Source organism: Rhodamnia argentea, chromosome 3 (assembly GCF_020921035.1).
Source record: "Rhodamnia argentea isolate NSW1041297 chromosome 3, ASM2092103v1, whole genome shotgun sequence".
Lineage (NCBI taxonomy): Eukaryota > Viridiplantae > Streptophyta > Magnoliopsida > Myrtales > Myrtaceae > Rhodamnia > Rhodamnia argentea.
Window position 1 is genome coordinate 12,517,613 of NC_063152.1, and position 72,089 is coordinate 12,589,701.

Below are 72,089 nucleotides of genomic sequence, written 5' to 3' on the forward strand. Positions count from 1 at the left end.
GTTGCTAGTGGATGATCATGCACACTTTCCAAATAACTGTTATCTTGTGCTAACAGTAGCTTAATAGTACTTGTTAAAAATGCATGTGTGGGAGTGTTTGGCGAATGAACTTACACATCAGGGATTGGGTGTGATATGAGCACTTAATTTGTCATAACCGTCACATAACTAATTAGCATAATCTTTCAAGTATACGTGAATCCAAGTGACTATATTGATGAGCTCAGATTTGTGCTTTCCCTTAGCAATCTCCTCGGGTAAACGTATTTGACTTCTGCTACATTGATCCAACAATCTCCTAGCTCGAGCGTCGGACTTGTTTTTATTCCACCCAATCGCCTCGGCAATAAGTGTGTTAATGATAGTCACGCTGTTCTAGAAACATTCATATTCTAACCACTAATGACTTGGTCGAGATGGGAATGCAACGGGAACTCAAATGATTCGACGAATGCGACCTATCCATCAAATTCGAGTATTCCCTCTCGACATAATCTCTGGAGACTAAGCAATAAGAAACTAAATCTCTCTTGATCCCGATGCGGATGGCTTGCATTTCACTAGATTAGGAAAGGCAAACTTACTATGCCTTTCCTAATCTAGTAGTCCATTTGTTAATTTTTTTAAGTGACACCAGAGATTAATTTTTAGAAAAATATATTTCAAATCATTCTTTTTTTTTTTTTTTGAAATAAATGCATGCGCACAGCAAAAACGAGAAAAGGAAAACGACAAGCGAAACTTCGTTAGCCCTAGCTCTCTTCATGGACTCCATTAAGGCTTTGAAACGCTTGCAATATGAACGGGTCTGGTCAGGCATCATAGTCAGGAAGATGAGATTTAGTGTCGTAATGTCCTTGTCTTGTTCGAAATCAGCTGTACGAATTTGACTTGAGAAGAGAAAATGGCGCCGGTGGCTCTTCTCGATGGCCTTGCCAACTGACCAAATCGTGTCTACACGCACCTCGAATTCGCAGAGTCCCTTCTTTTGCTTGAGATTCCAACGTCGAAAGTCCTCAAATTGGATATAAAAGGTTTGCGATGTCATTCTAAATAACGACCCGCTTAATTAGCCATCACTTTAGATTTTTCTTTTGGAGACTTGACGTGTGAAACGATTCGGGTCGTCGCATATGGTGACGGAGCAATTTGGAGCAATTTTCCTTTTGTAGATGTGTGATTCGGTAATCGACTAGGCTCCTAGCTGATGTGACAAGGGCAAGAAGGGAAGGTGAAGTAGGGTTCTTGAACTTGCATTGATGCTCATTTATTTTTCAATTACGTTAACTATCCAAGTTCGATAAATTTATTATGCCTTGGATCGTAAATCCATCCTTGTATCCTAATTTAACTGGAAAATTATCAAAAGAGTCCTAAACATATTGTAATTATGCCATTTCAATCCTAAACATTATTTTTTTAACCAATTGAGTCCTAAACTTATTGCATTTATGATAATTTAGTTCGTTTGGTGGCCGGGCATTGACGTGGCGTCTTTGGTGCACCCGCAGCCATTGAAAGAAAAAAAAAAAAAAAAAAAGAGAAAAACATTTAAAATGTGGAAAATACTAAAATATTATTAAAATTGTTCATGTCAGCATTGGTCAAATAAATGGATTAAGTTGACATAAATGTAAAAAGTTTATGACCCAATTAGTAAAAAAAAAAAGAGTTTACCTTGTAACAAGTTTGTGACTTTTTTAGCAATTTTTTTCCTGGTTTGTCTGAGCTTTATTTAATCCTAAGTGCATTGCCAAGCACGATTTAAAAGAACTCATGTGCCACGGAATGTTAGGTTTCTGTCACCCAAGTACCCTTAGGGAATCTTTGATTTGGAGAAGCAAAACCAAATTGAATATTTGTCTTCATTTGTTCAAACCAAACCCTATCCTATCACGTGACATTACGGTCGGGGATTATTACCAAATTATTGTGCTGGAACAGGGGTTTTTTTCTCGTTTATCACATGACATTATTAAATCAAATATGCTTCGTCTGGATTGCGACGTTTTACATCTTATAATAATGTCAATTTGACTCTGGGCTCTTCCCTATGGACTCCCCTTGATTGTTTATACATACGAAGTCAATAATTTCTTTGCCCATGCCCGGCCATGGTCGACCTTGGCTGTGCACGATACGGTCGGGAAGATTACCATATTAGTTTTGTATCGGATGATAATTCGGTTATGAACTTTTCAATTTTGTTGATGTCGTCCAAAATTTCTACACGAAAATTCCAACAAGGTTGTCTTGGTCAATTACCACAGAAAATTACTGACGTAGTATCCAATCATCATCGGTCGTCCTCGTATCACACTACGATGGATAACTTCTCTCGAAAGATCATCCTACATGGATCGCCGCTTCAACTCCTTTCGATTGCGACCGGTCATAGAGGACTACATTGGAATTCTGCATAAAACCTGTTAAATATGTCTCGAGTTTTAAATCGTTTATGGAAACGATCCGAATCTACATCGGAGATTTGTTTTTGTTGGAGGAAGATTCACCTTGTGCATTGGACGAGTCACACTGCGGAATGGATGCTGGCGCTACAGGACAAAAGGGAAGGGCTCACACGTAATATGTAATATTGTGGGGCCCATGGAGGAATAAAAAGAAAAGAAAGGAAGGGTTTGCTTTTACTTCTCTGTGCAATATAAGCCGTATGACAGTGGCATGGGCGGCTAAGCAATAAGAAACTAAATCTCTCTTGATCCCGATGCGGATGGCTTGTATTTCACCGGATCAAAATAGGCGAACAAAGTATGGTGCAAGAGAAGATACCGTGATTCGTTTGTTTCACGAAAAATGAATGATTTAGAAAATATTTTAAAAAAATGATCGCTCGTATCATTTGAAATAATTAATTATTGAAAATTATTTTTATTATCACATTTTTGTAAATGATGAAAATATTTTTCGTTCACTTATTCTTGTAAGCGATACGAGTGATTATTTTTAGAATAATATTTTTCAAATCATTCATTTTTAACGAAACAAACGCATGTGCACAGCAAAAAGGAATAAATAGGAAAACGACAGACAAAACTTCGTTAGCCCAACTCTCTTTATCGACTCCATTAAGGCTTGAAAATGTTGCAATATGAACTGGTCTGGACTCCATTAAGGCTTGAAAATGTTGCAATATGAACTGGTCTGGTCAGGCCATGAAACGTCAAAACCAACCGTAGGTGGGGCATCATAGTCTTGAAGGTGATATTTAGTGTCGTAATTCCTCGTCTTGTTCGAATTCGCTGTATGACTTCGACTTGAGAAAAGAAAATGGTGCCGGTGGCTCTTCTCGATTGCCTTGCCGACGGACCAAATCGGGTCTACACACATCTCGATTTCGCAAGTCCTTTTTTTTTTTTTTTTTTGAAAGACTTGACGTGTGAAACGATTCGGGTCATTGCATACGGTGACGGAACAATTTGGAGCAATTTTCCTCTCACAAATGTGTGATTCGGTGACCAACTAGACCTCAGCTGTTGGGATGAGGACAAGAAGGGAAGGTAAAATAGGGTTCTTGAACTCGCTTTGACACTCATTTATTTTCAACTACGTTAACTATCCGAATTCGATAAAATTATCATGCCATGGATCGTAAATCCACCCTTATATCCTGGTTTGTCTGGGCTTATTTAATCCTAGGTGCATTTGCCAAGCACTATTTAGAAGAACTTATGATGTTAGATTTCTGCTACCCAAGTGGCCTTTAGGGCATCTTTGATGTTGAGAAGCAAACAAAATTTGAATTCTGCATGTTTGCCTCCATTTGTTCAAACCAGACCCTTCCCTATCACTTGACGTCATTAAAATCGAATTAGCTTCGTTCTGGATTGCGACTGTTTACATCTTACATTAATGCAAATTTGACTTTTGGTTCTTCACTAGGGACTCCCCATGATCGTCGTGAGGTAGATTTGTGCGCATATGCATGCGTGGTCATTATTTCTTCGCCCATGCTAGCCCATGCTCGACCCAAGTTGTGCTCACCACAGTCGGGATAGTTACCAAATAAAATTAAACCATTACTCAGTCCCAAACTTTTTTTAATTTTGACAATCCGATGCTAAATTTCTGCACGCAAATTCCCATGTGATTTTCCCGATCAATTACCTCAATAAAATTATCGACATGTCATCCATTCACCGCCGGTCGTCTAACGAAGCAACGATGGCGCGAACAACTTTATTAGAAAGATCATTCTACATGGATCGACACTTCAGCTACTTTCAGCTGCAATTGGCTAAAAATAATTACATTTGAATTTCACGCAAAGGTCTTGAGTTATATCGGTAAAATTAGGAAGATAATGACTGAATTGATATTCCATACGATAGATTTAGAATCGAATTGAAATTACCTACGATGAGATTTACTGGCTTACCTTATTACTCCGGTGTCTGTCGGTTTCCAAACGCAATATGAGTATGTCCGGCTGAACGTACTGTGACTGTACATATCGAAATCCACATGCAGGATCAATTGTGTCTCCATGTAATGTCTCCTGATGTACCCATGCAATTTCTCACATTCATGATTTCAATGACAATTCACCAACTTTAATGAATTTAGCAGGAAAAAAAAAGAGAAAAGAAAAATTAAAGGTTGTTTGTGACGGACAACTTCCCTAGATATTTTGATAAATCAAGGTAGGTGTCCGCACTATTCTTATCTGTGAGACTTTATTAACGAGGTGACGTCACCGTAAAGTGAAGAAATTTCTGTTGGGTGGCATGTCAGAAGCTTAGTTGTACGACGCGGGATATCGTGTCCGTGAAAAACAAAGTTTTTGACATTTATCTATGTTTTGCAAAGGGAAAATGAAAGTCCTTGCGTAGTAAAGTGTAGTTATCGGTATCTATTTGTCTGTAAAAATTATTGCTGTGTGTAAATTTTATTTCTTCGCGGTAAACCCTCGACTTTCGGCAAGTAATTTCTAGTAATTAAAATACCCTCGGTAATGTACCTAATTTGTTCATGGTAATCTTATTTCATCTTCATAAACTAATTAGAGTGGTCGTCGGACAAGGGTCGTGCAACCTCTCGCTAGTAGCCGGAGACTGGAGGGGATCATGCTGCTACGTTGTCTTAGACTTTTTTTTTGGGTCCAATTTTGAATTTGAAAATTATCTTTTTGGCAATTTCTTTTTAATGCAAATTTTCTCTTCTAATTTTATATATCTTATTTTTAGCTTCTTTTTTTTTTTGGCATGTGTATTATTTGGTTTTGTCGGTTAGTTTTTGTGAGAGGAGATATAATTAGGAATATTATGTTTAACAAAGAAACACAAATCATTATTTTGTTCGTCGGGTTCTCATCTAAATCACGAGACTCAACATCACTAGTCTCTGAGAATGTTTCAATGACACAGATGGTCGTCCACGGTGATTCATCTTCCAGAGAAAAAACCGACTCAAGGCCATCTTCTTCGAGAGAAATACGTGTCTTCTTTTTAACCGCCCGATCGAGAGGTTAACAAAATTGGATAGTTCAGATTGATTGCAATAAGTTTTTTTTTGTTTTGGGTCGAATGTTGGAACAGTTCTTTAACAGCAAGGAATTTAACCTTATGATTCGGTGGCTTGGACCTCGCCGCCATGCAAAGAAATCCAGTGACGCTACGAAAACGACGGCGGCAATAGAGAAACGTCCACGTCCTTTCCTCGGTCGTCGAAGTCCTTTTCAAAAACATGACAAAATCAGTCATACGTTCATTAAATTGTACAGCAAAAAATAAGAATAAGATAATCCCATCCCCCCTACTTGGCCGCCAACTTGTCAAATTATTTCCAAATGCCAGCGTTTCCACCCGTTTCTTTTCCCATCTGGGTGCTGGAGATTTTCTCGCTTGTTTTGTCAGCTACAACGCTAAGTACGGAGCACAGCATTTGCTGGTCTTTTGCCATTGGTGTAGCTCCGTGACCTCTCTCTCCCTCGTGCCCAATATTGGTTCCAAGCTCGAGAGTTCTTGCCATTAGTTCCCCCGGGAGAGCGAGATTCCTCGTCGTGATGGGCAGGAACCTGTTCGTTTTCTTGATTTTGATGGGGTTGAGCTGCTTCGGGTCGGTGTGGCTCGCCGAGTCAAAGCTGCCCCAAGCAGAAGGTACGAGTTCATCTTTTTCCGCTGTGAACGGTGAAGTAGGTGTTTGTATGATGAGAACTTGTGGGAAAGTTGCAAGCTTTTGCTCTCTTAGAATCTGGGTTTCAGTTAGTTCACGTTGCTGAGAGTAGGGATAGGTTAGCTTGTTGCTATCTGTTTTTGTCTTCTGTGTTTAATTTCCTTTGAAATGGAAGTGTTGGAGCTGACTGGGAGATGGAGAAAATTAGTGTAAGTTTCATATGAGAATCTCTCTTCCCAACCTATGCAATTCTTTTCTAGACTTTAATGGTTATAATTTTGGTATTCTGTACCCAGGAAAAAGAGAAGATAGCAGGTACTTTAAATTTTGTTATAATTCAATCAGTCATGGGACTCTTTACTTTTATATCTCCAATCTGGATTAGATAATTTTAATCTATCCTTTTATGATTTGCTTGATGCCAATTTTAGTTTTTCGGCTCGGGAGCCTGAACCAGCACAAGCAATGGAAATTTGTTGGTTGATCTATACAGAAAAGTTTTGGGTAGCTCTTCTTGCTGGTCTGTGTAGTCATCTTGAGCGTCGTTGAGAATGTTATGGCAACTCCATAATGGATGTCTATCGTAGCAGAGTGAAGAGCCCCTTGTTGTTGTTGTTGTTGTTGTTGTTTCTACTTATAGACTATAGTACCTGGATGCTGGTCATCTCTTCTACCCAATTGGTTACTTTGGACATGCTTCGACATGACTCCAAAGTGTCAGTTTGGGCCTAGCTGAGGCTGAATCTACAGTCCCAAATCAACTTTTCTGTCTAACCCTCCCTAATGAGCAATATTGTGGCTGTCTTGGAAGATTGACCTTGTAGAGCTGGAGGAAAAGCAGTTCTTTTGATGGACTGTGTTGCAGAAATCATCCCACCTGCAGTTTTACTTGCCTGGCAAGCACTGTATTTTTAAAGGCAATATAACACTGAAGAGTGATAGGTTGTCACCGTGGTTGAATCATTTGACAGAAAGGAGTGATACTAAGATAATTGACATTTATAGCAGGAGCTTTGGTCTCAACTTCTTGACTATGGTAACTCATTTTGTGTCTCAACTTTTTTCTTATGTTCTATTTCACAATAACAAATCGAGAGCAAATGGAAAAAGCAAATGTCTACTGGAGCACTTACTTTCTTTGGCAGTCAACTACATTCTCCATTACTAATCATTTCCTCTCATTGCCATCCATAACTTATATTCTCTTCTTTCTCTAACGGCGCTTTCTTGTCTATTCACGTTATATAGTTGATGCTCTCCGCAAAATCACAAGCGCGATGGGGTCAACATTCTGGGATTTTGATGGCGATAATTGTAAAATACGAAGCGTTGGGTTAACACTGCAGCTGCCAGCGGGAAATGAAAGTAGGATTGATTGCCAATGCAACATTGGAAATGATACCCTCTGTCATGTCGTAGGGATGTATGAGTCCCTCATCTAATCACTGAAGCTTCTTCCCTCTTTTACCATCTCAATGCTACTGTGCTAGTCTGCATAGCTTCATACTTACTCCTGTTTTTTGCCCCCATCTTTGTGAATTTCAACGAAATCACACAGTATTTTGTTTATATGTGTTATCATGAAATAATGGTTGGGAAATATGATAGATTTACTTCATTGGTAAACTAGGATCATTATTCTGCTCTTAGTCAAACGCACATAATTAATATTTTTTTCTGGTCAAAATGTCCCTTTCAACCGTTAGATAAGGTTCCTTATTTGAGCTGTTTCTGTAAGCACAAACATTAAGATTTTAAGTGTCTTGATATAGTTGTTCTCGAATGTATGAAGTAACCCTTGTAAGGCTAAATGATAGAGGAAGTGGCCATTTCAAAACTTGATAACTTTCACCATATTCCACAGACATTTGCTTTAACCAACCACATTTTCTTAATATGTATTTCCACAAAAGAAAAAGGGTTTGTGAAGAGCAAAATATGGTGGCATTGGCAAAGAAGAGGAATTTATCATTGTTAATCTTTGTGCTTATTTATGGTGTATCACAAAGATGGAAATTAGTCTCTTCAATTTATGTATGACTTCAGCAATCTTAGGTGCGATTTTTACAGCTGATTCATGGTGTTATGTTATAGTTTTCAAAATATGTGATGAAGCCATCACTTGCACTTAACATCAATCTGCTTGTTGTACATCACAGGGTGCTGAAGTTCCATAATCTATCTGGAATCCTGTCCCCTGAGATTGCCAAGCTCCCTTACCTCAGAGAGATGTAAGGATTCTGTTTCGCTTCCTTCATTTTCTGTTATGCCATTTTCCTACTTCGTGTCCAAATATTACTTGGGGTGAATAGCAATTTTCTTTCAATAGTATGCTGACGAACCATAAAATATTGCAGTGATTTTGCTTACAACTACCTCAGTGGTGAAATTCCTGATGAGTTGGGTTCCATGCAGTTGACATCAATGTAACCAGTTCTCCTTGAGTTCTTCATATCATATGTTTCCCTCTGATTGACTATTAATGGAAAAATGGTCGTGCAGATCTCTTCTTGTAAATCGCTTATCAGGAGCAATACCGAAATCATTGGCAAACATTGTCTCTCTGACATATCTGTAAGTTCCATGCAAATTCTCATTTATTCCTGCGGTGCATTTCTTTCCTGAGCAATTGCCGCATTTGAAGATCAGAGATGTAGATTTCATGGCACCTATATTTGCAGTTTGTTTTTGACTTTCGCCACCAATTGATTGCACTTTTTTTGTAATCTGAAGGAGTATATGATTAAAATATTCGTATATATATTTTCATTCTCATGGTTGTTTGGAAAACTCCACTTGCTAATTTCAGAAGATGGCTAAAATGCCTTTGGTTTGATGATTTAGTTGGAGTTTATCACAGAAGATTATACCTGGTGAATTCAATGACAAATGTAGAGTTTCTTAATCAGGAGTCTTGAAGCCAATCAGTTCTCTGGTCCTGTTCCTCCTGAGCTTGGGAGTTTAATCAACTTAGGAACTTTGTAAGAAACCCTAATACTTCTGAGCTTGGGACTATTTGTCTTCCAGCTTTATACTTTTATTTACTCATATTCCTGGTGCCATACTATGGTTGTAGGATTTTGTCCTCCAATCAGCTAACAGGAAACTTGCCAGCTACATTTGCTGCGTTAGGAAATCTGACCGATTTGTAAGACAATGATGTGCTTCTTTCCTACATAGCAATTGTGGTTTAAATTCCTAATAACACTCTAAATTTGATGATACAGTCGAATAAATGACAACTTCTTCAATGGCACGATACCCAATTTAATCTCAAACTGGAAGCAGTTGAAAAGACTGTAAGACCATAGTTTTAATACATTTTATCTGGGTTAAGTTTGATGATCGACGTGATTTTTCTTATAAGCTACATACTGAGTATTGCCATATTCCTTTCAACTCTTGAAGAGAAATGCATGCAAGTGGACTTAAAGGACCCATTCCATCACAGGTTTCTTCTTTGGATGAAGTAGAGCAGCTGTGAGTAATTTGCTTTCTCACAATTAATTCTTTTTCATTTGTAATTTAGGATACAAATCATATATTTGTTTAATTCACGGTTGTTTGCTAATGATTAAATGCATTGACAGGAGGATTAGTGACATTGATGGTCCTCTTCAGCTTTTTCCTGCACTGGACAACATGACAGGCCTAGTGACATTGTGAGTCTCAGCTCCTTGATGCAGAGATTGGGTTCTCCTAGGATTTGCTGTTCTTGATGTTTGAGTTATTAAACCTGGCAGCATGCTGTTACAGGGTACTGAGAAGCTGCAACATAACTGGGCAGATTCCTCCATACATTTGGAGATTGCAGAATCTAGAAATGTTGTAAGTAAATGATGTTGAGTTTTAACTTGAGAAGTTTTAAGTGTATCCGAAGCAAGGTAAGTTCGCTTACCTTATGTCTTCATGTTCCTAGGGATCTCAGTTATAACCAACTGACTGGGCAAATTCCGGCTACAATCAATTTGAAGCATATAAGATTCATGTAAGTCCATCATTCACATGCTTGTGAATGCATGAGTGCATGCACGTCTTGTTGTATTTGCCATCACTTACCTATGTCAGTGCAAAGCAAAAGATTTTGTTGATAAAATCTGCTTGTGTACTGAACCATGTGACATAATGAAGCCAACTGAATGTCGTTTTAATGATTTCTTTCTTTGTCTATTTTATTAATTATTTTGCATATTTTTGCCTAGATTTGTTACCGGCAATTTATTAACGGGAACTGTACCGGACTCAATCTTGATGGAAGGAACCAGTGTGTATGTTTCTTGTTCTTATTGAGTTGATTGCCCCTCACCATTCTCTTAACTCCCACCATCTAGAAGTTAGTTTTTCTCCATGCTGTGTGCAGTGATCTTTCATACAATGACTTCACATGGCAAGGTCCTCAGCAGCCTGCTTGTCAAGGAAACATGTGAGCTCACCAGTACCAGTGCCATATTTCTTATATCTTTTGTAGGATGTTTGGGAAAATCTGATTTTGTTACTCCCCCATTTTCATCAGGAACCTGAACGTGAATTTGTTTAGAAGCTCCTCAGCAGAAAATAACTCGTAAGATACCTTTTATCATACCCAATATTGGTCTTCATTTCTTTATCTTATTGTTTTGGATTCTGCTAAAAAGCGGAAATCCATCAGTTGAAAGCACAGTTTTTTTTCCAAAGTGATGGTCTGTGATATTCACGAACATTTTATCAGAGAATTGTCAGATCTGTAATTATCCGAAGGCTCAAGTACATTGGTTGCCAAACGGCCATATGACTACATACCCATTTATTTTGTTTGCACCGAGTTTTCTTGTGAAATGAAAGGTATGCGTATGTTCGCCGTTTGGGGCTAATTCATTTATATGTTTGTTGCAGAGGCAGAGGTGTTCCTTGCTTGGAGAACTTCCGATGTCCACATTGTAAGTATTTGCTTGCTCAATTATTCCTCCGCGTCCTGCAAAAGTGCTGGAATTTTCAAAGTTGGGTTAAACTGTTGCATCTTTTTATATACTAGTTCATTTTGAGCATAACTGTTTGGTCTTGGCACAGCATAGTGCTGTAGTTACGTTTTCTGTTATTCTCTCTATCCATCGAGGTCTGAAGTTCTCTGAATCATATGAAATTTTTCCCTCTTCAGACTCAAGTTGTTTACATGTTAATTGTGGTGGAGAAGATGAGACCATCAAGGAATCTAAGCAGAAGATCATCTTTCAAGGAGATGGACATGTAGAAGGTGGTGCTGCAAAATACTATTTAAATCTTGATGAGTTCTGGGGATTCAGTAGCACAGGGGACTTCATGGATGATAATGATAAACAAAATTTGCGCTATTCTGTGTTTCTGCCTTCCTCAAATCTCAGTGTCTTGGATGCAACAGCACGAAAGGCCCCGATTTCACTGACTTACTTTCATTATTGCTTGGAGAACGGGATGTACACAGTGAAACTCAGATTTGCAGAAATACAGTTCACTAACGACAGAACATATAACAGCCTTGGGAGGCGGGTATTTGATATTTTTGTTCAGGTAATCAAGTTCTCACAGGAACACCTGGATATTCACATTGCATATTTGTTTCAATTCTCTGGCACATTAAATCTTAGTTGAATGACCTTGGCACAGGGGAAGTCAATGCAGAAGGACTATAATATTGAGATTGCAGCAGGTGCTGCTCAAAAGCCAAGAGAAGAAGTCTATAATGTCAGCGTGACGAATAATATGCTGGAGATTCGTCTACTTTTTGCTGGAAAAGGGACAACGAGAATTCCTAGAAGTGGAGTTTATGGTCCACTTATTTCTTCCATTTCTGTAGTTTCAGGTGAGGCTGAAAATTTTCCTAGTTCGTATAACCGGATGGTTTCCATAGTCTGATGCTGAGCCGCATAAACTATTAGGCCATTACTAAGCATAGCACATCGGTTCTTCATCCTTTGATATGGTAGTTACGATTCTCAGCATTACTCAACTGTGTGACCGATCATTGTCATCATTAGCTCGTCTTGTTTCTGTTGGGCAGATGTCAAAGGGTGCTCAAGAGGTGGAAAACAAAAAACTGCTTATATTGTAGTTGGAGTTGGCGCCGGAGCATTTTGCATTGTTCTCTTATCACTCTGTATACTTAAGTGGAAAGGCTATTTCCGAGGAAGAACCAACAGAAGACAAGGTGCAATTTCTATGAATTTTCTTAAATATGACTACTGTGCAAGTAGCCAATAGCTTACTTGGGCTTGCTCAAAAGTATACGTCCGATTTGTTGCTCAACAGCTTTGTAATAGGAATAGCTATCACTGCTGAAAACATAGTGATCCATTTCTCGCTTTTGGGTTTATTTTATTTTATTTTTTCTGTTTTCAAGTTCTTTCTATTCTCTGCTTGTATAGGCATGGAAGGACTAGATCTGCAGACAGGGACATTTTCCTTGAAACGAATTAAAGCTGCAACAAACGACTTTGATTCTGCAAACAAGATTGGGGAAGGCGGTTTTGGTGCTGTCTACAAGGTGCGTGCTGTTATGTGTGTTGTCCCATTCCATATATCTTTGTGTTACTTTCTTACAAATTAAATTCTATTAATTGGGTTTGCATGCAGGGTCAATTAAATGATGGCACTGTAATAGCAGTTAAGCAGCTCTCATCGAAATCGCGACAAGGAAATAAAGAATTCCTGAATGAGATAGGAATGATATCATGCTTACAACATCCAAATCTTGTGAAGCTCCACGGGTGCTGTATTGAAGGAGATCAACTATCGGTGGTTTACGAGTATATGGAGAACAACAGTCTTGCTAGAGCCTTGTTTGGTCAGTTCTACTTCTACAAGATATATTTTAATTACCATACAAATAAGTACCTAGATAGATGTCGAAATAACAAGCAACTGCGCCTTCTTGGGTGTTGCAGGTCCAGAAAATCATCAACTTCAACTAGACTGGCCCACGAGACATAAGATCTGCACGGGGATTGCTAAGGGTCTCGCTTTTCTACATGAAGAGTCTAGAATCAAGATTGTCCACAGAGATATTAAAGCCACTAATGTGCTGCTCGATCGAGATTTAAACCCAAAAATATCAGACTTTGGACTGGCCAGGCTTAATGAAGTAGAGAAGACTCACATTAGCACCAAAGTTGCTGGAACCATGTGGGTTATCTTCTCCCTATCAAAATCCGTGTCCAAAATTTCTTTAACTGCACCTTGAATTCAGACCATGCTCTCTGGTGATGCTATAATTTCTCGAGATAGTTGATTTAACGGATCGCGATGTTGTTTGCAGAGGATATATGGCTCCAGAATATGCATTGTGGGGTTACCTCACATACAAAGCCGATGTGTACAGCTTCGGAGTTGTGGCCTTGGAGATAGTTAGCGGGAAAAGCAATAACGGTAGCCTGCTGAGTGATGACTATATTTGCCTATTGGATTGGGTATTTTCCCTCGTCTCTAGCTCTACTTAACTGAACAGCAAGAACACGGTACAAGATTTTTTCAATAGCTCTATGACAAAGTACTGATAAATGGTATTTTATGCTGCAGGCATGTCATTTGCAGCAAACTGGGAACTTGATGCGGCTTGTCGACGAGAATTTAAGGACCGAAGTCAACATAGAAGAAGCGGAAATCATGGTAAAAGTCGCTCTTTTGTGCACGAATGCATCTCCATCTCTGAGGCCAACAATGTCCGAGGCGGTGAACATGCTCGAGGGAAGAATGGCCGTACCGGACGTGATCCCGGAGCCGAGCACCTACCACGAAGATCTGAGGTTCAAAGCCATGAGAGACCTCCGCAAGCAAGGGCAACAGCACAGTTACACCGAAAGCCAAACCGAGAATTCCACGACCACCAACACGTTCCGGTCTTTGTCAAGCACCTCCACTCAAGATTTGTTCGAAAAATCCAGACCGGCATGCCCAACTCATGCCCGTCTCGAACTAGCGAATCGGAGTCCCATCGCCATTACTGAAGAAAAGGTTCCTCGGCCGTGGGAACTTTCATCGGTGGAAGCAGAAAAACTCGACGAGGCCTAGTGGCGAGGAAATCTGAGATGTGCAAAAGCTGTACAATTAGGAAGGAAGCATTAACGCTTGTATAGGCAACTCATTTCTTACTTAGTTACGTTTCTTAGGTGTTTCAAGCAAAGCGTCGATGAGTTATCGATACAGGTTTGCCCAAATTACTGTACAGTGTATCGAACTACCTGTGTTTATGCCGAATAATTCATTTTCGGAAAATATTTTTTGAGAAATGATTGTTTGTATGAGTTATAAAAATGAATGACTGGAAAATATGTTTATCGTTTACGAAAATATTTAGAAGTAAATTATTGACGATAATCAAAATATTCGTCATCAAATAATTGTTTCAAGCAATTCAAACGATCAATTTTAGAAAAATATTTTTTTTTAATAATTCATTTCTCGTGAAATAAACGAAGTTATAGTTACACAACTATTTCTAAATACACATGTCACTCATCTAACGGTGACTTTGTAAAGAGTTCTTTACGCTGGCGGTGAACATAATATAAATTATTTTTCTAAAAGTTAGTTTTTTTGACTACCAAAATTTCAAAATGATCCTTACCAAAAAAAAAAAAAATTTCAAAATGATGCACCTGTGACAAATTTATCATTTATAAGTTTTCGTTAAATTAGGCCCCGAACTGATATACCTAAAACCCTAAACAGGTACATCTATCAACCGCCATGTGTCATTTAACTCAGTGATTTGATAGAAAATTTTAATGGAAACTAATAGAGGGTAAGCTTGTCACAAGTATACCAATTTAAAATTTTGGTGATTAAAAAGTTAGTTTGAGAAAAATTTATTACATGTGTATGAGATGTTTTTCGTGTATTATTAACCTTATTTTTACATACTTGTTTTCGTAGGTTGGAAGCACTGAGCCCAATTATCGTCGGCCCATAGAAAGCCCAATACCTTAAAAAGCCCAAAGTATGCTTCGATACCAAAACCCTACATTTTCTTATTTTCCTCTCTCAAGGCCCCTCTTTCTCTCTCTCTGTCTCCTTCCTTCCTTCCTCCCCGTCTGGCCATCACGCAGCCAACACATGCTCAGCCACCGGGAGAGTCGTCGTCGGTCCGGTCCTCCGCAGAAGACTAGGACGAGGTGACGTGGTTGCACCGGAACAGCTCTCGGAGAAGTTTCGGGGGGATGAAGGTTTGCTGAGGTTTGCGCTTCGTTAAGGTAGCAGAAGATTGAGTCATGGGTCGAGTTCAGGTGAACAAAGCTCATAAGTCTCGGTTCTCCTCCAAGTCCACTCGGAACATCCACAGAACATCAGTTAAAGGTCAGTTATCACCACCCCAATTTGCCGTGCTACTGGGTCCTTCGTCGACGGTAGTTTCGTTCCTTCACGTCGAAAGCAGCTTAGAGATTGATTTGCTGCTGTTTCGGCGGGTAGATTTTGAATTTCGTTGACGGTTCTCAATCGTTCGTGGAGGCCAGAGTTGATTTCTGGCTGAGTGAATGCAAAGTGTCGGGATAGTTAAGGCTTGAGGCTGTTGACAAGTGTTTATTGTGTTTCAGACAAGAGCAGGATTGCAAAGTCCGATGTTGGCAAGGGTGCACGAGCTGCTAGAATTCAGCACAGTAAAATGGTGATTAATACTCGGTCCGTTTGGGATCATACGGAGGTGTAATGTACTGTTGCTTGTAATCTTATGAGTACTGGTGTTATTTTACAGGTGAGGGACCAGAAACGGGCCGCTCTTTTAAAAGAGAAAAGGGCTATGAGTGGATCGACAAGTCCTCCCCGTGTTATTGTGAGTTTTCTTGACAAAAAATTGCTGTGATTAATTGGGGTATCTTATGCAATTGTACGCAATTGAAGTTTTCTTAATGGTAGCTGTGTGTGATGGTAGGTTCTTTTCGGCCTTTCTGTTTCTGCGGATTTGGATTCTCTTGCTAAAGATCTTCTTAGATTACTATCTGCTGAAGATGCAGGAGGTGCACCCTCAACAGTTTCTTCTCCTGAATACAAAATGCGGGTGACGGTGGGTAATTCTTTCACATCTCCCTTTCTGAAGTTTGATGTTTTTAGGTGTTATTCATAATGAAGTTCACAAATCTCAGAGCTTTGGATTCTCGTCGGAAATTTTAGTGTGGGTATACTACCTGGATGCACAGTCCAAACTCTGTAATAATATCCATCACGCAGGGTTTTTGGTATGCAGTAGTTGCATGCGCATTGCCAATTCATGTCTGCTTACTGAATCGTGTGTCCTACATTCCTACAGTAATGGGATCCATAGGCTTTCTCTTGACATGAATCCCACATGCATGATCTCACTTGGGATGACGAGAAAAGAAATCTCTCTCTCTCTCTCTCTGAATTTCATAATGTCTGATCTGTTTGCATAGACCTAGCTGATTCCTGCCGCTTTAGGTACTGAAAGCACCACATGGGGATCTCATGGCCTGTATGGAAATGGCTAAGGTAACTTGGGCATACTTTGTTTCTAACTGCTGTTCAGATCCTGCGGTTTGAGGTTTACCTCATGCATTATCACACGCATGTAGGTGGCAGATCTGATTGCTTTTGTGGCATCAGCAAGTTCATTATGTGAAGACAGCAGCTCGTACTACATCGACTCCTTCGGAAACCAATGTCTCTCAGTGTTTAGGTCTATTGGTTTACCCAGCACTGTTGTTTTCATTCGAGTAAGGTGTTTGACTTAACGTACTGAATATTTTCAAAGTGTCAGGAGTCAGCAAATAACTTTCTAAAATACCGCGTCTGAGAATTTAAATGAACCTGTACAGGATCTACCTTTAGATATGAAGAAACGACATGAATTTAAGAAGATGTGTATATCTGGCCTTACACCTGAATTTCCTGAAGATTGTAGATTTTACTCGGCAGATACCAAGGATGAGTTGCATAAGGTAAAGTTTATAGACCTTAAGTATGTTAGATTCGTCACTTCTCTTGCAGTATTCTCATTACAGCAACAAACTGAATAGCCATGGACTATTTCTGCAATATAACTGTGATTTGTTCTATTTTCAAATTTTCATGGGTTGCAGTTCATGTGGCTTTTCAAGGGGCAAAGGCTAAGTGCCCCTCATTGGCGGAATCAACGGCCTTATCTAATGGCTCAGAAGGTGATTGCTTTGCCCATTATTAAACTCTCAGGAAAATTCTAATTAGAAGCAGTGCCCTTTCTGTCTATATGAACAGTTAAAGTGGTTTCTGTTGGGTGACCACTTTCAAAAGAGCTGCAACTGAGTGAGTTGGAGTTGTGAGGATTCACACAATTAAAATGTTTTGTGGGAATTGGGTGACGTGCAATTACAGGCTTCTACATGGTTGTATCTTCTTGAGCATGGCTAGGATATATATTTTAATTGCAGAAGTGTTACAATATTTCCTTGGATATGAAAGCCATGCGGAAAAATTTAAATTTTGTTGGAGCCCTTCTGAAATTGATATGGATCGATTTCAAAGAAGAAAGAAAGAAAAACATAATTCTTCTTTGTTCAATTTATTAGTGTTGGTTCTGGACTATTCTGAAGCCCACTCTTTAATTTTATAGGTTGATATAGTAAATGATGACCAAAATCCTGGAAAAAGCACTCTTTTGCTCACTGGTTATCTCCGTGCTCGCTCTCTCTCAGTGAACCAGTTGGTAATTGCTTTAGCCATTGTCTCACTACAGTGCTGGATTCGTTGATAGTAGCTCATAGTCATATTCAACAGGTCCATGTTTCTGGTGTTGGGGACTTCCAATTGAGCAAAATTGAAGTTATAAAGGATCCACTTCCTTTAAATGCAAGAAAAGATCATGTTGCCATGGATTCCGAAGAAGTGCATGAAGTTGAGGTATAGTCCTTTTGTCCACATGACTTGTATACTGAATTTTTTGGGGGACCAAGACTTGTATTCTCAATGGTCGTTGATTTGTTTCCTTTTGGACAAGTTTCGATTTAGTGATCATATGTATTACTTATTAAAACCTTATTGAAATCATTTGGCTAGACAAGGAACTTATTGAAATCTGTCACACTCAGTGATATAGGTATAGCTTTTAAGAGTGTCATGGAGAATTGAAAACTGCAAACATTAGGAGCAGTTGGGAGGTGTTTCTGTGAACCCATGATGTTCACAATGAACGCATCCACTAATATCTAACCACACATGCAACCACCAACGCACAAACACACGGGAAAAGAACCACAAATGAAATTTCTAGGCAGACGTTCATTTACCTGATATTATTCTGCTGTACTTGTAGGTTCCCCTTGAGTATTGTGTATCTGTATTAAACAATTGCAACCTTGGGGGATTATTTTATGTTTGACGATGCTATATTGCACTCTTTTATCACCCTTTTGCTGTTTCTTTACTAGGTCATTAAATCTATGGATCCAGACCCCATGAAGCAGGAGGCATTGCTTGTTGAGAATGTTCCAGATCCTCTTGCGGGAGAACAGGTGATTGGAGCGAACTCTCAATTTTCTGTTCTGTCCATTGTTTGTCACAGTTACTTTTTCACCTTTTGTTTTGAAGCCGACTTATTCCTGGTCTGTCATGAATATAATTGCTTTGCTACTATATCTTTTTGATCAGGTTTTGCCCTGATGAGGCATGATACTCTATCGGATTATTTGTTAGCTATAGAATATATTCCCCTGTGAGATATGAGCTGTTGGCTGACCGCCTCTCTCCCGACTTGTACTTTGTCCATTACTGTTGTATTTTTCTCAGTTACATGCTACTGATTTTCATTAACTCGTCTTTTATTATTGTGAAGTGGAGGATACCTTATAAATATATGACAGGCAATGTGTGGGAATTGAAGTGCGTTAGCAGGACAAGATCTCTTGAATTTGCACCTTTTCCTGCGGAAATATTGATTTGATCTTTGTTAAAGGACCATCCCAAAGGCTTCTGAGTTGATTATTTACATCATAGTTTTGCAATGAACCTGGTTGACTTCCATTCTTGATATTCAGCTATTCTTTATTGCTTTCACTGGGGAGCATGTTTCTGCTGGAAGTTTGTGCTATTTTTTCACTTTGTTCTTCCTTAATTCCAGACTTGGCCAACGGAGGAAGAAATGGCTGAGGTGGAGAGAGCTCATGAACAAAAGAAACTAAAGAAAAGGTCACTTCCTCGAGGCACCTCTGAGTATCAGGTCATCTGATGTATCCGCTGTCAGATTTTCTAGAAGCTTGTCATTGATTTACTATCTTTTTCTATTTTTTATGTCTGTGTACTTGAACAAATGATGGTTGAGTACGAAGTGATTTTCGTGGAATCTGAAGTAAAATTTACTCACAGGCTGCTTGGATTCTGGATGATTCGGATGTGGAGGATTCAGAAAGTGATGGTGATGATGACGATGGAATGGTTTTGGATGAGGAGGAAAATGGCGGTGCTGCTCAAGAAGGCCGTAATGATTTATATTATGATGATGATCAAGCTTCATTAAACTTGAGGGATTCTGAGGAGGAAACTGAGGATGATTCCATGATGATGGTAAGTTTTGCATATGGAGAGACAGGACCTGTGAGATTTGATAACTTAAAACTTGATGGCAGCAATGGTGCAAACTTGGTACTTTTCTGTGTCTGATGAAGATATTGTGATCAAACTACCACATTCTTAAAGCTTCTTTTCGAGTAAAATCTAGCTTTGTGCGTGGTAGCTCTTTGGGATTGCTCCCTAATGAATGCTTGCTTAAATTTTGAATTGCTATTTAATATGGCTTTTTACTGCCATATTGGATGATGAATTTGTTTAGGGATAGTGGTTCCGTTAGTGATGCTTGGCTTGTGAAATGCTCTGTTTTTGTCTTGCAGGATGGCGATAACTTGACAAAAGAACAAATAAAAGACGAGCTTAAAAAAATTAAAGAAGCACATGCTGAAGATGAGGGTACCTCTTCTACTCTATTCTACAATCTTGTTTGACTTCAGTACATTTCAGTTGATAATTGTTATTAACATTAGAAAGATTTCATGGTAAATCCAGTACTCACTAATTATCGATGACAAAAGGATCCTCAACATGAGTTGGTTCCAAGATGTTGAGCTATACTAATGTAATTTCTTGTCCAGTAGGATGCCTTTCTTGCTGGAAATATTCAGTTGGTAAGAACAGAATTTAATCAGAAGGGCAAAAGTAGATTCTCCTGCTTATAAGTGGTTTTCAGTGTGCAGTGGCTATGTGTGAAGTGGCCCTTACTTTAACCTGAATTTGGATTTTGTGGTGCTTCGGCCTTTGTAGAGTCGATTTAATTACCGTTTACCAATGATTAGGCCTGTTATTCATGTTTGGTTTTGCATTTCAGAATTCCCAGATGAAGTAGATACTCCGCTAGATGTTCCGGCAAGGAGGCGTTTTGCAAAGTATAGAGGATTGAAGTCATTTAGGACCTCCTCATGGGACCCCAAGGTAATGATATCAGTGTTTTCTTGTGGATTTCACATGGCCTATGATAATTGATATTGCATTACGTTTTTCCTGAAATTAATATCAGGAATCCCTTCCACTGGAATATGCCAGAATATTTGCCTTTGATAATCTTAAGAGGACACAAAAGCACGTTCTTTTAAAAGCATTGGATATGGAGCAATCTGACAGGGATGATTGTATACCAGCTGGCACCTATGCTAGAGTTCATGTTAGGGAAGTACCTATGGGTGTTACTACTAGATTGTGTGACTTTGTGAAGACATTGCCAATAGTTGTATGCGGTCTTTTGCAGCATGAGTCCAAGATGTCTGTTCTCCATTTCAGGTTCTTCCTTTTACAGATACAGCTTTCTGCATTGTCTGCTGCTGGGATCTCATCTTTTGTTTCATTTCAATGACACTGGTTTTTTTTGGTTGATCCAGCATAAAGAAGCATGAGACATATAGTGCTCCTATTAAATCCAAGGAAGAGTTAATATTTCATGTTGGTTTTCGTCAATTTGTGGCAAGGTATTGTGACAGAAGTTGATTGGAGCATCTCGCTATATTGTTGTTTATTGTTTGTTGGAGCTAGCCTGCTAATTTCTATTGCTATGTAGACCAATTTTCTCAACAGATAATATGAACTCAGACAAGCACAAAATGGAGAGGTTTCTTCATTCTGGGCGTTTTTCTGTAGCATCAATCTATGCTCCAATATCTTTCCCTCCACTCCCTTTGATAGCCTTGAAGCAAGCTGAAGACGGTTCTGCACCAGCTGTTGTAGCTGTAGGTTCCTTGAGAAGTGTTGATCCTGACAGAATAATTCTGAAGAGGATCATTTTGACTGGGTAGGGATTGAGTGGAACAATTATATCCCAATGCTCTCTCTGTGTGTGTATATGCATATGCATGGGGTAATTACAAAGTGCTCTATGTAGTATGGGTAATGAAGGGGTTGGTTTCATGTTCTAAATAACTTCAGCATAAATTTGTAACGCACAAGCATACAGTCACTAAGATGAGGAGTTTTTAGGTGCTCGGTATCTGGATTGGCTTACGTGATGGTAGCATGGCTTCAGGAACACCTCATAATGTCATACAGACGCGCGCGCACACACACACACTCCTGACCTTTTAACATTATGCTACTGCGCACAACGTGTTGTGCATCAGGTTAAATTGAGGTGAAAAGCAAATTACAGGTTCAGATATGTGGGTTGGAGTTAAAATCTGTTCTTAGCAAAATACTCTTTTGTTTATTATTAGGTGAACAAAAAGATTCACCTAAAACTTTCCAAAATGAAATGAAAATGTCAGGTTATCAATTTTAGGTGAAAAAGTACATGTAGCACTTTGGTTTAGATTGTATTGAGTGCTATTGGTGGTTTTTCGAAGTTTATTTTTATGCATTTGATATTGAAGATGGAGGTGACTTCTCTGTGGTTGACGAATACTAGTGGTGGTGGTGGTGGATGCTTTCATCATTTTGGAGTGCTCCACTTGCTTGCTTTCTGACATTTAAATTTTGGCTATTTTTGAGCGCATGCGTTCAATCTTAATTTATACTCACTGCTTTCTGTTCGACTAAAACTTGCCTGCAAGTTCATCAATGACATTAAACGTACTTATTCTTGAGATATCTCATGTGTTGCAGTTACCCTCAACGTGTGTCTAAGTTGAAAGCCTCAGTCAGATACATGTTTCACAACCCAGAAGATGTGAGATGGTTTAAGGTAAGGGATTTGCTGCTGGTCTAACCTCTCGTTTCTCATAGTATCGGATTTGTCAAAGATGGATTTAATCCTCGTGGCCTTTGAAATTTTTCAATTTATTGGTTGCAGCCTGTGGAAGTTTGGACAAAATGTGGCCGGCGTGGTCGTGTTAAGGAGCCTGTTGGTACACATGGTATGTTTTTAGAATCCTTCCTCATTTAATAGAGAACATCTGTTTAATGGAATCTACTTTCTGTATTTCGACTCTTGGTGCCTAGTGCTGACCCTCCTCTCCTGTTTTCGACTCAGGCGCGATGAAGTGTGTTTTGAATGGAGTTCTTCAGCAACATGACACCGTATGCATGAGTTTGTATAAACGGGTATATCCCAAGTGGCCCAACCGTCGGTTCCCCATTGTGGATGCTTGACCAGACAGAGTGGCGGTCGGTCTGGTTGGGATTTATTCCAGAATCACAGATGGAGATGCCTTGGTCTGTGAAGGGAATGAAGCTCTGGTTCAGAATGTTAATTGTAGGTAAAATTTTGGTGGTTTGCTGTAGTGCCATATGCTCATTGTGGTGGTCAATTTCCCCTCTCCTGTAAAATACCCCCATTGGCAATTAAGAAGCATCAGTAATCTAGTTTGTCCCCATTCTTTTGAGGGTTGGAGCCAAGTTGAATTCTCTGGCTTGCTTTTGATTGGTTCACCGTCTTTATATGGGTAAAATGTATGTGTTTCGCTCTTTAGCACGACATGAACTCATGATAATTTACGCATCTGTCTACATTACCTAAAAAATGGGAATATTTTCTGGCATTACCACGTTATAGCAGGATGTCTTTATCATCTAGGACCCAAACGGTCACAGATTTATCAAAGCAAGGCAGTGGCTGAAAATTGCAGGTAGAACCCACTGTATTGACTCTTTTCTGACTGATTCATTTGCTGCCTCGATGGATCGTTTGTCAGCAACTGAAAGGCCGGCCTGAATCGAGGAAGTCGATTCCTCATGAAGAACTGCTCTACTTCAAGAAATTTAAATGTGCCAACATTTTCCAGTTCCATGTTCATTTTGACGATCCGCTCGATTTGAACAATGTCTTAGCACACATTTGCCAAGATGAAAACTGAGTCACAATGCTTGGTATGCTCCAAACCACGTGCGAAATGGATAGACCGACCCAAACCGAACATTTTGGGCAAATGGACAATGGAGAAAAACACTCTCCTTATTCTAATTGGCGATGGAAACATACATAAAGAATAGCACTTGACACGCTTATTCCCGTTGATCATTGGTAGCTAAGGGCGCGCATGGTAACACTTCTCTCTTCCAGAAGTTATTCCGGCAAGAAGTGAATTTTTCAGCTTCTGTTTTTTAGCAAAAGTAGTTTTTTCTATTTCTACTTCATAAGTTGATTTCTGACAAAGAAATGCGTTTGATAACCGAAACAAATTTTTACTTCGACCGGCGGCGGCCGGCGGCGGGCGGGCGGGCGGCGGCGGGCGGGCGGGCGGCGGCGGGCGGGCGGCGGCGGCGGCGGGCGGCGGCGGGCGGCGGCGGGCGGCGGCGGCGGCGGGCGGCCGGGCGGCGGCCGGCGGCGGCGGGCGGCGACCGGCGGCGGCGGCCGGCGACCGGCGGCGGCGGCGGCGGCCGGCTACCGGCGGGCGGTGGTGGTCGGCTTGATCAAAGAAGTAATTCTAAGGTGGAGAAGTAAAAAAAAATTGCTTCTCAAAGTTGGGCAAAAATCTTGCCGGAAGTTAAAAATCTTGCCGGAAGTTAAAAATCCTACCGGAAGTCAATTTTTTTACCAAACGGATTTCTACTTCGGCAGAGTTTTTACTAAACGGATTTCCCCGCCAGATTGACTTCTGGCAGAGAAATAAAAAAAAAGAAGTGTTATCATGCAGCCCCTAAAATACCATTCGAGCACTCATTAGAAAACACCAAAAGGAATAGTCGAATTCCATAGTACAAATTCGATAGTAAACTTATACTGTGGTCCTTCCTATCATAGTAGAAATTCGATGGTAAACTTATACATTCCTTGTGTTCTATCGTAGCGATGTCTGCTAGATAAAGTAAGCACCACTTGATTCTCGAATAATTTGTTTCTAACAGGATTGAATAACTTCGACGTGCACGGTTTATTTTTCTGGAACTAAAGACCTAAATCCGCATTGAAACTTAACCCACGTAATCGGGTTCACCTCTGACGAGGACTCAATAGTTTATGGGACATCAACCTCATTTCCACTAGGTCACATATGGTCTGACATCGACGTAAGGCATCTGGCCGTCTATGTCTGGTCAGGAGAAACACATATTTGATTCAAGCATGCAGGGGAGTTTCAGCTGCTCTTGATTGGAAGTATATCTTATACAAGAATTTGTTTTCTGTCATAGTTGCGTGACCTGTGAAGGCAACGCAATCATGCAATAAATTCATTTCATAATGTCATTATTCTACTTCTAATCTTCCTAAACTCCAAGGGAGAAAATCGCCTTCTAAGACTTCATTTTCTGTCATAGTTGTTTGAACTGTGAAGGTAACACAACCATGTAGTAAATTCATTTCATAGTATCATCATTGTACTTCTAATCTTCCTAAACTCCTAGGGAGAAAGTCGCCTTCCATGGACCATTTGTTAGGTCATCTCTTCAATTACAATATCCTTTATCACTAGTGTTTTAGGGGGGCTAGCTCCCTTAAAATAAAAACCAAATTTTGGTCCAATCTCACTTTTGCCGTCTAAAAAAAAAAAAAGGTCCTAATTTCACTCTAATCTAAAACCTGCCCACGAGTTAAAAAATCGCCACTAGTTTGTTCAAGATTTTTTTTTCCTTCAAGATCATCAACATCAAGAGACTGTTATTGTTCCAATAAAGGTGAGGGTATTGATGAAGACCCATGATTTACTAATGAATCTCTAATTGGCCCAATATTGATAATTATGAAGAAACTAGTGGCGATTTTTAGATGTGTGCAATGAATTGAGACTACAGTGAAAGTTGATTTTTTTTTAAAGAAAAAGAAAATTAGAATTAAATTTAAAGTTAAAATTTTTTACGAAAATTATGCCGTCTTTAAAAGGCTGATACTTTCTGAATATAGTGTCACTAGAAGTTGTACAATCCTGCAATGTGTTGGACGGGACAAACATTCCTTGGTGTTCTTAGTGGAAACAAAGGAAGGGTTGACATAGGGAACAAACAGATACTTTCAAAGGCAAAACTCTTTCCTTTTTATTTATTTATTTATTTATCATTTTCTGTCTTTTCCTTTAATATAAATTTGTTAATATATAATATATAACAATCATAGATGTAAAACATAGAGAGCCGACAAAGGAGGCACCATACCAATTTCCAATTTTATGCGTTATCGGTTAACTCCGGGTGGTCCGGTTTCCGGTTCCAGAGGTAAAAGACCGGACCGGCCATTTTTTTTTTTTTTGGAATTTTCAAACATAACCCTAATCTAATCTAATGTTTCTTTCCCAACTTTTCTAGCACAGATAGCTCACAATCTTTTAGCAAAATCTGTTCAACATCGATTGGATCCTTTCCCACATCTAAATGGGTGATTCTTCCTTGTTTTTTCCTACAATGCGAGCTCAATTTTTACTATTTGCGGCACGCACTTTCAACTTCTTTAACTCAAAAGCATGTTCGATTGCTTTGGCCACCATGAATTGACAAATTAATCCAAGAAAGTACAGTCATGCTCAAATCAGATATTCACTTCTCCACATTCGTCCCGCTGAATGAGCAAGTAACGACTCCATTCCTAATCCTATCAACACAAGTTTTGACTCCACAACCAGAAATATGAGCAATCAATAAATGTATAACTACATCGAACCGTCAGTCACTAATGACTCTCCCACGTTGCAGAAATCACACAAGCAAAGCAGCTAAAGTTTAAACAAAGCCAAACAAAAGGAAAGCTAAAAGTCTCTGCATTAAATCACACAAGAAAATGAAATTCTACGGTTTATCATCGGTTCCAATGGATCGCCCGGGAGCCAGACCGGACCAACCGATCTGGTTCCCGTGATGGCCAGTCCGATCCCCGATTCCGGAAATGGAGAGAGAGAGAGAGAGAGAGAGAGAGAGAGAGAGAGAGAGAGAGAGAGAGAGAGAGAGAGAGAATATGATGTCGACCCATTTCCAGTTAGTCATGTCCTGGTTTACTTAAGTCCCCTCAACTTGACTATGAAATCTTGACATATTGTAATTAAGGTTAAGGTTTAGATTTAGACTAAGATATGACATAAGATGTGACATTTTATGTAAAAAAAAAAATAGATTTTAACGTTAGGTGGGCATTACAAAGAAGAAGAAGAAGAGGGAATTGAGTCTGTCATCACGAAGACTAGTCGTGCATTTGTTTACTTGAGGAATAAAGAGAAAAATTTGTAGTGAAAAAAAGTCAAATAAACAAATTACAGTAATTTACCCAATCAATCCTAAACTTATTGACATATGTCAGTTTAGTTTGAACTTTTTACTTTTGCCAATTTATTCTCCTTTTTTTTTTTCTTTTTTGCTTTCCTAAATCAATCAAGAAAATAAAAAGAAAAGGAAGAGCAAAGATGAATCTTACTTGGAGACCGCTGCGATCAACTGGAATGCGCACGTTTCTTTGCTTGTTCTTCTAGCTCGAGCGAACAAGATTCTGTGGTTTGGCAGCAGATAAATTATGAGATTATATCTTTTCCGTTTTCTTGTTCTTGTTCAGGAGGCTTTGATGTATTCAAGCCATTTGTGCAGACTCGACAGGGGGTTCTCTCTCTTTCAACGAACAAGAGTTCGCGACTATGAATGTGCCGGCTAGTTATGGTAGATAGTCACCATCTGTGATCACGTTTTGTTATCAGACATCGAACTGGGCAAGAAGATGGAGCCAGACATGCATAAGAACGACATTGATATCATCTATCGTTGCCCAGTGATTGACGAGAGTCGCCACGATTTTTTCAAATAAAAAAATTCATATTTTTTTTTAAAAAAATAAAAATTATAAACAAATAACAAAACAGATTTTTTTTTCTAAATTATAGAAACTATAAATATTGTTCAGAAATCTTTACCAAAAAATATATATATATATATATATAACTTTACCAAAAAAAAAAAAAAATTGTTCAGAATGATTTAGTAATATAATAAAAAATTTATAAGAAGTAATTTATCTTAGATTGGGTTAAGTATAGAAGTATTTAGTAATATGAGTCGGGTTGAGTATGTGTCGAGAAAATTGCACTATGCATAAATAGGTCAAAACGGATTAATAGATCAATTTGGATCGGATCATATTTGACCAAACTCGAACCCGACTCGACTCACTTATTTGACACTTTTAATTGGGATGCACACCATTCAACTCGATTGCCTCTTCCAATATATCCTCCTCATGAATATCATTAATCGCAACGTAATCTTGTGAATTCCAAGCGCTTCAACTCGTGAATCCCTTCGAATAAAAAAACAGGAACTCGAGTCCCTATGAACTTCATAAATTGAATGAGGACTTGTTATATAACCTACATACAGCATGTGGACTAAAATTTGATCATCCCTAAAAAACGAGGGGACAATAAGTATAAATTTTTCAGAGGCTTGGACATGTAGGTGCCACGTGTTAATACTACGTGCTAACTCATTTATTTCCAATAAAATTTGGACCGGGAGTTCGATGAATAGACTTAAATTTTCACTGGAGAATTGTATGAACCAAACAAAGTATAAGAACTCCAAAGGAACTCCCAAAATTACGAAATATGTGTAAAATTACGAATTGGGGTCTCAATTTCTATATTTCACTTGATTCGATGCACGTCATTGAAACGTTGGAGAAATTGTTCAAAAAGGCTTAAATCTATTGTATTTTTGCCGATATCATTCTAAAATTTTTAATTTTCCAAATTGAACTCTAAATCTTTGGACTTTTTGCCAATTAAGTCAATCCAGTCAATTTTAGTCGAAAATTGCTAACGTGGCATTATAGCTCCATCGGCCCTCGCCCTGGGGCCACCAAGGTTGCCGGCCCTCATCCAGTGTCGCTTCTGTCAAAAGCACTCGGCCCACATTTTCTCCTCCTCTTTTTTTGCTTTCAAAAATCCTGTCCACCCAACCAATCTTCCCAAAATGATCAACTCTTGAATAAAAGACATTGACTTTGATGCAGTAACTTATAGTTGTTCCATTATGAGTACATTTCTTTATATTTGAAGCAATATCACTTCGCTCTCTTCATAAACTGATTGTCGATCGGAGATCACGGAGCTATCAGAATCATTTGTCTACAAGAATTGCCCAGATATGAACTGTTATACATCCATTCGCGGGTGAATGCCTCCAAATCAAAGTGGAGGAGCACCAAAGATAAGATGGCGATAAGATGTTATAGCATTTATTTTACCCTTTGGCTTTAAATCTGATGAAAGTGTAAAAGAAAGGCAGGCGGCCAGTTTCTTTCCAAGTAAAAGTCCACTGAATAATCAACTCCGTTGCCAAAACTAAGTCAAGAATACTTGACAAAAAGAGCAACTGGGTTGATCTACTTAAACTAAGAAGGCGTCATAGAGTGAATAGACCATTGTAAGTAGTCCAAACAATATACCTGCGTAGCCTGTCCATAGCGAAATGGTTGCAAATATCCCACGATCTCCTTCAGTAGGACAGTCATCTCGGCAGATACCATAGAGATTGATCTTTCCCCCACATCCATAGCAAAACCGAGTTCCACATCTGCATGGACAGAAAAAAATAAAAAAAATTGGAACTAAAGAAAAATGCAGAAATAAGTTGTTTGAACTCCAGTTAATTAACAAGAATTTAGGGAAGATTTAAGATGGACACAAGAAAGAAGAATCGACGGTGGAATCATGAGAAACCCTCCTAGTCTTGACCAGCGACTGAGAAAATAAATTTTACTCCTTGATAAGGAGTTCTGGAAGCTCTAAACAATCCAGACCAATTTAATTCCTCATCATCCTGACAAACTTAATCCAGATCTTTGAGTAAGGGAGTAAACAGATTGCACTCATCACTCCATGAACCCCAACCATTTTTATTTTTTATTTTTATCAAACTAAGGTGCTCGAAGCTATCGTGACAGGAAATTCATCACCTCTGCACTAAGGCAAAAGGCACGTGATCACAGATAACTTATTCAAAACGAGGATTCATTCAAAGGGTAAAAAAGATGGGAGACAAAAGTAGCAATGAGTTAATCCAGCACTTACCTGCACAAAATCGCCCTGCAACCCCAACGGCGCTCCACATAGATGTTACAGTTAGGACACCGCTTCCACTTCTTCCTCTCCGCAAGACGTTCCAGCAGATGAATATTCTCGTCGCGATGCACATCGTTGCACCTATGCCCTTCAACCCACGGCCTTGCGCACCGAAAACAACCCCTCTGACTGCAGTTAGGACACTTGAATCTCCCCACCTTCCCCTTCCCTCCTCTCTCGCCTATAATCCGCTCTTGGCAATTCGAATTCGGGCAGTAAAACTTTGCAAACCCTAGAACAGCCGACTCGCACAGAAGATCGCACCATCTTACGAACTGTTTGCCCGAGACAAGCTCCTCGCAGTAGACGGGATCTAGTACAGCTTTGCAATTCAACCCTGGACATCGCACGTTCGCCACTCCACTCGTGGTGCTTGTGACGATGTACTGGGAAATGCAGTGTCTGCAGAAGGAGTGATTGCACCGCTTCGTGGTCCGGAAGATCAAGCTCGACCGAACGTGTTCTAGGCATATTGCGCAGTACATGGCTGTTGAAGGGGCTGGGGCTTCCGAGGTGAACCCTAAACTTTGGAATTCCTGGGCAACGAACGAGATGACATCGGCCTTGGCCTGGATAGGAAGCATTAGAAAGGAAGAGGATTTAAATCAATAAGAGAGATAAGGAGGAATTAGTAAATCAAACTTATCTACACTAGAAATCTTTTCAAATCCGCCCAAATATAGAAGGATTAGGAGGATTTTGTGTATCGATAGATCCTTTTTTTTTTTCTTTTCGTTTTTCTCATGTATATCGCTAATTTCTATCTATTTCTAAATACATGAAAGATATGATAGGCTTTAAGTTAAAAAAAAAAAACATGAATAAACATAGGCTTTCATTAGTGATAACGGAACGAACACTTTTGTAAGCCACGATATGTGGAAGAGTTGTCATCGGCACATAATCCTACTAATCAATCTACTTGCGAATATGTTATGATTATTAGCCCAAAAGAATCCTACGAACTGCCTAAATGGAAATGAGGACTTTTTATCACCAACACACAGCATACGGTCAAAAATTGATCATGCCCAAGAATAATTTTTTTGTAGAGGCCTGTACATTGTGCCCCGCGTCCATAGTCGGTGCCAACTTAGTTATTTTCCGACCAAATTTGAATGGGAGTTTGATGAAGGGAATTAATTTATCACCGGAGAATAGTATGAAGACTACAATCGTGACCAAACACAGTATAGGAACTTCAAGGGAACTCCCAAAATCACGAGGACAGAAGCTGTGATTTACCCTATTGTCACTATTCAATCTTTCTATATCTTCAATGGCATCTCTCTTCATCGATCATTTGGATTTTGATTTCCTTCCACTACTAATGTAGTGTTTAATTACCGGGTCATATTCTGATTTCGAGATAAGAAACTGCTTGGTACAGCTTTCTTGCGGTAATTTCAACTGTGGAAAGTATGTTGCAAGTCTTATGAGATGTTTCTTAAGTACCTCACGGGACGTTGCTTCACCCAGCTTTCCAGCCTCAACTTTAAAGCGTGTATTATCAAACACATAAGTCAAATCAACTACACCGGCATCAACACAACTAGAATTGAATCATAGCCATACCAGAAGAACTCTAGCTATGTAACGCCCATAACTTTTATCCTTGTCATCTCTTTTACTTTGTTAAATTTGAATTCAAGGGGATTATTAATTAAATAGATTTGCTTGAATCACGTGACTTATTTCTAAAATAATTGCATTCCTAAAGCAGAAATAAAAATTAAGAATATTCATATGCATTGTGTCTATAATGTTGTAACTGTAGAGTTTCGAAGAGAATTTGGATTTTAGGGTACCCCAAATCTTTTTAATAGAGGTGGTAAAATGGGTCTACAACCTATATTTTAACTCATATTTAATGGTGCATGTCATAAATGGGTTACCTTGAGTTTCAAAAATAAGCTTAAGTGGGTCATAAATAAGTTAAAGGCGCTCCACGTAGATGAGGACACCCCTTCCACTACTTCCTCTCTACCGGACATTCCAGCAGATGAATATTCATGTTGCGATGCATATTGCTACACCTATGCTCTTTAACCCATGGCCTTGCATACTAAGATATATTGATCCAGAAGGATCCCTAGATTAAAGGGGAGCCATACTTAACAATGAGCTTACATGTGAGGGGAATATTGTCGAGATATACATGTGAGTTGAATTAGAGAAGTCTCACATATTGGAGAATTGATGTGGTGTGGAATAGTTAATATATTCAAGTTGGCACATAATTCGCTGGCTTCAGCTTTTGAATGAAAGTGATCCAACGAGATATGTTGAGGGCTCTGACTTAGATCTCCTTTTGGTGATTTTCCTAGTAAAAGTATCAGATTTTTGTAACTACTCTCAATAGTTTGAGAATGCCATAATATCATATTTGCAATGCCTTCTTTTGCTCACTAGTTTAGGTGCTTCAGGACGAGCAATATGCAGTCAAGGTACTTTTCTAATTTGACATTTCATTTTATCAACTATTTTCGTACGCTCCTCTACATGTGTTTTAGCGTTTTTCCTAAATCTTTCATAAGTGGTTTGCATAACTCAAAATTGGACAAAAGTCTCAACCCTAGGAATCTTTGAAATTGTTGTCGTTCAAGATCTTGGTCGGAAATTTTTTCTCAGCTGGAATTCATCTCTCAATTGAAATTTTTTGCTCCCGTTGTTTTATAGTGTCCCAGAAAAATGAATTTTTGTTTGAAAAAGGCTCATTTAAGTTTGTGAGTCTAAAAGCCCATTTTCATATCAACATTTACCAACGTAGATAAATGTTCGAACTGTTGATCTAAAATTAGAAAGAATAGTAGGACATCATTATTATTTTAGTATAATATTGCATTAGAATTCGTAATTGAGGTAGATGATTTTATGCTTTAGAAATTGAGTCGTATTAATTCAATGATAGCAATTCAAGAGTTCGATAGAAAATATCAGATAAAAATGATGTGTTTCCAAAATATTGTATCGGCTTCTTATAAATGCGACAAGATGAGACAATAACCTGAATTGCCTTGTTATAAATATCTAGAAATTACGAATGATATAAATCTTGGGCTAGAATTCGTCAAGTTTGGAACAACATACGTGCAGATTAACACATACATATATAGTGTGGAATATATATTTAAAACTAAAGAACATTGGGAGGCCTTCCTCGCCTTCCACCTAAGTTATGCATGAAAGGCACAAATCCAATCCTAGGGAATAATAAAGCTTTCCCCAGGACCAATCCCCTTCAATTCTAGTTATTCTTTGTCATTTTTATCGATAAACTTGTAATAGAAGCTGCGCGGAGAAAAGGCAACCAAAACTTCGAATCATGAACTGCTCCATTAGGGCCGAACAATCTTTTCATTTACTATACCGCTTTTACTTTTTATATATCATATTTTTTTTTCTCGATAAAATTCTAGAAAATCAAAGTTCAAGGGAAAAGGAAGGGGTCGGTTCACAACTTTCCCATCACCTTACACAAAAATGTTGAATTTCTCATTCCAATATCTTGGCCTTTAGGCCTCTTAACCACAATTTCACAACTTTTATAACATTATTCGGGCTGGGACTCTTTGGCAGCTCAACCTCCTGTCGGAGATCTCTCTTCTTGAAAACCAAGGGGATCATCGAATCCTGACAGAAGTCTAATCAATTGTCCATCTAAATTGATATACTATGGTACAAACTTAATTAGAACCCGTCATGACTAACTTGCGTCCACCCATGCTATTGACTTTATTCTAGTATGTGTAGTCCCTGAATTGGTGCATGCTACATCTCGTTCACTATAGTCCAATGCCGTGATCAAGCCGAGGCGTAGAGCCAATTGAGCCGCGCCAATTCCCTAGAACGATAAAGGGATGAATTCATAGCCCAGTAGATACGATTACTAACTTTCAGATAGAGTAGAAGTTTAACACCCGATGTCACAAATCATAAAGCTGTCTTATGATCCATTATTCAAACATAAACATCTTTGACAACAATCATATTATTAAGCATGAACTTAGTAAATGCAACAGCATTGTTTCTTTTCACTTTTGGGCTTTCTTTTTATGCGCCTCTCATCGGGACTTCCGGTACCACGCAACGTCGTTACTTCACGAAGATGATGGCATCCACATTTCTCGGCATTTAAGTGAACCACGTCTATGCCATAGCCTCAAGTGTATCACTTTTTGGCAAATGATGACATATAAATGCGTTGTTGTTGCAAATAACTGTAAAAACTTACGTCGTCACTTCAAGCCCCTACATCATCGCTTTTCTCATGAGTGACCCATTTCTTAATCTTATTATTAAGCTCATACGCCCGTTTTGGTACACATTCCATTCCATATGCAATAACGCCCATGCAATCACTCCATCATCGGCACACATTCTATTTCATATGTAAATAACAACCATGCAATCATTTCATCAAAGCATCAAACTAACATGCCCAACTTAAACTTAGTTATTTCTCCTGCATTTTTTTTATGTAAAACTACCCGTACGAGGAAATAGAAGCACGAGCAGAGGCGTGATAGAACTTGAGAGCGTGAGGGAGCGTGAGCGAGTGAGAATGGGTGAGAGAAGGAGGAGGAAAAGGCTAGGTCTTTTAGGTCTCTAGATTACATACTTATCGATATTTGATTGGTCTACTTGTTTAGACTATCTTCTTAAGTTTCTAGATTAGGCACTTATCGATACTTGATTGGTCTTCTTGTTTAGGCACTTATCGATTCTTGATTGGTCCATTTATTTAGACTATCTTCTTAGATTTCTAGATTAGGAGCTTATCAATTATTGATTGGTCCACTTATCTTTAACTGTTGACACCTGATTTTTGGTGATATTATTTTTAGAAAATTCATAAAAAAAAATCCATAAAATGTCAAAAATTCCAAAATCAACTTTAGAAGCCTTGGCCAAGCATAAGGAACCATTTTTTAGCCAAACATAATTTTTCATATTTTTTCACATTCTTAATAGCTTTTTAAAATAGGAAAAATCTTGAAAAAAAAATAGCATTTGAGGCCGTAAAATACACAAAAATAGTCAATATTTTTATTTTAATTTTCTTGTCATTTTGGAAATTTAAACTTTGAAAAATTCAATTCGGGATCATAGGCTCCTTCATCAACCTTATTCCCGAATTGACACAAAAATTGCAAATTGAGTCATTTTATTCCCAATTTTCTTAGTCATGACTTAAGTACCTTGCAATGCAATTTGGTCCAATTGTTTGAATAATCGCATGAATTGGATGATTTGGACTTAATTGAAGATTTATTCTTCAATTTAGTCCTTGGGTTTCACTTAAAATGCAATTAATAAAAAAATTAGGGACAATCATACCAAAATAGGACCATTGCCCTATGGTTTTCACCCTTCCGAATCGATTGGTGGGGGTGACTTAGACTGATTTTTATCATTTAGGGTCTGAATTATTCGAGTCAAATTATCGGGTCAAATTGGGAATTGGGATTTTTGCATAAGTCCACCCCAATTATACCCAATTTTGGCCCTTCTATATGGAATTCATGTCCTCAAATACAATTTTCTGATTTAATTTGATAAATTCTTAAGATTTACAGGTCAATTTTGAGAAATGGGGACAATCGGGTTAGACCGGATCCAACCCCGCAACGCGGCCAACCCACCTTCTTCCCTAATGGTTTTTCCACACAAGTTTAAACAGATTTACAGGCCAAGATTCACCAGCTAGATTGATCGGCCGGTTGGCCATAATCGAAGCTCCCATGGGTTAGCATTGAAGCCTTTGAAGTTCCACATCAATCAAGCCAAGTCTCGTGGCATGAGACCGCCGGAACTGCGATAGCCGGACCATTCTTCGTCGTGGCTACACAAGAGTCAACCCAAGCGCAACCAAGTCCAATTCATGCCCAAGTTACACTCGACGAAGGCACAAACAGATTGCCAACTTCCTCCAGCGTCATTAGTTCCATTTGGCACGTGTGATCACATGCGGGAGAAAGACGATGGACACCTCATGCCCGCGCAAACTCAATTCAAAGAGGATAAGATCAAATTCATGCGTTTTGATCAGGAAAAAGAAGTTCATTCTATTCCACGAGCTCCACGACTGCCTAGAGAGAGAAAGAGAGCACATGGAGGCTCTGCTAAGGTGTACGATCTGCAATAGCCAAGAGCTCGAGCGCAGATCGTTCGATCTTTGCCGTAGCAAACTATAAGGAATCGAAGATCCAAATCGGTTCCCCGAGCTTCCCGAGGAGTCAAGGATCATCGTTAAGTCATTAGATCAGCTCCAAGCATCCCGAAAAGGTAGTTCTCTCTCTTGAACCGCACACCGAGCATCCATGGCAAAGCTCGCTTCCGACTTCCATTCTTGTAATTTCTTGAAGCGCTTTTTTCTCCGAACTACTCCAAGCACGATCTACTTCATTTTTTCTTTAAGCGTGCATAATATCCCTGAGTCGAACTCTACGCCATAGCCAAATCTGTCGAACTTTCTCTAGCCAAAATCGGCAATCCAGGACTTGATCAAGACCTCAAGTAAGCTTCTTGAACTCCATGTAGTGCTATTCTATGAGTTAATCACATAGGTATGCTCTAGATTGCACTTATAGGCTCTTCCATAGATGAATTACGTGAGCTTCGATCATGTTTATTCTGCCATTGGATCACTCTAGGTTTCGGATATGTTAATCTAGGGCCCAAGACGAGTTGATTGGCCTAAGTTTCAGGTAAATTGGTGAAGAATCCACCGTTGATCATCGTTGGGAAACTCTTGGTCGTCCATGGTTATCTTCCAAGCGGGGACGAAGACTAGTCAACTTGTGTTGACTTGGTCAATGTCCACGTGGAGGCGTCCACGTTAGCTGTGCATAATATTTGCAAACATTTTTGAAAAAAGTAAAAATAAATAAAATCCAGAGCATATGGTAGGTATTAGACCACATGTCCTGATTTGAGAATTTTCAGAAATAAAAATCATTCTCGTATTATAAAACTGATTTTCAGAATAAAAAATAAAATTGTCTATCGGACGGTCGAGGATTAGCCGAGTCGTTCGATTTGGGCCGTAGGATTTAGTAGTTAGATCGAACGGCTAAGCATTAGTCTCCCCGTTCGATCTCGATCATTAGTTTTAGTATGTAGGTCGGACGATCTAAATGTTGGCAAAACATTTAATAAAATATTTTGATGATTTTCAGACTATCCTTTAGTACTTTATTTATCTTTGGTTTGTAGATGTTTATTGTATATGGTTAAAGATCACGAGATGGCAATCGGATAAAAATTGCGTGAAGACTTAAGCACTTCTATGAAAACATTTGCTGAGGATCTCAAAAGATTTGTTCACCAAATTTTTTAAATCGGAGCTTGAAAGATCAAGTCAAACAAGGAGTATAAAATTCATGCATGCAAATGTTTCGAAAAGATCAGCTGAAATTGGCCACGCTTGATGGAAATGACCAATGAGAAGATTTCTGTCTTCTCAAGAATAGTACATTGTTGTGTTAGAGAAAAGCTAAAACGTCGGCGAGAAACAAGCAGGTCAACACCTGTTTTAGAAAAATCCTATCTGACCAAGGGAAAGCAGTTCCAGCGCAAATATAAGCTCTCTCTCTCTCTCTCTCTCTCTCTCTCTCTCTCTCTCTCTCTCTCTCTCTCTCTCTCTCTCTCTCTCTCTCTCTCTCTCTCTCTCTCTCTCTCTCTATATATATATATATATATATATATAGTCACTATGGATCTACCATTACCTCCACCCACATTCCTCCTCTCTCTCCTCCTCCTCCTCCTCCTCTCTACAGCCATCTTCGTCGTGGCCCTGACCGCCAACTCCTCTGTCTCTCCACCACACACCATTTCCCCCACCACCTCCCCCTCGCCTGCAGCCACAACCTCTCCCCCACTACCTCTCCGATCGCCACCGCTGCCTTCTCCCTTGCCACCTCCCCCACCGCTTCCTCCACCCCCACCAACCCCCACCCCCTCCTCCTCCTCCTCCTCTTCCTTAGCCCTTGACCCAAAACAACTCCAATCCCTCAACGTCCGCCTCCCCAAGGACCCCTGCTCCTCCCAGTCGGCAGCTACCGCTTGTGATGCCGCCAAGCCCTTTAGCCACCTCACCTCCCTCCGCCTCACCAACTGCTTCTCAGACGACGTATGCTTTCGATTTTACTTTCCCTTGCAAATGTTGCGCCAAGATGTGCATAGATTTGTAAGAAGTCCAGGTGAGGACTTGATCTAACATTCAGCTAATAGGTTGAAAATTGTTCTAAGAAAAGTAGCACTACTTTTGAAAATGCAATTTTGCACCTTGAACTTCGACTCTAAGTACCACTTTGCACTTAAGATTTGCTATTGCTGCTACCATTAGATGACATCGGTGTCTCTGGCCACCATATCTGGCGCAACCTGGCTTGCCGTGGCCTGATGCCAACCTCGAAGCCCCCACCTTCCTATATAAAAACTGCTTGGAAATCTTTCTTCATCAGCCTACCTCCTCGAGGGCGCGCTACGGGGCCGCCGACCTCGATCTGGTAATGACTACAAGTTCACATTCTAAAAGAAATCTCCAAGATCACATAATCATATTTTTAGTTTCTTGCCTAGTTGGCCCCGCTCCACTTTGTCGGAGAAAAATTGCATAATTTTCACGAATTGGTCAAATGCAGCGGACCAGGGTCAAATGTGAACTAACATGCCTGAACATGATTTGATTTGAAGTGATTTAGAAAATAGTTTCTTAAAAATGATTGCTTATAAAAATGAATGAATGAATGAATAATATTTTTATCGTTTAGGAAAATATATAGACATAAATTTCTGTCAATAATGAAAATAATTATATTTTCAGAAAGAAATTGTATCTATCTCATCGGAAAACTAAAACAAGAGAGGTAACTTAAAATGTTCGATTCCTGAATTTTCATTGCCCCGTGTAGTGTGAAGGTTGTTTGATTCAAGGGAGCTGGAAGTGTTCTTGCATATGTTCTTATACAGATGATGAGTTGCTTTTCCTGCACGGATTGGGCTTCTCTCCTTCAACACTTCTGTTTAGCACCAATTTGTTAATCTAACACAACAAATGAGCCAAACCACATTATTTTTGGGGAGAAAATTACCAAAAAGAGTCATAAACTTATTATACTTTTGCCAATTAATTCTAGCCTCACTTTTGCCAATTTGATCTTCAAAATTTTAATAGTTTGTCAATGTGTTTAATCCGACCAATTGATGACATGGATGTCAGCCATTGTACGTGGTACGATCGATGTTTGTCGCGACCTAAAAACCAGGTTTCTAGGCTAATGGATTATTAGGTTAATTATTCAACTAACCTAACTCGGACTCTCCCAAGTCCATACCAAATCGCAACTTAACATGCAAAGATATTTGAATTGGAGTCGCCACTAATCATTTTTGGTAGGTCGATTAGAAACCTAAGTAAATTAGCGGGAGAACTAAATTACTTCTGCGAACCAGCGATTCTAAGTCCGGGGACTTGATTACGCTAGATTACTCTAACGCCCTTTCGGTACCATTTTATTTCATGAAAAGTTTTTGTCAGGAAACATTAATTGATTTTAACCTAAGTCACTAATAAAGGTTATCATGCGATTGCACAATCAATTAATTGAACATCCAGAAGTCAAGGTAATTGCGGGAAGCATACGCCAAGACAAATTGTTCTCAATTTTGAGTTTTTGCTTTTTAATGAGATAAAGACTAACTTATATGCAATGCATGAATTTAATCTAAGATGCAAATGAATTAAATTAAATGCAAGAAAATCCTAAGCATGCATATGAAATTAATTTAATTAACTACATGACTAACCTAGATGACATGCAATTAAATGAAACTAATGCAGAAATGATGTTACGGTCTAATTAAAATGACTACATGGCTTACGAACTAATTGAAGACCTAAACATGCAAATTCTATATGATCTAAACCTAGCATGCAAATGACATGGCAAGCTTGTTTTATTTTTCTGTATTTTTGGATTAATGAATGACCCTAAGTAAAAATATGCCTAAAGATAATTATCTTTCATATTTTAAGGTTCAGGTTTGCCTAATCCCTAGCATATTAAAGATAAATTATTTTAGACATGAAAATCAATGCTAATATGCATATTCTATCCTAGAATGCAAATCTAAATTAACTTGTTCTAAAAAGTAAATTAACGTGCAAATATCTACATGATTTTAATTTAAGGATGCAAATTTATCTAAAAATGCAATGCAATATCTTTTAGAATTTTAAATATCACGCAAGAGAATATTCATTCTAAAGATATTATGCCAATCAAATCAAGAAAGTGGATATCTCAACCGATTTTTGAAAAAACATTTCGCAAATATCTGAATCAAATTTTTAATCCGTAATCTTACGGTTAACGTTTGAATTCAAATCCTTGCTCGTGGCAAGTTGCGGATTAGGAAAAGATTCCCAATCAACTTGATTTTTTTTTTAAAAAATATTCACTTTCATGCAATGCAGGATATGTAATAAACATCAAGATATGCGTCGTTAAATCAAATTAGGCAAGGCAATATCTAATTCTAGATGGAAAAACCAACCTTAAAATTTGAGCTTTGAATTACTTCCGAACTTGTCAACCGATCAGGCAATCTCGGATCAATTAGATCAAGGACTCACGCGCGGCAAGAGACTCTTTCACCGATGGATTGCGGACTAGCAACAGGCGGGTGATTGATGCCAGTTCTCACGATTTGTGATGATGCCTGCGGATCTCAATCGTGGCAATGGACAATCAAATTGGCTTTAAATGAAAAAAAACTCACAACCGTGGACCTTTGAACTCCTTCTCTTCGTCCTTTTATGGGTTGTACAGCAGCTACATTGGATGGTGGGCGGAACTCAGCTCCTCCCTATTGGACCGCTTCTTGACTGAACTTTATCAAGTTCTGTGCTAATCTAGCTTGTGTCCACTGAAAATACCAAAAGGAACCTGCAAAAGAACACAAAATCTCCGATTCTCGAAGAAATCAATTGGCTTTGGATCTTCTTCTTTTTTTTTACTAAGGTTCCCACTGGACGAAGCACTCTCTCTCTTTCACTAGACGAAGCTCGTTCTCTCTCTCGCTGGCTAGACGAAGCTCATTTTTTAACGAAGCCTCCCCGTACCGTCTGGCTCCTTGCTCACCCTTTTTGGACGAAGCCCCTCAACTTTTCTGCACTCATCTCCCCTTTTTTTCTCTCCTCAACGAAGACTCTCCCTCACCCTTCTCTCTCTCGCCCGAGAAAACTCTCAACGTGGCTGTGCGAAAAAATTGTGCGGCCTCCCCCCAGCCCCCCTTCTGTAAAGCGTTCCTTTATAGGCTAGAGAACCTAACAAACCAAATCACCTTTTTCCGATTTTTTTGCTTTGATCAATTATCTCATTCGAATGTTTATATCCTCTGAAGATTCTGGACAACCACCTCTAACAATCATTTCAAATTTCAGTTGTGGGTTTGAGCCGATTTTCATCGCCAAGAGCTTAGAACCATCATTTTAAATTCATCCGCCACCGGTTCGATCGAAACGTGATGCCTAAAATAAACCATTTTATATGAAGAATGATTTAAATATTTTTCTAAGGACTAAGGGTAGTCCTTAATTTTTATGCAAAAATTCATGACTAAAAAGAATAACCAAAATTTAGGTGTCAACAATGTTGATGTTGAAAACTTTTGAAATCTTTAATTTTTTATTTTTTTTATTGGTATGGGCCAACATGGGCCTACAGGCCACCGACCGAGATCCTATGAGGGAATTTTGATTGCATGGAAAGAAAACGCTCTTGTATGAACAATACGTCGCTTGTGTTAGTGATTTTGGACATTGGGTAGCGCAAATATGTAAGCTGATCATTTTAATTGTCGATGAATCGAAGTGAATTGAACTTGGAACCCCGAGTGGGTATTTGGCCATGGGTATGAAAAGGAGGATTAATTGCCAATGAAAAACCCTAAATCGATATACCTATGACAAATTTACCCTAAACCTATATAGTTGTGACAAATTGACAAACAAAGACGACATAAAAATAGAGTTAATACCATAAAAACCCCAAACCGGAACATTTGTGACAAATTTACCCCAAATTATTTTTTGACCACGAAAAAATCCAAACTAGTACGGTTGTGACAAATTTATCTCAAACTATTTTTTGACCACTAGAAACCCTAAATTGATAAATCTATGACAAGTTACCCTAAATTAATTTTTTTACCACGAAAAACCCCAAGCTGATACACTTATGAAAAATTTACCCTACGTTAAATTGGGTTAATATCACAAAAAATCTCAAATTGATACATTTGTGACCAATAGGGCGTAAAAATCACAAACCGATATATCCGTGAACTACCATTTGCCATCTAACTTTGCAATTTGACAATTAGATTTAATAAAAACTAATGAAGGGTAAATTTATCATAGGAGTACTAGTTTGGGGTAAATTTGTGGTCAAAAAAATAATTTGGGGTAAATTTGTCACAGATGTATCAGTTTGGAGTTTTCCTTGGTATTAACCCTAAAAAAATAAAAGGAGAACAACTAACGTGGAACAAACCGGGAACAAGAGCAGATCTCAGCCATTGCAATCCCGGCAAACCAAGTGAAGAGTGAAACCACAACCCATCCCCAAACCAAGCTTGCAGGTCCTGCATACAGAAGGCTTGGTCCATACAGAGGAGTGATCCCAGTGGCGAGTGTCATCGTCGAAAATGATATTGCAAGAGTCTTGACAGAGTCTGCCACCGAAAAATATATGGAAACAATTATACAATTTAAGCGTGGAAAAAGGGAGTGAAATATGCTAAAATTTGAAGCTACCATCTCTCTTCTGAGCTCTTGCTTGTAGCCCAGCTCATTCAACCGCTTCTCTCCAGTATCCATTTCTGGGAATTGGGTGTTGGCCTCTGCTTCTTCGTTATTGAACCCCATGGATCAAAAGATTTGCCACCTTGTTGGCTTTTTCTTGTGTTCAAGATCATCTTCAAATTGTCGTAAACCAAATTTGCAGAGAGACCAAGAGCGCAGAGAGAGAGAGAGAGAGAGAGAGAGAGAGAGAGAGAGAGAGAAGCATTGACTCATGCAGATTTTCCTGAATTTATATACGTGCAACGTCATGTTCCGGCGATGAATTTACAGACGTGTACAATTCCAAATCGAAAGTAAAGAAAAGGATAACGGCAAGGGTGGCGTTATAATAAATTTAATCTTTTTCCAACATTTTGACTTGCGGCTAGTTGGTTGCATACTGAGAGTACGAGGTCAAACAAAACCAAGCTCACATTATTCAACCAAAGAGAAACATCCAAGCTTTTGAAATTGAAGATTGTTATTCATTCTGACATGTCTTTGTGTATGTAAAGCTGGAGGTCGCTTGCAAATTGAGCCAATGGGAAGAGTTCCATTATAAACATGCTTGCATACTTTCATTCCTCTTTTCCCTTCTGGTTTGAAATAGTCTAGTTCAGACTTGATATACAACGCCGACTTGTTCTTGACCACCAAACCAAGTCGAATTCAGCTATCCTGTATACTCTATGTTCACACTTTACATGCCAAAGAAAACAGAGCAGTAAAAGCTAATGAACCCAGATGAAAAGATTGGGTCTTCTTTTCTTTTCTTTTTTGTTTTTTCTCTTTTTACCCCAATTGAACGCTGTGTTGGCCTGTTGGGTAACCACAAATGTCAACAGAGCAGAAAGAGATGGATACGTGGAAGGAGATGGACATAGATTTCTTCAACGATGACAGTATCAGAAGAACAGGAAATAATCATATTAATTGGGAGGATTGGCGAAAGGTTGACCAAGTGAATATTCCATAGGATTATACATCCCCCGGAAACCGCACATGGGGACAAAAGATTGTGATATCTTTCCATATACTTGACCTTCTCTTGCATCAAGATTTTCTCTTTTTTAATTTTTGAACTCCATCCAAACAGAAGGCAACAATGATCCTTAATATAGTTTACAGGCCATCTGGTCAAAACTAATATGTAACGATTTTGATTCCAATTAGAATCAGATTTTCTGATTTTGTTCCCTCGATGATTTTTAGAGAATCATAACGCGTTCTACAATTGCACAAAATTTTTGTTCTAGGGTACAATGGTGAGAATTCTTTTTTTAAAACTTTTCAAATCTTTTTAAAATGTTTTAAAATTTTAAAAAAATTACATTTTTTATTTCCCCCCATTTCTTTTTATTTCTTTTCATTTTTTTCATTTTTTTATATTTTTAATTCCCCCCCTTTTTGAAAATCTTTAAATTTTTGTGTTAAATTTTAAAGCTTAGTTTTAAATTAAAATTTTAAAAAATGTATTTAAAAAATTATGTGTTAGTAAATTCTCAAATCTCATTTTAATTTTTTTAAAGTTCAGAAGTTCATGTGAAAGCCTACGTGGACGTAATCTTTTTAAAAGAACCGAGACTTTATCATTTCTTATAATTCTCAAAAGTGATTCTTTTTTTTTAGAATCAATTTTTTTTTATTTTTTTTGTTCCAAAATTATTTTCGAAAACAAAATTAGAATCATAATCATTTACGTTACCAAACATATTTCTTATCTTTTTTTTTTTTTGTTTCGGGAAGTAGAATTAGATAATTAGAATCATTGCCAAACAGCTCCCAAGTCTCTCTCTCATAGCTTTCTTGAGACATATGAAGAGATAGTAAGACGTTCATGTTGAACAAAACTATTTTAGTTCTTTGTTTTTTACTTTTAACTTGTCTATTTCGCCAATTATATGCAAACTAAGTTATTATGGCGGGAGCTTCACGTCACGGCAACGTAAATCCACTGTCAGACAGCGATAGAGATGAAGAATCGGCGGCTGCAAACGTGGGGCTCCATGTTACTATAGCACATCTCCTTTTGACTTTTCCAATTTTGTGGTATAGAGAAAAATCCTTGGTTCTCAATGTGAATTGGACAACACTAGGAGGGGGGGCAGTTGTTCCTGCATGGAAGATAAATCTAAAAGCACCTTCTTTTCGTTCGTTTTCATCTTTTAGAGAACTTAGTAGCCAAAATGCCTTGCCTTGACAATTCATGCTTGAATCGGCTTTTGCCCGTGTGTGAGCGCCTCGGCTATTTTTAAAGAATGATGGCTTCTCTTGAACTGGAAACTCAAAATATTCTTAGAATCCCCCAAGAACAAGCGAACTTGGGAAGATGAATCTAAATGAGCATCGTCAGGCAGATAATGGAGAACGTGCGTGGCGAGAAGGCCATACTAGGTGAGGTACAAGACATTGCCTAATAGGGCCCAATTTCCTAAAAGAGTACCGACATTAAGTCAAGTTTTGGTGCTTTTCTATGAAATAACAAAAAATTGAGACCAGAACTGATATATGAGCTAGTTTGATGCTTTTTAATGAATTTGTTTTTTTAGCCAGAATTGGAACACGAGCTAAAGTTGGTGTTTTTTATAAGATGAGAAAAAGTTTGGTCCAAAATTGAGGTTCGGCCTAAAGCTTGTGCTTTTTAAGGAAACTAGACCGCCCACTAAGTAATAACTAGTCATCAATAGAAGAACACTTTCCTAACACGAATAGTCAATAAACAATAGAATTTGCTTCTCATGATATGCTATCACTTACCTTTTCCATTTGAAAAGCTTTAAAACAAAATATGAGAAGTACCTCTGTCCTCTTACAAATAAATGACATTAACACAATAAAGAATCTGAACAATCTGCCTTTAGAAATTCTTGTAGGAATGTAGAAACGGAAGGACATTTTGTTTACAAAAAAGGCAGCTCACCTTTTACTTCGCCTAAGAACGTAAAGAATGGTACCATTGCTTCGTGAAAAGCGTCACAAGAGTAATTTAAGGGGTGAGTTTTACTACCTGACACACCAGTTAATTAGTAAGATAAGAAGCTCAAAGGATGTTCTATTTACTCCTTTCCATAAGGGAAAAATTGCACGAAAAAGAATCTTGAAGTGCCCTCACTGATATATGGGGTTTTTTTTTTTTTTTTTGGTCGAACTGATATATGGGGTTTAAAAGTTGAGTTTTGCTGTCAAGTTGGATGATCAGAGTACCTCCTATATGTTGCACATACATGCACCAGGAATAACACAGAAGAATATGATTGTTTTCAGATTTTTAAGCTAACACGCAATAACTTTTTGGATGAACGAGGTCATAATTTCAATGCCTATGTGGCAGTCCAAGCACAAACCATTCTGGAGCTTTCTCATTCCATGATCGACACCTATTCAACCAAATCAAATTAGTAGTGTATTACCTCAGGCGTCAGTGACCGTGTTCGGAGCGACACAGAGGAAATAGTCATGTCGTGATGGACTGTAATGTTCATGTGCCAGAAACAGCATCAAAATAATGGAGAACTTCCTCCAACATCACCCTAGTTTGGGTGTCGAGTGGGTTCTCCGGCTTGTCTGAGTGAGCGATGTTTAACAGATAGAGCTTCTTTGAGGTAAAAAACGCAGCCGAAAAGATCCTTTTCATCCCTCCCCTGGTGCTGTCCACTATGTACTCATAAACTTGCAAGCCTCCATGGCCCAATCTCTTCGCCACTCCAACCACTTCAGCGTCTTTCGTACTTTCCTGTTTGAAGGGGGGAAAAGAAACGGTTTTGAGCAAAGGGAAACTTCAAGCAAAAGCCAAAAATATAGACATATAATTTACAGGTTTACAGACAAAGAGCCCATAGACCTGAATCAAGCCAATTTTGAATAATTAAATCGTCACCTGAAAATATGATAGATAAATGAAAGTCATGTAAACACAAGTTGAATGCATTTTACATATTCAATTATGTGATTAAGCGATAACTATAACTACACCAACATGTCTAATAATAATAATAGAACAGTGAATGTAGCTGAAGCAGAGTTTTAGATCAGTTTTCCTTTTTAATTATTCGGGATTTAGATCTGGTCAAATATCGAAAGAATGGACCATGTCGGGTGGACATTTGGTTTAACATGCAGCTAAATTGCAATGCGACCTCGAGCAACCACGCCTTACAAGGCAGTCCATAGTGCAGAGGAGCATCTATCATTCGCCATTGTCTCTATAGCCGAGAATTCTCTCTCTCTCTCTCTCTCTCTCATCATGTCGATCATCTCTTATGCACTGTATGGACCTTGAGTTCGAATTATTTACCCACAAATGAGTTCATCCATCTTGATTTAGATATGAAGCTACTATCTCCAGCCTTTTTGAGTAAGAAATTATTAATGTTACCTTGTGTACGGAAAAATAATTATGTAGCAATACTTAAAATATCTACTGCAGAAAGATACTTCACTTCAATGTTTCCTGTTAAGAAGACAGCTCCAAGCACAATATCTAGACAAATCTTTTAAGCAATTCTAACACCAAATTATCTACCATAATAATCCATCAGCCTGAAAACATAACAGGCTTCGGACAACATACTTTTAAGACATACCACATTTAGAATGAAGCAAGCAATTAAAACAAGCACGTACTTTGCGCAATGTGCTTTGATCTCCTGATATCCAGACTAAATTTTGATGTCGGGAGTTCTGTCCTGCAGCCAAGGCTTCAGATGCCTTTTCTTGTTAGATAACTTTCTTGATAGGTTATGCATCTATATATTATACGCACGAAGGAGAACGATTTATGATCAGAAGCTGCAGCTGTTTAAGATTTCCAAGTATTCGTATCCTTGCATCTTCCGAGTTGTGATCACGCTTGTTGCGGATTACATCTTACTTTTCTTCCTTCAAACTGCATTTTCATTTGTGGGATAACCTTTAAAGAGATAGTGATGAAGAGTGCCTGTGCAGATGACATAGAGGATCATGTTAAAAAGGTTCATGAATTCAAATACGCAGAAGTGGCATGCTACAATGGCACAATAAGTATCAAACCAATCAGCTCCGGGCTGGAAATAGGATCCTGTAATACAACAGTAAGATATCCGGATGGAACGATAGCATTTGTCTCAGCTCTGAATTTGCTCTGGGCCATGCTTTGGAGTTTAATTATAACGCTCTTCAATCATGCGATGTGCTAATATATTCAGATTTTTCTTCTCTGGATATCCTGGAAATATCCAACAAGGGGAGTAATTACACTGCTCCCCAGGATTCTTCAACTTCGAGGTAACCTGTTTTTTTTTAGTATATCTCCTCTTGGTTTGTGAATATTATGACCAAATGCATGGTTGTACAGTTCAGTACCATTTGATTCTTCCAGCTCTTCATTTTTTCTAATATGGTAGCGTTTGAAACTTGGCATCTATCAAGTAAGCCGTGAGTTTACTGTGATGAAACCAATAATCTGGAGGAGCTATTACTTCATGCTAATGAGAGCTCAGAGGAAATGGACAAATTGAACTTTATATGCTCTGGTGCAGATGATGCCGTTAAAGCCAATGGTTCGGTACTCATTCCCATTGGACGACTTGGAATCATCCTACAACTCTTGGAGCAGCTTTCTATTTTCCCTGGAATCATCACATTATAAAGTTTTGCATTGGTTTGCTTTTAAAATTTACACTGACATCGGTTTTCTGTTACTTCAGCGGATATCAGATAAAGCTGATGCTACAAGCATAAATTTCGAATTTCAATTGAAATGAACTCAATGATGGTGATCAAAGCCCGTACTATTTGTGTTCCTGTGCAAGAAATCACCTAGACACCCCTCCCCCCTCTTTTTTGATGATGAAAACACCTAGACCGAACTATATGCTATGCCGTTTCCTTTAGTTGCACCTTCGAAGAAAAAGCCAAGTGATCAATTATTATGCTATGTTAAACCATCTGCTTAGTCCCTGAACAAGCTATAATCACTCTATATTTGGCAATTTGTCCTTACTGGATGCCCTAAGCATGTCTTCATCTGGTTAGGATTGATGGTGTATTAGCTAGTCTGATTGGCTGTGGCCTCATTTTGACTGTAAACCAGTCTAACTTGACAAGGGTTGCTGATTCTGCAGATTGTATTTCAGTTTACTTGTCTCGCTTTTGTGATGGGTTCTACAATGTAGAGATGTGGGATCGCCTTTTTCACTTTTGAAGAGCAGAGCGTTCTTTTGCTTCAGACCACAGAGAGCAACAAACATAATCCTTCTCTTGTTTTGCTGGACTAAAATCATTGGATGTGGTCAATCTGGTAGTGTTATCTCCTAGGTGATCATGCAGTTTTAGTGTCAGGATTTTATTTTTTGCAATTGCCTTGCGAACTAGTGTTCTGGTGGCTCTCACTGCTGCAACTGCAAGTGAAGTCTGCGTGGAATGTACTTCCTGAATGAGATATTCCAGAATGAAGAAGGCAACCAATATTTTTGGAATAGTGGTTCTTTAGAGTCCTCTGTCTTATAAATACAAAAAGTCCTTGTGATACCATTTGTTCTCTCCATAGACAAATGAAAGTCATGTAAACACAAGTTGAATGCATTTTACATATTCAATTATGTGATTAGGCGATAACTATAACTCCACCAACATGTCTAATAATAATAATAGAACAGTGAATGTAGTTGAAGCAGAGTTTTGGATCAGTTTTCCTTTTTAATTATTCGGGATTTAGATCTGGTCAAATATCGAAAGAACAGACCATGTCGGGTGGACATTTGGTTTAACATGCAGCTAAATTGCAGTGCGACCTCGAGCAACCATGCCTTCCAAGGCAGTCCATAGTGCAGAGGAGCATCTATCATTCGCCATTGTCTCTATAGCTGAGAATTCTCTCTCTCTCTCTCTCTCTCTCTCTCTCTCACATCATGTCGATCATCTGTTATGCACTGTATAGACCTTGAGTTCGAATTATTTACCCACAAATGAGTTCATCCATCCTGATTTAGATATGAAGCTACTATCTCTAGCCTTTTTGAGTAAGAAATTATTAATGTTACCTTGTGTACGGAAAAATAATTATGTAGCAATACTTAAAATATCTACTGCAGAAAGATACTTTACGTCAACGTTTCCTCTTAATAAGACAGCTCCAAGCACAATATCTAGACAAATCTTTTAAGCAATTCTAACACCAAATTATCTGCCATAATAATCCATCGGCCTGAAAACATAACAGGCTTCGGACAACATACTTTTAAGACATACCGCATTTAGAATGAAGCAAGCAATTAAAACAAGCACGTACTTTGCGCAATGTGCTTTGATCTCCTGATATCCAGACTAAATTTTGATGTCGGGAGTTCTGTCCTGCAGCCAAGGCTTCAGATGCCTTTTCTTGTTAGATAACTTTCTTGATAGGTTATGCATCTATATATTATAAGCACGAAGGCGAACGATTTATGATCAGAAGGTGCGGCTGTTTGAGATTTCCAAGTATTCGTATCCTTGCATCTTCAGAGTTGTGATCACGCTTGTTGCGGATTACATCTCACTTTTCTTTCTAGAAGCTGCATTTTCATTTGTGGGATAACCATTAAAAAGATAGTGATGAAGAGTGCCTGTACAGATGACATAGAGGACAATGTTAAAAAGGTTCATGAACTCAAATACGCAGAAGTGGCATGCTACAATGGCACAATAAGTATCAAACCAATCAGCTCCGGGTTGGAAATAGGAACCTGTAATTGGACAGTAAGATATCCGGATGGAACGATAGCATTTGTCTCAGCTCTGAATTTGTTCCGGGCCATGCTTTGGAGTTTAATTATAACTCCCTTCAATCATGCGATGTGCTAATATATTCAGATTTTTCATCTCTGGATATCCTGGATATTGCCAACAAGGGGTGTAATTACACTGCTCCCCAGGATTCTTCAACTTCGAGGTAACCTGTTTTTTTGAGTATATCTCCTCCTGGTTTGTGAATATTATGACCAAATGCATGGTTGTACAGTTCAATACCATTTGATTCTTCCAGCTCTTCAGCTTTTGAAACTTGGCATCTATGAATTAAGCCGTGAGTTTACTGTGATGAAACCAGTAATCTGGAGGAGCTATTACTTCATGCTGATGAGAGCTCAGAGGAAATGGACAAATTGAACTTTATATGCTCTGGTGCAGTTGATGCCGTTAAATCCGGTGGTTCGGTACACATTCCCATTGGACGACTTGGAATCATCCTACAACTCTTGGAGCAGATATCTATTTTCCCTGGAATCATCACATTATGAAGTATTGCATTGGTTTACATTTAAAATTTACACTGACATCGGTTTTCTCTTACTTCAGCGGATATCAGATAAAGCTGATGCTAAAAGCATAAATTTCGAATTTCTATTGAAATGAACTCAATGATGGTGATCAAAGCCCATACTATTTGTGCTCCTGTGCAAGAAATCACCTAGACACCCCTCCCCCCTCTTTTTTGATGATGAAAACACCTAGACCGAGTGATCAATTATTATGCTATGCCGTTTCCTTTAGTTGCACCTTCGAAAAAAAAAGCCAAGTGATCAATTATTATGCTATGTTAAACCCTCTGCTTAGTCCCTGAACAAGCTATAATCACTCCATATTTGGCAATTTGTCCTTACTGGATGCCCTAAGCACGTCTTCATCTGGTTAGGATTGATGGTGTATTAGCTAGTCTGATTGGCTGTGGCCTCATTTTGACTGTAAACCAGTCTAACTTTACAAGGGTTGCTGATTCTGCAGATTGTATTTCAGTTTACTTGTCTCGCTTTTGTGATGGGTTCTACAATGTAGAGATGTGGGAATGCCTTTTTCACTTTTGAAGAGTAGAGCGTTCTTTTGCTTCAGACCACAGAGAGCAACAAACATAATCCTTCTCTTGTTTTGCTGGACTAAAATCATTGGATATGGTCAATCGGGTAGTGTTATCTCCTAGGTAATCATGCAGTTTTAGTGTCAGGATTTTATTTTTTGCAATTGCCTTGCGAACTAGTGTTCTGGTGGCTCTCACTGCTGCAACTGCAAGTGAAGTCTGCGTGGAATGTACTTCCTGAATGAGATATTCCAGAATGAAGAAAGCAACCAATATTTTTGGAATAGTGGTTCTTTAGAGTCCTCTGTCTTATAAGTACAGAAAGTCCTTGTGATACCATTTGTTCTCTCCATAGATAAATGAAAGTCATGTAAACAAAGTTGAATGCATTTTACATATTCAATTATGTGATTAGGCGATAACTATAACTACACCAACATGTCTAATAATAATAATAGAACAGTGAATGTAGCTGAAGCAGAGTTTTGGATCAGTTTTCCTTTTTAATTATTCGGGATTTAGATCTGGTCAAATATCGAAAGAACGGACCATGTCGGGTGGACATTTGGTGTAACATGCAGCTAAATTGCAATGCGACCTCAAGCAACCACGCCTTACAAGGCAGTCCATAGTGCAGAGGAGCATCTATCATTCGCCATTGTCTCTATAGCCGAGAATTCTCTCTCTCTCTCTGTCTCTCTCTCTCTCATCATGTCTATCATCTCTTATGCACTGTATAGACCTTGAGTTCGAATTATTTACCCACAAATGAGTTCATCCATCTTGATTTAGATATGAAGCTACTATCTCTAGCCTTTTTGAGTAAGAAATTATTACCGTTACCTTGTGTACGGAAAAATAATTATGTAGCAAAACTTAAAATATCTACTGCAGAAAGATACTTCACGTCAATGTTTCCTCTCAATAAGACAGCTCCAAGCACAATATCTAGGCAAATCTTTTAAGCAATTCTAATACCAAATTATCTACCATAATAATCCATCAGCCTGAAAACATAACAGGCTTCGGACAACATACTTTTAGCACATACCACATTCAGAATGAAGCAAGCAATTAAAACAAGCTCGTACTTTGGGCTATGTGCTTTGATCTCCTGAGATCCAGACTAAATTTTGATGTCGGGAGTTCTGTCCTGCAGCCAAGGCTTCAGATGCCTTTTCTTGTTAGATAACTTTCTTGATAGGTTATGCATCTACATATTATACGCACGAAGGTGAACGATTTATGGTCAGAAGCTGCAGCTTTTTGAGATTTCCAAGTATTCGTATCCTTGCATTTTCAGAGTTGTGATCACGCTTGTAGCGGATTACATCTCACTTTTCTTCCTAGAAACTGAATTTTCATTTGTGGGATAACCTTTAAAGAGATAGTGATGAAGAGTGCCTGTACAGATGACATAGAGGATTATGTTAAAAAGGTTCATGAACTCAAATACACAGAAGTGGCATGCTACAATGGCACAATAAATATCAAACCAATCAGCTCCGGGTTGGAAATAGGATCCTGTAATTGGACAGTAAGATATCTGGATGGAACGATAGCATTTGTCTCAGCTCTGGATTTGTTCCGGGCCATGCTTTGGAGTTTAATTATAATGCTCTTCAATCATGCGATGTGCTAATATATTCAGATTTTTCATCTCGGGATATCCTGGAAATTGCCAGCAAGGGGTGTAATTACACTGCTCCCCAGGATTCTTCAACTTCGAGGTAACCTGTTTTTTTTAGTATATCTCCTCTTGGTTTGTGAATATTATGACCAAATGCATGGTTGTACAGTTCAGTACCATTCCATTCTTCCAGCTCTTCATTTTTTCTAATATGGTAGCTTTTGAAACTTGGCATCTATGAATTAAGCCGTGAGTTTACTGTGATGAAACCAGTAATCTGGGGGAGCTATTACTTCATGCTGATGAGAGCTCAGAGGAAATGGACAAATTGCACTTTATATGCTCTGGTGCAGTTGATGCCGTTAAATCCGGTGGTTCGGTACTCATTCCCATTGGACGACTTGGAATCATCCTACAACTCTTGGAGCAGATATCTATTTTCCCTGGAATCATCACATTATGAAGTATTGCATTGGTTTGCTTTTAAAATTTACACTGACATCGGTTTTCTCTTACTTCAGCGGATATCAGATAAAGCTGATGCTAAAAGCATAAATTTCGAATTTCAATTGAAATGAACTCAATGATGGTGATCAAAGCCCGTACTATTTGTGTTCCTGTGCAAGAAATCACCTAGACACCCCTCCCCCCTCTTTTTTGATGATGAAAACACCTAGACCTAGTGATCAATTATTATGCTATGCCGTTTCCTTTAGTTGCACCTTCGATAAAAAAAGCCAAGTGATCAATTATTATGCTATGTTAAACCCTCTGCTTAGTCCCTGAACAAGCTATAATCACTCTATATTTGGCAATTTGTCCTTACTGGATGCCCTAAGCTAGTCTGATTGGCTGTGGCCTCATTTTGACTGTAAACCAGTCTAACTTGACAAGGGTTGCTGATTCTGCAGATTGTATTTCAGTTTACTTGTCTCGCTTTTGTGATGGGTTCTACAATGTAGAGATGTGGGAACGCCTTTTTCACTTTTGAAGAGCAGAGCGTTCTTTTGCTTCGGACCACAGAGAGCAACAAACATAATCCTTCTCTTGTTTTGCTGGACTAAAATCATTGGATGTGGTCAATCTGGTAGTGTTATCTCCTAGGTGATCATGCAGTTTTAGTGTCAGGATTTTATTTTTTTCAATTGCCTTGCGAACGAGTGTTCTGGTGGCTCTCACTGCTGCAACTGCAAGTGAAGTCTGCGTGGAATGTACTTCCTGAATGAGATATTCCAGAATGAAGAAAGCAACCGATATTTTTGGAATAGTGGTTCTTTAGAGTCCTCTGTCTTATAAGTACAAAAAGTCCTTGTGATACCATTTGTTCTCTCCATAGGTTTCCATATTTGTTATTTCGTTGGCAGCAGAAAAGTTACTGGCATATACCAACATAATACTTGAGTGGGTGTGCAAATAAAGGCAAGAAAAGGTATGTCACTGAGGCGTATGATTTACAGTGGAAAGTCTTTTGCATCCATACTAAAGCAGATTTCAGTTTCTCAACAAAGAGAAGAACTTACTTCTCCTTTTGCTTGGATGCAAAAACTAAGAGTCCAAGCAAACCTTGGAACAAAAGGTACATTATAAAGTTCCCAGAATTCATCCATTCTCTCTTCATGTTCCGACTTCCCAGCTGGAAGAGACATCCTGCCACCATTAGCCCTCCTCCTAAAATGGACCGAGCTACCGAATGTGGTAGACAGCTCATGGCGGAAGCTGCAGTAAACAAGAGCGTGAGGAATCCAACATCTCGGCTGATCTGCGAGTCATCCTCACCGTTTCTGTCAACCTGTCCTCCAGCAACCTGCGCTCCACCCAGCCCCTGAGCGTCACCAGCACCCTGCCCAACACCTTGCGTTCCTGCACCACCTTGCCCTTGAGGGTGAACAGCGCCCCGTCCTCCACCATCACCCTGCCCAGCACCTTGCGTTCCCGCACCACTACCCAGCCCTTCAGGGTCACCAGCACCCTGCACAACACCTTGTCCTTGACGGTGAACAACGCCCTGTCCTCCACCATCACCCCGCTCTCCCCCCAGCCCTTGAGGGTCATCAGCACCTTGCCCAGCACCTTGCATTCCCACACCACTACCCAGCCCTTGTGCATCACCAGCACCCTGCACACCACCTTGTCCTTGAGGGTGATCAGCACCCTGTTGTCCACCATCACCCAGCCCTTGCGGGTTTGACAGTTCACCCTGCCCAGCACCTTGCGTTCCTGCACCACTACCCAGCCCTTGAGCATCAACAGCACCCTGCGCACCACCTTGTTGTTGAGGGTGATCAGCACCCTGTCGTGCACCATCACCCAGCCCTTGCGGGTTTGACGGTTCACCCTGCCCAGCACCTTGCGTTCCTGCACCACTACCCAGCCCTTGAGCATCACCAGCACCCTGCGCACCACCTTGTTGTTGAGGGTGATCAGCACCCTGTCGTCTACCATCACCTAGCCCTTGCAGGTTTGACGGTTCATCGCCATCCGAACTCTGCTTCTGCTTGCCTTTGCCCGTCCCTTGGACATCGTCGTCGATTACAATGACGTGTTCCTCCATTCCGCTGTTTCAAGATGAATAGATTAGCAAAGTTGGAGACGTGCATAACTTACGCTTCTTAATTCGTTCAAGAAAACTACAACAGATTAGCAAAGTGTCTTCTTGACTCCATTTATTGTCAAAGTCAAAATTCATGACTCACCCATTACGTCCATCCTAATATAAACGGTCACTTATCAGTTGTGAATGCCATCAAGTTTTCAAGGAACCAATGCCATCATGCTCTATTCAAGTGTATCAAGTAACCAATTTGGAAAATGTAGGAGTCCGGGGGAGCAAACCAGATATCTTCTCAACTTTTGTATACATGCGAAATGTCTTGCGTGATACCTGGTATCGCAAGCCGCTCTGAGCTTGCTGAGAGCATCGCCTGGCCCTCGCTCTTGCCCAAGCCCATCATCCTCTTCGGCCAGCCGACGGCGTTTTGACGGTTCACCGCCATCCGAACTCTGCTTCTGCTGGCGTTTGCCAGTCTCTAGGACATCGTCGTTGCTGACAATGATGTGTCGCTCCATTCTCCTGTTTCAAGATGAATAGATTGGCAAAGTTGGACGTGCATAACCTGCGCTTCTTAATTCATTCAAGAAAATTGCAATAGATTAGCAGAGTTGGAGAAGTGCGTGAGTCACTCTGCTGCTGAAGGTGGCAAAAATTGCAGTAACTTACCGCTATCTAATTCTTCGAGAGAGAGACGCTTGAAGATAGCAGCGAGAGAGATGCTTCAATTAACAGCTCAAACTTATTCATGAAGAACTCGAATCGGTGAAAAGAAATGGAGGGAGATAAAGAAAGATAAAGTCTCGTTCATACCGTGATGGAAGAATCTAAAAAAGCTCTGTGGATTGCGAAGGATGGAGAGAGGAAGTCGGGCAGTCTTGTTTTCAAGAAATGGTGGGAATTTGAAGTTTACGTATCAGTTGTTTGCTCGCCTACGTGCACTCACTGCTTATAACGGCTACAGAGTTCGGTTCAGCAGTTGCCTGCCAAGGTGTGGGGTTTAATTTTTTCTTAGAGGAGATCGGGGAGTCTTGTTTTCAAGAAATGGTGGGAATTTTAAGTTTACGTCTCAGTTGTTTGCTCGCCTACGTGAACTCACTGCTTATAACGGCTACAGAGTTCGGTTCAGCAGTTGCCCGCCAAGGTGTGGGGTTTAATTTTTTTGTTTTTTTGGTTCTATATATTTGAACCTTGAAAATAAAGTGATCAACCACAGTCAAATAGCTAATTGATTACATTGTCCATTTTTATAAACACGAATTCACTATCCGGCACCACTTCCATGCCTTTCCATTGTCTTTGCCACTCGCCACCATCTTCGCTGGCTAACTAATTTGAAAAGGGTTAGAAACAATAAACTGATGACTAGACTATCTAATGTATCATCCATTCAGACGAGGATAAAAAACAAGTAGCACGAACCACAATTTCAAATCAAAAGCATACGCATAAGGCTATGGCTAGTCAGAATTCCTTTGGAGTCGGCATTCGAATTACGAAACATCATCAATCCCCTTAAGGCCCACGGCCAAATCACAAGGGTTTCCTCCTCTCCATCAACTCCATGGCCGAATTACCTATTGGGCTATGATCCCAATCCGAGTCGTTTCGACGACAATCTAAACTAGCCACTCCCGTATTCAGCTCACCCACCACTCTAGAATACCAAATCAAGCAATGAATTGGCAATTAATCCTCCTTTTCATACCCATGGCCGAATACCAACTCAGGGTTCCAAGCTCAATTCACTTTGATTCATCGACAATTAAGACGATCAGCTTACATATTTAAGCTAGCCATTGTCCAAAATCGGTAACACCAGAGATGGATCATTTGAACGAGAGCGTTTTCTTTCCATGCGATTAGAATTCCCTCACGGGATCTCGGCTAGTGGTTGGCAGGCCCCTGCTGGCCCTTACCAATAAAAATAAAAAATAAAAAACTAAAGATTTTAAAGGTTTCAATGTCAATATCGACCATACCACGTATGATGGCTGACATCCACATCATCAATTTTTTGTCAAAATTGGCCGAATGAAACACACCGACAAACTGTTAAAGTTTGAAGAGCAAAATGGTAAAATTGAAATGTTTACAATTAATTGGCAAAAGTACAATAGGTTTATGACTCTTTTTGGTAATTTTTCCCCAAAACAATGTGGTTTGGCTCATTAGTTGTGTCATATTAACAAATTGGTGCAAATAGAAGTGTTGAAAGAGAGAAGCACAATCCGGGCAGGAAAAGCGACTCACCATCTGTATAAGAACATGTGCAAGAACACTTCCAGCTTCAGTGAATCAAACTTCACACTACACGGGGCAATGAAAATTCAAGAATCGAACATTTTAAGTTACCTCTCTTGTTTTAGTTTTACGATGCGATAGGTACGATTTCTATCTGAAACTACAATTATTTTCATTTTTGACGGAAATTTATGTCTATATTTTTTCCTAAACCATAAAAATATTATTCATTCTTTCATTTTTACAAGCAACATAAGTGATCATTTTTAAGAAACTATTTTCTAAATCCCACTTCAAATCAAATCATGTCCAGGAATGTTAGGGCACATTTGACCATGGTTCACTGCACTTGACAAATTCGTGAAATTATGCAGTTTTTCTCCAACAAAGAGGAGCCGCGCCAACTAGGCAAGAAACTAAAAATATGATTATGTGATCTTGTAGATTTCTTTTAGAATATGAACTTGAAGTCTCCGCCAGATCGAGGTCAGCGGCCCCGCTGCACGCCCTCGGCGAGGTCAGCTAGCTGATGAAGAAAGATTTCTGAGCAGTCTTTTTTTATAGGAAGGCGAGGGGCTTCGAGGTCGGCATCGGGCCACAGGAAGCCAAGTTACGCCAGAAATGGTGGCTGGAGACACCGGTGCCATCCAATGGCAGCAGTAGTAGCGAATCTTAGGTGCAAAGTGATACTTAGAGTCGAAGCTCAAGGGGCAAAGCTGCATTTTCAAAAGCAGTGCTACTTTTCTTAGAACAATTTTCGGCCTATTAGCTGGATGTTAGATCAAGTCCTCACCTGGACTTCTATACGGATCTATGCACATCTTGGGGCAACATTTGCAAGGGAAAGTAAAAATCGAAAGCATACAAGGCCGCGACGATGGTTCGAACGAACTGTGGCCATTCGACGCCACAGGATCGAAATCAAACCGGTGAGCAATGGGAATTGCTATCGGCCACCACTCTTCCTCAAGCCGATAGCAATTGATGAGGCCCAGCTAAATGAGTAAAATTCCCCTAAACACGATTGCACATGTCACTGTCACAGTAACTGTAAAATGTAAGGACCTAAGCGTCATTATCAAGTTAAATTGATTAGGAGCAGCTAAAACTTTCATTTGACATTTTTTCCCGTTTATTTGAGTGAAAATATTTTTTTACAAATTAGCATTATGGATTTTAGCGCCTTTGGTGTACTAAAAACGATTGACCAATGGAAAATTTATTCTCGAAAAAAAATATGGATATATAAATTAGAAAAATGAAACATCTAACCAATGATTTTCTGCAAAGTATTACTGTATTACCATAAAAATTTTCTCCAAACAAGCACATATGTAATAAGCAATCATTTGGAAAAATGCGGAGAGTTTTTAACTAATTGAAATCAATAGCTTTGGAAAATGAGAAGGCATTATCAAGTGTGAAAGCGATTTGATTAAGTTCGACTCTCCACGCGTCTTGATAATTTTAATAGAACTTGAATATATTTACAATTGCGGGATGAGACGTATTTATGATTCCAACGACTAAATCTTGTCGTTTGGCGAAGGACTTAGGGTTTGTCTAACCGAATACATCACTTACGTAACTTTGCACATCTTAAAATGCCACATCCATTATAACTTAATAGATTGAAGAATAACCAAAAGTTACCATGACTGATTTAACATCGGGTGTGCCTTTTGAAACCCATCTTGTTTATTCCAAATATAGTAAAGGGAAGTTTCATTTGTTTCCACTACAAAAAAACGGGGCTTTTGCGATGAAATATTTGCGACGGAAACATTTCGTGGCCAATTTGCGATGCAAATTGCAACGAAAACCAATTTTATCACTAATTTGCGACAAATCTTGCGACGAAAACCAATTTCATCGCAAATTTGCGACCAAAAAAAAAATTCGTCGCAAAATTTGCTACGAAAGCAAAGTTTCGTCGCAACATTTGCCACGAATAGAAATTTTCATCGCAAAATTTGCCACAAAAGAAATTTGCCGTCGCAAATGGAGACAAATCAAGTTTCGTTTTCTTACGTTGGGACGAAATGGTATTTTCGTCGCAATTGTTTTGCAACGAAAATAAAGATTCGTGGCAAAATTTGCCATGAGAAATCTTTTGTCACAATATGACCACAAAAATATTTGTGGTCGTAAAATTTGCAACGATGGCTTTATTTCGTCGTAAAATTCTAGTGTCTAGTTTGCAACGGAATATTTGTGGTTGTCGCATGTTTTACGACGAAGACTTTTTTGTGGGAAAGTTTGGGACAAACATTTCTTTTTGTCGAAATAGTTGCCATGATCATTGTTTTGTCGCAATATTTAACATAAGATATTTTTAACGCAAAATTTGCAACGAACGCTATATTCGTCGCAAGATGACCATGAATATTGGTTCTTCGTTGCAAATTTGTTTGCCACAAACGTTGTCGTGGCTAAAATTCGTCGCGAAATTCCACCGACAGTTTGCAATGACATTTTTTCGTGGGTAATTTCGTGGCTGATTAAAGATTCTCTCTTTAAAATCTCTTTACCTCTTCTCTCTCTCTGCCCTCTCCTCGTCTTTCTATTCTACCTTCTAGCTTCTCCCTTCTCCATTTTTATTTGTGTCTTATGGTAAGTAATCATAGAATAAATTATTATTTTAGTTCATCATTTTTTCTATCAAATGCCATAAGCTTCATGAATGTTGATTATTATTATTTTTTTTTTTTTTGGTACACGTCCTTTTGCGATTTCGCAATACAGGTTGAATCTTGTGATTTTCATCAAATTGCAAATTATTCAGACTGAAATTCGGTAAGCCATATTGACATTGTAACTTATTAATTTCCAAGTAAAGTTGTGCTCATAAGTCAAGGTGTATGTGTAGATTAGCAAGATTACCGATAATATTTGCATATTTTTCTGCAAAAACGTTCATGAAGGATCTCGGGCTCGCGGTGAGAGTTAGCAATGAACAGGGTTCCTTGGTCGCAAAGGGTGCGACGAAAATCAAGTCTCGTCGTCGCTGTTTTGGGACAAAATCTGGATTTCGTCGTCGCTATTTTGTGACGAAATCTGGATTTTCATTGTTGTTGTGTTGTGAAGAAATCTAGATTTCGTCACAAAAAAACAGCGACGATATCTTCTTTGGTCGCAATTATTTGTGACGAAATTCTGTTTTATCGCAAATTCTAGCTTAGTGCATTTTAGTTTTTGCAATTTTACGAATTTAATTAAGAATATTAAATAGTATACATGGTATTTTAATATTTTAAAATAAATTTTAATTTTTTTAACAGACACAATGCAAAGAGAGAGGGCTTGGATGTATAATAGGAACTTACCCGAACGTCGAGGATTGAGTGATGAGTTTTGCATTGGGTTGGAACAGTTTTTGGAATTTGCTAACAGTCAATTTGATTCGAGGGATGGAAATAAGTTAAGATGTCCTTGTAAAAGGTGTTGAAATAGCAATTTTCATGATTTTGATAGAGTTAGAGAACATCTTATTAAATTTGGGTTCACTCCGAACTATTATAACTAGACTTGTCATGGTAAACAATTTATATTTGATGAAGGATATAAAACAAGCGATCAATTTTTAGTTGGGGATGAATGTGGTTATTATAATCAATTGAATCCGTATCGGAGGATGGTGATTGACGCAGCCGGTCAGAATTTCGCTTTCGAATCAAACCATGCCAGTTCTAGTTTTGTTCCCACATTTGAACAAGTGGGTAATAGCTATGCATCACAATTTGATGATGCGGGAGTGACAGGTTTTGATGAGAATGCGCACGATGAAAATTTTACATCTAATCGGTTCGGAGGAGTATTGGAAATCGCAAATGAACCTTTGTGGGCGGATTGTGGCAACCACACTAAGTTATCAACAACGACGAGAATGTTAAACATCAAGGCAGAGCATAATGTGTCCGAAGATTGCTTCAACTCTTTCATTAATGTAATGCGGGAAGTAATGCCTCGCGATAATATCATGCCAAATGATTTGTACAAAATGAAAAAGCTAGTGAATGACTTAGGTCTTCCAGTTATAAGGATTGATGTATATAGTGGGGGTTGTATGTTATACTTGGGGGATGATAAAAATGCCGAATCTTGCAAATTTTGTGGCCAACCGAGGTACAAGATTAGTATGAGGCGGGGTCATAATCAGAAGCGTATACCGTGCAAGCAATTGTTTTATCTGCCTTTAATTCCCGGATTGCAAAGGCTTTATCAATCTCAAGCCATTGCTAGACACATGACTTGGCATGCAACTCATGAAACCGAGGAGGGTCTGATATGTCATCCTTCAGATGCAGAAGCTTGGAAATATTTTGATAGAACATACCCCGAGTTTACGATAGAGCCTCGAAATATCAAGTTAGGTCTTTGTGCTAATGGATTTGTCCCTTTTGGGAAATCAGGAAAAAATTATTCAAGTTGGCCAGTTATCTTAACTCCATATAATCTACCACCTGGTATGTGTATGAAGACGCCTTATATGTTTTTGACATTGATCGTGCCTGGCTTGCAAAATCCAAAAAAACTGATAGATGTATATATGCAACCATTGATTGCGGAGTTACGACAATTATAGGATGGAGGTGTTCCTACGTATGATGTTTCTACATATCGGACATTTGTAATGAAGGCTGCACTTCTTTGGACGATAAATGATTTTCCAGCTTATGGGATGTTATCCGGATGGAGTATAGTTGGGATCCTAGGATGTCCCATATGTATGGAGAGATCAAAGTCATTCATATTAAAATACGGTAAAAAGGCCAGCTATTTTGACGGTCTGAGACAATTTTTACCGATGAATCATACATTTCAAAAGAATAAAAAAGAGTTCACCAAGAATAGGAGTGAAAAATCGTCCCCACCATTGAGGTTAACTAGTGAACAAATTTGGGAACGAGTGCATGGCTTTCCGATTGTTGTTGAAAATCCCCATGACATGACTATTGCGTATGGAAGCACACATAAGTGGACTAAGCGCGATATATTTTGGGATCTACCATATTGGAAGACCCATTTTATTTGTCGTAATCTTGACATCATGCACATAGAAAAGAATGTTTTTGATAACGTCGTCAATACTGTGATGGACGTCATTGGAAAAATAAAAGACAACCTAAATGCGAGAAAAGATATGAGAGTTATTTGTGATCGGCCAACACTAGATGTGGATGCAAGTAGTAGGGGACCAAAACCAAAAGCAATTTATACATTGGACAAGGAGCAGAAACGGGTTGTTTATCGGTGGTTGAAATATGTGCGATTTCCTGATGGATATGCTTCGAACCTTGGGAGATGTGTTGATTTGAATGAATGAAAGTTGACAGGTTGAAGAGCCATGATTGCCACATATTTATGGAAAGACTAATGCCAATAGCTTTCAAGGAACTTCTGCCGAACTTTGTATGGGGCGCCATAACAGAGTTAAGTAATTTTCTTCACGATATTTGCTCAACGGTATTAAAAACATCACATAGGGAGAAGCTAGAAGGAGATATTCCAATAATTCTTTGCAACTTAGAAAGTATATTCCCTCCATCGTTTTTTGATTCAATGGAGCATATCTTAGTTCACTTGCCTTATGAGGAGGCCAGAGTTGGAGGTCCCGTCCAATTTCGTTGGATGTATCCATTTCGGAGGTAAAATATTTTTTTTAAATAAATTTGAAGTTAGTTTATTACGTATTATGTTCTCATGAACTTTTTATTTTATTTTATTATAACCAGGTTCTTATATTATTTGATGAGAAAAGCGAAGAACAAGGCATGTGTTAAAGCTTCAATTTGGAATGCATATATTATGGAAGAAGTGACAACATTTGCATCATACTATTTTGAGTCGCACGTACAGTGCAAGAGGCGGAGAGCAGGAAGAAATGATGAGGGTCCCATTGACCTCAATGGTAAATCATTCTCTATTTTCAATTATCTTGGTCGACCAAGCGGCGCATGTAATTTTCGTTATTTAATAGACGGTGAATTGCATGCATCTCATACATATATTTTGCTGAATTGTCCGGAAGTCGAGCCATACTTCAAGTAAGTGTACTTTTGCATATATATATATTTGTGTCGAACATTTGCTAATATATAATTGGTATTTGTTAATAGGATTTTTCAAGCTTCAATGTCTGGACTACCACCAAATGCTTTTGACCGTGTATGAGATGAATGATTTGCAGCATGGTTGCAAACATATGTAAGTTGTCTTTGGATGAAAAAAAAGTTATTAATATTTTATAAATTATTAATTAAAATATATTATTGACTTTGCGTGTACGGCATCGGGTTCACGGTATTGATGATCAAGTCGAAGAGCAAGGATTGATATATCATCTGTCATGTGGTCCAAAAAGAACAGTACAAAGTTGGCCAGTATATTTCATAAATGGGTACAATTTTCACACTTGAGAGTACAGAATGGGAAAAGCAACAATGAATAGTGGTATGTGTGTTCGGTCATCCAATAGTGGTAGTGCGAAAGATGATTTTTATGGCTTGTTGGATGAAATCATAGAGATAGAGTACTTTGGACCACCAATGCGGGTTGTGTTATTTAAGTGCACGTGGTTCAACCCCGACAGAGGAATGAAGGTGCATACGGAGTTTAATTTAGTTGAAATAAATCACAAAAAAAAAGTATATGAAATATGAACCATTTATCTTAGCACAACAAGCAATTCAAGTATATTATGCATCGTATCCTAGTTTGAAATGCAATAAAGCTGATTGGTGGGCTGTATGTAAAACCAAAGTACGAGGAAAAGTCGAGGAACACTAGAAGGATACAGCGTATCAACATGAGGAAGTTTGTAATACGGTTGAAGTTAAGGAATATAACATTCTAACTTTACGAGATCCATGCGGACCTGTGATAGATGTAGATCCAAATGAAATTCGCGAATCAAACGTAGAAGGCATCGAAGAATCTGATTTTGAGACATATGATGAATATGATACTGTTAAAGAAGACGAAGATGAAGATGAGGATCAAGACGAAGACGAAAGTGAAGATGAAGATGATGATGAAGATGGAGATTAGGTTTTTTGTGACACTCTTTACGAATTGTTTCTCTCCGCAATTAATTTATTCGTGCCTAGCAAAGCAAAATATGGCGACGAGAAACAATTCTGGTCGGGTCATGGCAAATTTTTGCATGGGTGTTTCGCATGCTTGTTTTGCAATGATGATCATTGGTTCGTTGCAAAACAAGCGAATTAGGGCTTGCCTCCGACGCCCCTCCCTCATTGCAAAGGCTTCTCTCTCTCTAACTCTGGTCTCTCTCTGTCTCTAGTTTCTCTCTCTCTCTCTGTCGCTTGCGTCTCTCACTGTCTCTCCTCGCCCTCACCCGCCACCTCCCTTGCCTCCCCGACTCCACCCTCTCCCTCCTCCTCCGCCACCTTCACGATCGCGATGTCCTCCCACCCGACCCTCCCTCCTCCTCCTCCTCCTCCTCCTCATGGAAGCGCAAGTCCGTCCCGTGTCCAGTCCCGCCACCTCCCGACCCTCCTCCGGTTTGGCACCCCACTCCAAGATCTCCGCCCTCGACTCCCTATTGCCCCTTCTCGCCGAGGACGACAGGAACATCCTCGTCGCCGTCGCTCCCAGCCTTATCCTCGTCCTTGTGAAGCTCCTCGATTCCGGCTCTTTCGAGGTCAAAGGGAAGGCCGTCGCCGCCCGCTCCCGGGTTTTCGCCGTCAACGACAGCAACCCCGTCTTGATTACGGAGGGGCTGTTGCTCTTGAATGATCCGAGCTTGAGATCCACAGATCCGAAAAACCTACAACCCGGCCACCTCACCGTCGCCGCTTCTCCGCCGAAAACCACATATCATGTGATTTTTTACTCTCTTTCTTCTCTTTATTACCCGAGTTTGTGGGTGAAAAAGTTTGATTTCTTTGTAGTTCTTTGTTATAAGGGTTGAATCTTGTGATTTGCCAAGGGATTGTTGCTCATGAAAATGCTGCTTATGCTTCTCCGCATTTGTGTTTTGTCATGTTAGTATCGTTGCTGAATTCTTTTTTCGATTGCTTCTTCGCTTGTCCAATTGAGGTGGTTATTTTTAATTTCGATAGTTCACGTTTATTGCTTGCAAGCTTTAGAACTTTGTAGCAAATCTTGTTGTCATTGTAAAGTTGTCTAATTTACTATGTTGGATGATTTTGTTCCATGTACTTGGGTTTGGTCTTAAGGCGGGGGAATCAAAGAAGTTCATTACTCATTAGAGTCTGCTATTATTTTTTGGTGGTCTTAGCGTTTGTGGGGATTGCCACACTATGACAATTTATTTCAGAACTCACATGTCGTGAGATCGTTATGCAAATAGAGGTAATTTAAGTTCTCACTTCAAAAATATAATTACGTGTGGGTAAATCTGTCTCTTGTTAGTTTGTTTCAGTCAATAAGAATACAAGAGTGTGGAGTTTCAGCTGCATCCACTTCTCATGTTTCTTGATGCACCATGAATTCGAGCAAATAGATTTAAAGTGCATGACAAGTCCTTGCTTTCTACTATCTTACTGTTCCTCACATTTGTTTCACCCTTGCTGAAAGCACCACCACCAAATAGTCACTTTCAGCATTTGCATATTGACTTTTGAGACGGTTAGATTTTGATACAAAACAGCATGATGGGCTACAAGCTGTTAATATGATGGACATATGCAGTTCCCTAATCACTACCTATCGGGATTACAAGACCAATCCTACATATGCATATCCACGATTGTGTACGCACGAGAATGACCAGCAAGTCTTGCATAAGGACAATCTTGGTTTGGTCGAATTTCCAAATCCCAAATGTCTACCTCCTCGCCCGATTTAGCGGTGCATCCGATCTTAGACTAAATGTTTCTTATGTAGCATCACTCGCCATAGATTTCGACTACCGAATAAGGAGAAAACTACTTCGCCACCTTCTCTCTCTTTTTCAAGGTTACCCGTCGGTTCCTTCTTGGTGGATTAATGTCACTAAAGTCCGATTTCTTGTACAATTAGAGTCATTTCCCTTCGGTAGATCGAATATATCCGATTGCACCCGATGGTCCCCAAGACGAAAAACCTAGATAGATGAACCCCGATCAAAGAGAAATCTCAAAGCCACGGTCCAAGTGTAGAACTAACAACCATATTTGGACTATGGCACGTAGGGTGCTGATTAGATACTTAAAAGTAAAGCTAAAGCTTGGAAAGTTGGGTTAGCCATTGATTGTGGATGGCCGCATGACATTACTTTTTTAACCCAAAGACTCACAATCCTACTTAATTACAACTAAATCACGGAAAAGTATGGCCCGGTGAGGAGATTACATGATATATTAATGGGAAGAGGAGCTATCGATCCCAACGACTTACGTTAGTCTATCCAATGATTCCCTTCCTTCAAAGCAACCTCGGAAGAACCTTAATTTTATGAAACATGATTAAGCTTCTTTTCCTATTCTCGGCTTCTTGCACCATTACTTTCATCTCCTACCCATCGAATTGATTACTTCAATTAACTGACTGTATCCATGGAAAATATGAAAGTAAATGAACCACCGTCCTCATCATCACACGATGTTTCGCTTGCCGGACAATCCATATGCCAATGGGTGTCGTAGAGTACTTTGCAGCGGGAGAAAAAAGGGGAAAAAACTAGTAAAAAACTGTGATTATGCAGTAGAAATTCTCGATATATAGTTAAAGGAAACTAGGAGTTAGCTAAGGAATTAGCATTCGCTTAAAACAAGAGCCCAAATGCATTGCATGGTAGTGTCTCCGATAGCACAAGTAGAACAAAGTTTTCACCAACCAGCTGCTTGAATTCTTAGACTCAAATTCCTATTTTTGTCGGTACCTGCTGAATCAAAATGTTCATGCAGTCCCTTTTCTGTATCATGGTATGAAAACCAAAAACTCCCACCTACATCTTCCATTGCTAACCGTAGCATGCATATGTTCATACATTACCGAATATCATATTAATGACAGCTTTGCTTACAAATTCACCATCAATGGAATTTATACACCTTCTTAGTATACATAGGATGGTTTTCTTTACAATATCCATTACCTAGTTGGTGCTGCTATAAAAATATACTGAGAATGTTAAAATATGACGGAACAAAACATCCTTTTAACACCTAATCATCTGCCCGCATCCACTATATATAGTGTAGCTTTCAATGATATGGAAAAAGCATTCCTTTCTTTGCTTCCATTTCATGAAAATGCTGCTTATGCTTCTCCACATTTGTGTTTTGTTATGTTAGTATCATTGCTGAATTCTTTTTTCGATTGCTTCTTTGCATGTCCAATTGAGGTGGTTATTTTTAATTCTGATAGTTCACGTTTATTGCTTGCAAGGTTTCCTCCAATTAAATGAAATGAGTAGTGATTGATGAGTAAAAACATAAATAAAAAGAGCCAAAGTAAAGAGAAAGAAAGACCATCCGTTAGAGTTGTTTATATCCTATCGGCTCTTGCATTCCATTGCTTATTTTTACTCAAAAAGTATTCTTGTCTTCGGACGATTGCGAAGCCATCTTCGGTGTAGCTCTCGGGGACTTGTTTGCAAATACGATCAGAATTCTTCATTGCCTAATTCTTGTCTTCATTCAATAGCGAGAATCGACACAAAATGGTAAGCTTCATAATTATGTGTCCCTAATACATGTTCTTATTTATGCTGATGTTTGTCTAATCTTTTTTTTTTTTTGGATATCAGTATAAGCGTGGAGGCCATATCTGTGGTGCATCATCAAAAGGAAGATCAGGCCCTTCCCGTTCCTAGGACATCCATGGTGCATCTTCACAAGGAAGACCAGGCCATTTAGATTCCCATTTGCCTTGTCTTGGCTTGTCCCTGGCTCTTTCCCCCAGCTCATCCCCGGCCCTTTCCCCTAGCTCGTCCCCAGCACTTTCCCCCAGCTCGTCACCGACCCTTTCATCTCACCCTGTACCACTACACGCCGATGGACCCATCTGACCCGAACGTACTTCAATTCCATGTGCTTCTGTTCCACCTTCTTTAGTTGGAGCCTCGAATGATGAGGGAAGCATACCTCAAGAAAATATGCCTAAACGGATAGAGCCGTATGGAGATTCGTAAGTACTTTTTTTTAACCTAAATGTAATATTTAGGTCATCCCTTCGTTTGGTTTTCGATATGGATCTAAAGCGAGTGACATTGCAGATTCAAAGATAGTGTGGAGGTGGTGCACGAACATAATCAAATTGTGAATAATCATTGGAAGGGGCCGTGGACTACTTATCTTGCCGCTCCAACACAAGTGACAGATTTGTGGTGGAACGAGTTCAAGGTGAGTTTTGTTCTTCTGTTTTCTCACAAACTAAGTTCGGCTTAAATGAAATCGGTTGTTTTTCCATTGATTACGGTGAAGTACGGCCGAGATGAAGAGCATGAGGGTCAAATTCGCAGAGTTTTTAATAAAAAAAGTCGATGATCACATTCGCCAAGTGATGCATAGAGCAAAGACGGCCAAGAAAAGGCCACCTTTTGTCCCTGGTGACGATTGGGAGGCAATAAAGATAACCTGGGATAGTGAAAAAATTAAGCAAAGAAGTGAACAGAACAAGAGGAATCGAGCTTCTTCTTCTGCTCAAGCGTCTGCGACGTATGCTTGGGGCTCCATCGACGTTGCGGATCCTAGAAAAAGGATGGTAAGTTATGTTAAATATGTGGTAAGTTAATTTAATTTAATTGCTCATTTGTGTTTCAATTTTGTAGACACGTAAATTGGGGGTGGCGCCATCCTACGCAGCTTTGTTTGAACGAACTTTTCGAAAAAAAGATAAGACATGGGCTAGCGACCGAGCGAAATCTGTCAAGGTGTGTAACGTTATAAACTTTTCATGTTTATGGTAGTTAGATATATAAAGTTATTTTATTTTCATGTCTATTTTATTGATGTAGGAAAAATTTGATGAGCTGATGAGTACGGCCGGTGGAGGTGATGGTGGGAGTGCAGATGGACTTCCAACTGCTAACGAACAGACAGTGTGGATCGACGCAATGGGTGCAAGAACATATGGCTTGGGCTCCATGACGAGAATTTGCACGGGAAAGGCTGCTGCAAGTTCATCCTCCAATGTAGTTGGTGGAAAGAGGACCCAAAGGGAGGAGGAAATGGCCCAACCGAGATATTTACTTGTACGGAAGGATGAAGAGATTAAAGAGGTCGGAGATCAGCTTGCCGAGAAAGATGAGCAGATGAGAGAAATGATGGACCATCATAGATCCTTCGAGCTTCAAACACAACCTTAGATAAGTTTCTCATGGAACGATTCCGTGAAATAGGCGATGGACAAAATTCTAGGCGAGATAATGAGGATGGGATTGCTGATGCTGCTGCTGCTGTAGAATTAGCTAGATATAATACCAATGATTAAACAAGAAGGTGGAGGAGGTGGAGACGAAGACATGGTATGATCATTGACCAAGGTAATAACGATTGCGGTGATCATTGCATCAAAAGATTTTGCATATTGCTTTTGTTGCTACTGCTATGTTCCTTTCCCATTTGTTTTTGTGGGCTTAACAGTTGCTCAAATAAATCTGCATATTTGTAAGAGCTTTTGCAAACTCTCCTCCTTTATTAGCTTTTGTGTTCCTGGAATTATTTGGTGGTTGTTTGGTCCGACTTGTTTGTTGTTTTATATTAGGAGGAGTGAGACTGCTGCAAAGGGTGGGATGAATGAGTAAAAAGTAAGATATTGCTACATTTTGAGTCGACATATCATAGTACATCGAGGCTTTTCCTGGGATAAAGAAGTGTCCATCGAGAATAACTATGCTGTTAGTATCACTGTCGACATAGATTGAGAAATGTCCATCTTGTGGGATTGGATTTGGTATGCTCTATCTAGTATAATAGCCTCGACAACATATACAATGAGATCATCATTTAGTTTTATTTAATCTTGCCTTATTATGCCTCACTAGAGCCAATCATAAAGGCAATGTCTTTTGACTATGACATGTGAAGGTTCCCATCTCGGATGACCACACCATTTGTTTGACCGTGAATAATTATGTTCCCGATGCTTTTCTTAGCTTGTGAAATCACCGAGGAAGTTGTTCAACTTCAATCTTCATGGCTTGGCTTGAATGTTACCCTTGCTGGTGATTTACGATTGGACTAAAGAAGAACATAGAAATACAAGTTCACAACATGCCCATGTATACGGTGGAGACCGAGCTTCCCGATTCTTGTAACCTCCATGTCTGATACTTGCTTTTTTTCCATTGTGACAGGTCGGGAGATGGCAATAGCCTTTGCTTTGCGATTTCGACGGGTTCGACCAGCATATGTGACCATATTTCTCAAGGTAGCTATTGGCCTAAATCTGAGAAAGTTTGAATGATTTCCTTCCGTACGAGTTGGCATCGACTAGACAATGGAATTGAAGTTTCTCCATTGAAAGCAAGAACCCGTGCCTAGAATTTTCAGGTCCAGGGCGGTGTGAACTCTTTGATCAATGGGCTTTGTTTCGTTGTGTTGTTGCTTCCGGTAGATTGAACCCCAAGATTGCAAGTTGTACGTAGGTAGTACGAAGGGAATGAAGCCGTCGGTCCAAGCATTTGATTCCCCAATTCCTACGAGGGATTCACAACCCTTAGATGGTCTAAATGTGTGTGCTGAATTGAAATGCCGAGTGTTTTGTGGTCTGAATGTATTATTCACAATCCCAAAAATGTTCGTGGAAAAAAAAATATTTGTCGCTAAATTTCCTAATGTTACCATCGCTAAAGTATATAAATAATAAATTGGCCCAAAAAAAAGGCGACAAAACCATGTCCGTCGCAAATTTGCCAAAAATACAAAATTTCAGTCTCAAATTTTGCGACGCCGTTTTAGCGATGAAATATGGATTCGTTGCAAATTTCGTCGCAACATAAGTACTAAAAAACTTTTTTTGTAGCTGCCACGAAAAGAATATTCGTCGCGCATTGGCGACAAAACCATGTCCATCGCAAATCTGCCACGAAATAAATATTCGTGGGGAATTTGCGACGAAACTATGACCGTCGCAAACCTGCCACGAAATAAATCTTCGTCGCGAATTTACGAAGAACAATATTTCGTCGCAAATTTTCCATGACCATTATCGTCGTAAATGTGCTACGAAATAAGTGGTCGTCGCAAATGTATGACGAAAATTATCTCGTGGTAAATTTCCCACGAAGTAAAATGGTTGTCGCAAAGTTACGACGAAGATTTATTTCGTGGCGGATGTACCACGAGCATGCTTTCGTTGCAAATTGCCGACGAATACGGTTTCGTTGCAAAATTCATGGCAAATTTGCAACGAAACATAAAAGTTGTCGTGGCAAAATTTGCGATTCCCGATTCGCGACGAAATTTCTTTTTCGTTGCAAATGTTGTGGCAAAATTGATTTGCCATGAATTTTTCCCAAATTTTCG

The 72,089-nt window shown here is 39.2% G+C and overlaps 3 protein-coding genes and 1 long non-coding RNA gene across 5 annotated transcripts; 2 read left to right on the forward strand and 2 right to left on the reverse strand.

Moving 5' to 3' along the window:
• The first annotated feature begins 5,762 nt into the window (after positions 1–5,762).
• LOC115727622 (probable LRR receptor-like serine/threonine-protein kinase RFK1) lies at positions 5,763–14,349 on the forward strand. Of its 2 annotated transcripts, none has more exons than XM_048276340.1 (25): positions 5,763–5,842; positions 5,928–6,116; positions 7,381–7,555; positions 8,292–8,363; positions 8,490–8,558; positions 8,635–8,706; positions 9,042–9,113; positions 9,209–9,280; positions 9,360–9,431; positions 9,541–9,612; positions 9,723–9,794; positions 9,889–9,960; positions 10,052–10,120; positions 10,335–10,400; positions 10,493–10,555; positions 10,646–10,693; positions 11,005–11,048; positions 11,267–11,655; positions 11,752–11,947; positions 12,146–12,292; positions 12,510–12,628; positions 12,718–12,928; positions 13,029–13,266; positions 13,400–13,550; positions 13,660–14,349. In XM_048276340.1, exons 2-25 carry the CDS (start codon positions 6,023–6,025, stop codon positions 14,149–14,151), a joined length of 3,147 nt encoding a protein of 1,048 aa, XP_048132297.1. In that variant the 5' UTR covers positions 5,763–5,842; positions 5,928–6,022; the 3' UTR covers positions 14,152–14,349. The 2 variants fall into 2 exon arrangements, with proteins under 2 accessions (XP_048132297.1, XP_030513734.1); XM_030657874.2 differs by having other exon boundaries at positions 5,786–5,907; positions 5,950–6,116.
• Positions 14,350–15,130: 781 nt separating this feature from the next.
• On the forward strand, positions 15,131–23,108 carry LOC115727615 (pre-rRNA-processing protein TSR1 homolog). Its single transcript, XM_030657858.2, has 21 exons — positions 15,131–15,435; positions 15,675–15,745; positions 15,833–15,910; positions 16,010–16,141; positions 16,534–16,584; positions 16,668–16,808; positions 16,911–17,033; positions 17,175–17,252; positions 17,684–17,776; positions 17,848–17,970; positions 18,498–18,581; positions 19,187–19,285; positions 19,432–19,629; positions 19,953–20,028; positions 20,444–20,547; positions 20,633–20,892; positions 20,991–21,077; positions 21,167–21,397; positions 22,204–22,282; positions 22,391–22,454; positions 22,571–23,108. The coding sequence occupies exons 1-21, from the start codon at positions 15,351–15,353 to the stop codon at positions 22,687–22,689; spliced, it is 2,376 nt and encodes a 791-aa protein (XP_030513718.1). The 5' UTR covers positions 15,131–15,350; the 3' UTR covers positions 22,690–23,108.
• Positions 23,109–45,151: 22,043 nt separating this feature from the next.
• On the reverse strand, positions 45,152–45,939 carry LOC125314336. Its single transcript, XR_007197846.1, has 2 exons — positions 45,834–45,939; positions 45,152–45,430 (listed from the first exon to the last, which is right to left on the reverse strand). It is a non-coding gene; the product is annotated as an uncharacterized LOC125314336 (long non-coding RNA).
• An 8,436-nt stretch (positions 45,940–54,375) lies between these two features.
• Positions 54,376–55,925, reverse strand: LOC115726882 (glycine-rich cell wall structural protein 1.8-like). Its single transcript, XM_048275563.1, has 2 exons — positions 55,741–55,925; positions 54,376–55,414 (listed from the first exon to the last, which is right to left on the reverse strand). The coding sequence occupies exons 1-2, from the start codon at positions 55,923–55,925 to the stop codon at positions 54,376–54,378; spliced, it is 1,224 nt and encodes a 407-aa protein (XP_048131520.1).
• Positions 55,926–72,089: the final 16,164 nt, after the last annotated feature.

Bases quoted from the DNA above. Each gene is read 5' to 3' on its own strand.
- LOC115727622 (XM_030657874.2), top strand. From the start codon at position 5,807: ATGCCAGCGTTTCCACCCGTTTCTTTTCCCATCTGGGTGCTGGAGATT. The intron at 9,795-9,888 runs GTGAGTCTCAGC...ATGCTGTTACAG, and splicing joins ATGACAGGCCTAGTGACATT to GGTACTGAGAAGCTGCAACA. The intron at 12,629-12,717 runs GTGCGTGCTGTT...GTTTGCATGCAG, and splicing joins GTTTTGGTGCTGTCTACAAG to GGTCAATTAAATGATGGCAC.
- LOC115727615 (XM_030657858.2), top strand. From the start codon at position 15,351: ATGGGTCGAGTTCAGGTGAACAAAGCTCATAAGTCTCGGTTCTCCTCC. The intron at 16,585-16,667 runs GTAACTTGGGCA...ACACGCATGTAG, and splicing joins CCTGTATGGAAATGGCTAAG to GTGGCAGATCTGATTGCTTT. The intron at 22,455-22,570 runs GTATGTTTTTAG...TTTTCGACTCAG, and splicing joins GGAGCCTGTTGGTACACATG to GCGCGATGAAGTGTGTTTTG.
- LOC115726882 (XM_048275563.1), bottom strand. From the start codon at position 55,925: ATGGAGCGACACATCATTGTCAGCAACGACGATGTCCTAGAGACTGGC. The intron at 55,415-55,740 runs GTATCACGCAAG...ATCTTGAAACAG, and splicing joins AGAGCGGCTTGCGATACCAG to CGGAATGGAGGAACACGTCA.